The 72,089-nt window shown below is 40.6% G+C and overlaps 1 protein-coding gene and 2 pseudogenes across 1 annotated transcript; 2 read left to right on the top strand and 1 right to left on the bottom strand.

The window, feature by feature from the left end:
• Positions 1-15,290: 15,290 nt before the first annotated feature.
• On the bottom strand, positions 15,291-16,233 carry LOC114887612 (olfactory receptor 9I1-like). The gene is given in 2 exon segments (XM_029209399.1): positions 15,291-15,776; positions 15,778-16,233. Coding segments are annotated over 2 exon segments (942 nt in total).
• A 20,061-nt stretch (positions 16,234-36,294) lies between these two features.
• On the top strand, positions 36,295-37,220 carry LOC114887668 (annotated as a pseudogene).
• Positions 37,221-44,332: 7,112 nt separating this feature from the next.
• On the top strand, positions 44,333-51,510 carry LOC114887611 (annotated as a pseudogene).
• Positions 51,511-72,089: the final 20,579 nt, after the last annotated feature.

The following is a 72,089-nucleotide window of genomic DNA, read 5'->3' as shown; positions in this document are numbered from 1 at the left end:
CCTGATAAATATGAAATCTGAACTGCCCTGGAGCATCTTTCTACCCCAGTCCCCTCACCCACAGTACATGATGATTCTATCTGGAAAAGAAATGTAAGCACCTGGAGCTCCTGGTGAAACTGAGTAACATCAGAACCAATACAGTTGTGTTGATGCCCAGGGTAGTTCCGTGCAAGGTAAAGAAATAGACGCTAACATTAATTCATTTAACATCTCATCTAGAAATGCCTTTTCTCAACAAAGACTGCTTGTGTCCACATGGTTATAATGAGGTAACACCCACTGGATCTATGTTCCCCAGCATGTTCAGCTCATACTCCTTATCCAATGTTTACACTCTAATGTCTGTGGAGCCCTCAAGCCATAAACAGAGGAATCTTACTTTATGTCATTTGTATTATGCAAATAATATTCATGCTGAAGACAATTTTTCAAACCGTCTTTCACTCTCCTGCAGGTTTGGATCTGCCCTTCTTGAAGAATGTCCCCTCCCCCAGGTAAACTATGAAAGCGAATTATGCAGCACCACCTTCTCAACAGCAATTTTAAAACACAAGACATGGAAGCAACCTAAATGTCCATCAACAGAGGAATGGATAAATAAGACGTGGTACACATATACAATGGACTATTACTCAGCCATTTGCAGCAACGTGGATGGACCTAGAGATTATCATACTAAGTGAAGTAAGTCAGACAGAGAAAGACAAATACCATATGATATCACTTACATGTGGAATCTAATGTTAAAAAATGATACAAATGAACTTATTTACAAAGCAGAAACAGACTCACAGATCTCACAATCAAACTTATGGTTACCAAAGGGGAAACGTGAAGGGGAAGTGATAAATTAGGAGGTTCGGATTAACATATACACACTACTATATATAAAACAGATAACTAATAAGGACCTACTGTATAACACAGGGAACTCTACTCAATATTCTGTAACAACCTATACGGGAAAAAAAATCTGAAAAAGAATGTGTCTGTATACATATATACGTGTGTATAGATATATAAATATATATATATATATGATTCACTTTGTTGTACACCTGAAAATAACACAACATTGTAAATAAACCATACTCCAATAAAAATTAAAATAAATAAATAAAACACAGTTGCTATTTTGCTGCAGTCCCTGGAATCGTTTAATTTGCCCCAGGTTTAATTTGCCCCATTGTTAAAAAAGGAGCCAACAATATACAAGAAGGAAGAAGGGTGGGCCTGAAGATGAGTTGAGAGTCCTTTCCCCACAATCCTGCGAACTTTTTATACCATATCTTCTTTCTTGGTATTAAGGATTTCAGTAAATGTTAGCTGAGTGTCTCTTTTCAATAAATGGTGCTGGGAGAACTGGATATCCACAGGCAAAAGAATGAAGCTGGACCTTACCTTACACCATACACAAAAATTAACTCAAGATAGATCGAAGGCATAGACACAAGAGCTGAAACTACAAAACCCTTAGAAGAAAACCAAGGAGAAAAGCTTCACGACATTGGATTTGGCAATGACTTCTTGCATACGACACTAAGAGCACAGGCAACGAAAGAAAATATAGATAACTTGGACTTCACCAAAATTAAAACATTTTGTGCATCAAAGGACACTATCAACAGTGTGAAAAGGCGACTCACAGAATGAGCAAAAATATTTGCAAATCACATATTTAATAAAGGATTAATATCCAGAACATATAAAGGACTCATACAATTCAACAAAATTTAAAATGAGCAAAGGACTTGAATAGACATTTCTCCAAAGAAAGTATACAAAAGGCCAATAAACACATAAAAAATACTCAACACCACTAATCAGTAGAGTAATGCAAATCAAGACCACAGTGAGACACCACTTTACACCCATTAGGATTGCTATCAAAGAAACCCAGAAAATAACAAGTGTTGGTGAGGATTTGGAAAAATTGGGACCCTTGTGCATTGACGGTGGGAATATAAAATGGTGCAGCCACTGTGCAAAACAGTAAGTGGCTCCTCAGAAATTTAAACATAGATTCACCCTATGATCTAGCAATTCCAATTCTAGGTATATACCCAAAATGTTTAAAACGGGGACATGAACAGATATTTGTATACCGATATTCATAACAGCATTATCCACAATAGCCAAGATATGGAAACAACCTAAATGTTCATCAACAGATGAATGGGTAAAGAAAATGTGGTATATTCATACAATAGAATATTATTCAGCCTTAAAAAAGATGGAAATCCTGCCATTCCCTACAACATGGGACGACTGGAGGACATTATGCTAAGTGAAATAAGCCAGACAGAGAAGGACAAATACAGCACGATTCCACTTACATGAGTATCTAAAGTAGTCAAACTCATAACAGCAGAGAATACAATAGTGGTTTCCAAGAGAGAAATACTAGTTACTTCCCAGCTTTTCATCCAGTATCTTGGACATAGAGAATTACTCACTGTGTTATAAAATCCGTGTCTCATTTTTTCCATAGCAGTTAACACATTTTAACATACTTTATTACTTACTTACTACATTGTTTACTTACTTACTATATCCAAAGTTTATTGTCTATCTCCTCCATTAGGATGAAATCTCCACAAAGGCACAATTTTTGTTTGCCTATTTTCTTCAGTGAGAATCCTCCCAAACTGCTAGAAAAGTGCCCAGCATATAGTAGCCCCTCAATAAATAATTTATTAAATTTATGAATAAAGTATTTTAGGCTATATCTATAGTGAAAATATAAAGTAACAAGTATAGACAGGCTATTTTTACAATACCTTTTGACAGGGGGTGGGGGGGGGATTCAAACCCAAAGAAGTAAATTTACTAAGGATAGAATTAGAAAGAATTCAGATATTCATTCCATTACAGGAAAAAAAGAGCACTTTTGTTATTGCTGTTGTTGTCGTGTGTGTGTGTGTGTGTGTGTGTGTGTGTGTGTTTGCACTACAATGCTTTAAATAAGGATAAAGATGGGAAAGGCAGGGGTGTGGGATAGATTGGGAGTCTGGGATTGACATGTACACACTGCTATACTTAAAATGGATAACCAAGAAGGACCTACTGTACAGCACAGGAAACTCTGCCCAATATTATGTAACAACCTAAAAGGGAGAAGAATTTGAAAAAGAATAGATACATCTATATGTATAACTGAATCACTTTGCTGTACACCTGAAACTATCACAGCATTGTTAGTCAACTATACTCCAATATAAAATAAAAAGTTTTAAATAAAAAGGACAAAGATATGTTGAGAAAAAGAAAAAGACACAATGTTCTTTTCAACGATTTTCAGAACAGTTCATGGTTTTTGAAGAAGAGATAAGTAGAAACAGCTGAGACCTTCTTTCCCAATAGGATTAAAAGGATAAACTGTGTAATGTCCATGAAGCATCTTGGTCTCCACGAATAAACTGGCAGATGAACCACAGGGAGGCCGGCAGCCTATTTTCCTTTCAACTTCTGTCAGCTTTCCCCAATTTCTCAGTGATTTATCCTCTTCACATCCTATAAGAAAGATTCAGGAGAAAATATTGTTTGAGGTTTGACCCAGCATCAGGCAAAGTGAGATTCAGAACCTAGAGCTGTCTTACCTTCTTTGAACTCCATCAGCAATAAAAACCTTTTAACCAAAATGCTTCATTCTCTTTTTGCCCTCTACCCCTACTGCTGCCAAAAAGATATGGGAGATCCATGGGGGATGGTGCCGTTGGGGCTTGAGCTGCTCTGCCCTCGTGGTCATTTGCACATGGTTGTGATGGCATTTTCCCTTCCCTGTAAGTTAGACAAATAGGATGTGAGCAGAGGAGGGCAGAAAAAGAAATCTGAGAAGTATTTCTGTCTGTCCTGTCTTGATGATCAAAGGACAGATCTTATGATCTTCGTGACAAAAGACAACTGTTTCGTGGGTTTTGTTGATCTTATCTGAGGTGTTACGACTCCCAGATGATATCCATAACCGTACACATAAGTAAATATGTAAATATACACTGGAACAAAAGACCCAGGATTATGTGTTCTGTGGGTTATATGCCATAATTCTACTCTATCCCCATGCCTTTATGTGATAATCTAGTTAATTTGATCTTACACCTACATACGTTCGTTCAAATTAATATATGTGAGAAATGGAAATCACAATTAAATTATTGGTGATATTATTTTTGCCAGCTTTATTGAAATATAATTGACATTTAACACTGCATAAGTTTAAGGCGTACAACGTGATGATTTGTTACACATGTGTTGTGAAGATGTTTGCTGCAGTGAAGTTAACACATCCTTCACCTTACACATAATAATTACCATTTTGTCGCTGTTGTTATGGTGAGAACATTTAAGATTGACTCTCAAAGCAGTGTTCAAGCATATAATATAGTACTGTTAACTATGATCACCATGCTGTACGTTAGATCCAGAACTTATTCATCTTAATAATGAAAAGTTTTTGTGCCCTTTGATCAACATCTCCCCATTTCCCCAACCTCCAGTCCCTGGTAATCATCAATCTACTCTCTCTCTGACTTATTTCACTTAACATCATGCTGTCAGGGTCCATCCACGCTGTTGCAAAAGGCAGAATCTCCTTTTGTTTTATGACTGAATGATATTCCTCAGTGTGTGTGTGTGTATCACATTTTCTTTATTCATGTGCTGATAGACACTTCAGTTGTTTCCATGTCTTGGCTATTCTGAATAATTCTGCAATGAACATGGAAGTGCAGATATCTCTTTGAGATACTGATTTCATTTTCTTTAGATTTATATCCAGAAGTGGGACCACAGCATCATATGTAGCTCTACTTTTAAGTTTTGGAGGAACCTCCATACTGTTTTCCATTGTAGCTATACCAATTTACACTCCCACCAACAGTGCACAAGGGTCCCCTTTCCTCCAGTTCCTAGCCAGCATTTGTCATCTCTTGTCTTTGTGATAGCAGCCATTCTAACAGGTGTAAGGTAATATCACATCATAATTTTGATTTGCAGTTCCCTTATGGCTAGTGAGGTTGGGCACTTTTTCGTGTACCTACTGTCGATTTGTACATTTTCTTTGAGAAAATGTCTATTCAGGTCCTCTGCCCATTTTTTTTCTTTTTTTTAAAATTGAAGTATAGTTGATGTACAATATTATATAACTTGCAGGTGTATAGTATAGTGATTCACAATTTTTAAAGATTATACTCAATTTATAGTTATTAAAATGCATTGTCTACATTCCCCATGTTGTACAATATATACTTACTGTAGCTTTTTTCTTTCCAGTTTTATTGAGATATAATTGACATATAACATTGTATTAGTTTAAGTTGTACAACATAATGATTTGATATATGTCACATTGCAAAATGATAGCACAATAAGTTTAGTTGACATCCATTAACTCACATAGTTACAATTGGTTTTCCTTGTGATGAGAACTTTTAAGATCTACTCTGTCACTGTGGTTTTGATTTGCATTTCCCTAATAATTAGTGATTTTGAGCATCTTTTCATGTGCTTATTGGCCATTTGTATGTCTTCTTTGGAGAAGTGTCTATTCAAGTCTTTTCTCCATTCTTTGATTGGGTTGTCTTTTTATTATGGAGTTGTATTTTTTATATATTCTGTATACAGGCACTTTCCAAGATATATGATTTGCAAATGTTTTCTCACATGTGTGTTGTTTTTTCACTTCCTTCATGGTGCCCTTTTTTTTTAATTTTTAAAAATTTATTAAAAAAACAAAATATAATGGTACAAAAATGTTGAAAGCAAAAGAATGGAAAAAGATATACTGTGCAAATATAAACCAAAAGGAAATTATATAATAACAGATACAGTAGACTTGAAAGCAAAAGTTTTACTAGAAATAAACAAGGGCACTTCATATCAACAAGACAAATTTACCAGGAAGTTTTAAATTTGTAGGCACTTAACTTCAAGTTATATAGAGCAACAGAGCTACAAGGAAAAAATAGACAAATCCACTATCATAATAGGAGATTTAACTTACTGATGTCATTCACTGATAGAGGATACCTCTTTCAGAATCAGTAGATCCCCCCCAAAAAATTAGTAAGGATATAAAAAACTTAAATAACGTGAGCAGCAAATTTGATTCAACAAGCAGATATATAGTCACTATACTCCAAAACTTTAAATTACAAATTATTTTCAAGCACACTTGGAACATTTTTAAAACTGACCATATTGTGCTATAAGGCAAATTTTAACAAATTTCAAAGTATTAAAATTATACAAAGTGTGTTTCTTGACTTGTAGTTAAGCTACAAATCAGTAACAAAAAAGTAACTAGAAGTTATGAAATACATTACTTCTAAGTAACCCCCCAAAAAACAAACGACAATTGGAGTTGAAAATAATTTGAACTGAATGACGGTAAAAATATTACATACCAAAACGTGGATGTGACTAAAGCTGTGCTTACAGGAAAAAGTATAGTCTATTTTTTTTTCAAGGTAAAAGTAGTGTTTTTTTTTAATTGCACACATGTCTATAAACCTAATAAATAGGTTTTCTCTACTTTTTTTTATACAGCAGTTCTTATTAGTCATCCATTTTATACACATAAGTGTATACATGTCAATCCCAATCGCCCAGTTCATCACACCACCACCACCACCACCCCGCCGCTTTCCCCCTTTGGTGTCCGTATGTTTGTTCTCTACATCTGTGTCTGAATTTCTGCCCTGCAAACCGGTTCATCTGTACCATTTTTCTAGGTTCCACATATATGTGTTAATATACAATATTTGTTTTTCTCTTTCTGACTTACTTCAGTCTGTATGACAGTCTCTAGACCCATCCATGTCTCAACAAATGACCCAACTTCATTCCTTTTTATGGCTGAGTAATATTCCATTGTATATATGTACCACATCTTCTTTATCCATTTGTCTGTCGATGGGCATTTAGGTTGCTTCCATGACCTGGCTATTGTAAATAGTGCTGCAATAAACACTGGGGTGCATGTGTCTTTTTGAATTGTGGTTTTCCCTGGGTATATGCCCAGTAGTGGGATTGCTGGATCATATGGTAATTCTATTTTTAGTTTTTTAAGGAACCTCCATACTGTTCTCCGTAGTGGCTGTATCAGCTTACATTCCCACCAACAGTGCAAGATGGTTCCCTTTTCTCCACACCCTCTCCAGCATTTGTTGTTTGTAGATGTTCTGATGAAGCCCATTCTAACTGGTGTGTAGAACAATGCAAATCATTGTAGTTTTGATTTGCATTTCTCTAATACTTAATGATGTTGAGCAGCTTTCCATGTGCTTCTTGGCCATCTGTATGCCTTCTTTGGAGAAATGTCTGTTTAGGTCTTCTGCCCATTTTTGGATTGGATTGTTTGTTTCTTGAATATTGAGCTGCATGGGCTGTTTATATATTTTAGAGATTAATCCTTTGTCCATTGATTCATTTGCAAATATTTTCTCCCATTCTGAGGGCTGTCTTTTCATCTTGTTTATGGTTTCCTTTGCTGTGCAAAAGCTTTGAAGTTTCATTAGGTTCCATTTGTTTATTTTTGTTTTTATTTCCATTACTCTAGGAGGTGGATCAAAAAAGATCTTGCTGTGATTTATGTCAAAGAGTGTTCTTCCTATGTTTTCCTCTAAGAGTTTTATAGTGTCCGGTCTTACATAGGTCTCGAATCCATTTTGCGTTTATTTTTGTGTATGGTGTTAGGGAGTGTTCTAATTTCATTCTTTTACATGTAGCTGTCCAGTTTTCCCAGCACCACTTATTGAAGAGCCTGTCTTTTCTCCATTGTATATCCATGCCTCCTTTGTCATAGATTAGTTGACCATAGGTGTGTGGGTTTATCTCTGGGCTTTCTATCTTGTTCCATTGATCTATGTTTCTGTTTTTATGCCAGTACCATATTGTCTTGATTACTACAGCTTTGTAGTATAGTCTGAAGTCAGGGAGTCTGATTCCTCCAGTTCCGTTTTTTTCCCTCAACACTGCTTTGGCTATTTGGGGTCTTTTATGTCTCCATACAAATTTTAAGATTTTTTGTTCTAGTTCCGTAAAAAAATGCCTTTGGTAATTTGATAGGGATTGCATTGAATCTGTAGATTGCTTTGGGTAGTATAGTCATTTTCACAATATTGATTCTTCCAATCCAAGAACATGGTGTATCTCTCCATCTGTTGGTATCATCTTTAATTTCTTTCATCAGTGTCTTATAGTTTTCTGCATACAGGTTTTTTGTCTCCCTAGGTAGGTTTATTCCTAAGTATTTTATTCTTTTTGTTGCAATGGTAAATGGGAGTGTTTCCTTAATTTCTCTTTCAGATGCTTCATCATTAGTGTATAGGAGTGCAAGAGATTTCTGTGCATTAATTTTTTATCCTACAACTTTACCAAATTCATTGATTAGCTCTAGACGTTTTCTGGTGGCATCTTTAGGATTCTCTATGTATAGTATCATGTCATCTGCAAACAGTGACCGTCTTACTTCTTCTTTTCCAGTTTGTATTCCTTTGATTTCTTTTTCTTCTCTGATTGCCGAGGCTAGGACTTCCAAAACTATGCTGAATAATGGTGGTGAGAGTAGACATCTTTGTCTTGTTCTTGATCTTAGGGGAAATGTTTTCAGTTTCTCACCATTGAGAATGATGTCTGCTGTGGGTTTCTCATATATGGCCTTTATTATGTTGAGGTAGGTTCCCTCTATGCCCACTTTCTGGAGAGTTTTCATCACAAATGGGTGTTGAATTTTGTCAAAAACTTTTTCTGCATGTACTGAAAGGATCACATGGTTTTTATTCTTCAATTTGTTAATATGGTGGATCACATTGATTGATTTGCGTATACTGAAGAAACCTTGCATCCCTGGGATAAATCCCACTTGATCATGGTGTATAATCCTTTTAATGTGTTGTTGGGTTCTGTTTGCTAGTATTTTGTTGAGGATTTTTGCATCTTTATTCATCAGTGATATTGGTCTGTAATTTTCTTTTTTTTGTAGTATCTTTGTCAGGTTTTCGTATCAGGGTGATGGTGGCCTCATAGAATGAGTGTGGGAGTGTTCCTTCCTCCACAATTTTTTGGAAGAGTTTGAGAAGGATGGGTGTTAGCTCTTCTCTAAATGTTTGATAGAATTCACCTGTGAAGCCATCTGGTCCTGGACTTTTGTTTGTTGGAAGATTTTTAATCACAGTTTCAATTTCACTGCTTGTGATTGGTCTGTTTATATTTTCTATTTCTTCCTGGTTCAGCCTCAGAAGGTTATGCTTTGCTAAGAATTTTTCCATTTCTTCCAGGTTTTCCATTTTATTGGCATATATTTGCTTGTAGTAACCTCTCATGATCCTTTGTATTTCTGCAGTGTCAGTTTTTACTTCTCCTTTTTCACTTCTAATTCTATTGATTTGAGTCTTCTCCCTTTTTTTCTTGATAACTCTGGCTAATGGTTTATCAACTTCATTTATCTTCTCCAAGAACAAGCTTTTAGTTTTATTGATCTTTGCTATTGTTTCCTTCATTTCTGATCTGATATTTATGATTTCTTTCCTCCTGCTAACTTTGGGTTTTTTTTTTTGTTCTTCTTCCTCTAGTTGCTTTAGGTGTAAGGTTAGGTTGTTTATTTGAGATTTTTCTTGTTTCTTGAGGTAGGATTGTATTGCTATAAACTTCCCTATTAGAACTGCTTTTGCTGCATCCCATAGGTTTGGTTTGTCATGTTTTCATTGTCATTTGTTTCTAGGTATTTTTTTATTTTCTCTTTGATTTCTTCAGTGATTTCTTGGTTATTAAGTAGTGTATTGTTTAGCCTCCATGTGTTTGTTTTTTTTACAGATTTTTTCCTGTAATTGATATCTAGTCTCATAGCATTGTGGTCGGAAATGATACTTGATACAGTTTCAATTTTCTTAAATTTACCAAGGCTTGGTTTGTGACCCAAGATATGATCTATCCTGGAAAATGTTCCATGAGCACTTTAGAAGAAAGTGTATTTTGTGGTTTTGGATGGAATATCCTATAAATATCAATTAAGTCATCTTGTCTAATGTGTCATTTAAAGTTTGTGTTTCCTTATTTATTTTCATTTTGGATGATCTGTCCATTGGTGAAAGTGGGGTGTTAAAGTTCCCTACTATTTTTGTGTTACTGTCAATTTCCCTTTTTATGGCTGTTAGCATTTGCCTTATGTATTGAGGTGCTCCTATGCTGGGTGCATAAATATTTACAATTGTTATATCTTCTTCTCGGATCGATCCCTTGATCATTATGTAGTGTCCTTCTTTGTCTCTTCTAATAGTCTTTATTTTAAAGTCTATTTTGTCTGATATGAGAATTGCTACTCCAGCTTTCTTTTGATTTCCATTTACATGGAATATCTTTTTCCATCCCCTCGCTTTCAGTCTGTTTGTGTCCCTAGGTCTGAAGTGAGTCTCTTGTAGGCAGCATATATACAGGTCTTGTTTTTGTATCCTTTCAGCCAGTCTATGTCTTTTGGTTGGAGCAATTAATCCATTTACATTTAAGGTAATTATCTATATGTATGTTCCTCTTCCCATTTTCTTAATTGTTTTGGGTTTGTTATGGTAGGTCTTTTCCTTCTCTTGTGTTTCGTGCCTAGAGAAGCTCTTTTAGCATTTGTTGTAAAGCTGGTTTGGTGGTTCTGAATTCTCTTAATTTTTGCTTGTCTGTAAAGGTTTTAGTTTCTCCATCAAATCTGAATGAGATCCTTGCTAGCTAGAGAAATCTTGGTTGTAGGTTTTTCCCTTTCATCACTTTAAATTTGTCTTGCCACTCCCTTCCGGCTTGCAGCATTTCTGCTGAAAGATCAGCTATTAACCTTATGGGGATTTCCTTGTTGTTATTTGTTGTTTTCCCATTACTGCTTTTAATATTTTTTCTTTGCAGTTAATTTCTGATAGTTTGATTAACATGTGTCTTGGCACCTTTCTCCTTGGACTTATCCTGTATGGGACTCTCTGTGCTTCCTGGACTTGATTGACTCTTTCCTTTCCCATATTAGGGAAGTTCTCAACTATAATCTCTTCAAATATTTTCTCAGTCCCTTTCTTTTTCTCTTCTGCTGGGACCCCTATAATTTGAATGTTGGTGCATTTAATGTTGTCCCAGAGGTCTCTAATCCTGTTCTCAATTCTTTTCATTCTTTTTTCTTTATTCTGCTCTGCAGTAGTTATTTCCACTATTTTATCTTCCAGGTCACTTATCCGTTCTTTTGCCTCAGTTATTCTGCTATTGATCCCTTCTAGAGAATTTTTTATTTCATTTATTGTGTTGTTCATCATTTTTTGTTTGCTCTTTAGTTCTTCTAGGTCCTTGTTAAACGATTTTTATATTTTCTCTGTTCTATTTCCAAGATTTTGGATCATCTTTACTATCATTACTCTGAATTCTTTTTCAGGTAGACTGCCTATTTCCTCTTCATTTGTTTGGTCTGGTGGGTTTTTACCGTGCTCCTTCATCTGCTGTGTGTTTCTCTGTCTTCTCATTTTGCTTACCTTACTGTGTTTGGGGTCTCCTTTTCACAGGCTGCAGGTTTGTAGTTCCCGTTGTTTGTGGTGTCTGTCCCCAGTGGCTAAGTTTGGTTCAGGGGATTGTGTAGGCTTCCTGATGAGGGGTCTAGTTCCTGTTTTCTGATGGATGAGGCTGGATTTTGTCTTTCAGGGGGGCAGGACCACTTCTGGTGGTGTGTTTTGGGGTGTCTGTGACCTTATGATTTTAGGCAGCCTCTCTGCTAATGTGCGTGATCGTGTTCCTATCTTGCTAGCTGTTTGGCATGGTGTCCAGCACTGTGGCTTGCTGGTTGTTGAGTGGAGCTGGGTCTTGGCGTTGAGATGGAGATCTCTGGGAGAGCTTTCACCTTTTGATATTACGTGAAGCTGGGAGGTCTCTGGTGGGCCAATGTCCTGAACTCAGTTCTCCCACCTCAGAGGCTCAGGCATGACACCCAGCCTGAGCATCAAGACCCTGTCAGCCACACAGTCAAATTTGCCTCTCTAGGTGAACTTCAGCAATTCACTTAAGCTCTCTGGGACTCCATTTCCTCACCTGTAAATATCTGAGTTACAGAAACACAGCTGGAGAGTCATGGTTTTCTCCCATTCCACAGTCTTTCCCATGGTTAAAATCAGCAAGGGTCTAATGAGGTCTTAGGGAAGCCTTCAGCCAAACAGAAAACCTGCTACTGTTGGAGGGTCTCCTGCAGAGGCAGGGCATGGCTGTGGCTGACCACGGAGACAATGACACAGGCAGCAGAAATTCTAGGAAGTACTCCTTGTCGTGAGCCTTCACGGAGTCCCTCTAGTGTATACTTTAAAATTTGCTAAGACAGTAGATCTTATCTTAAGTGTTCTTATCACAAAATAATAATCATAATAATAATAATAAATAAAGAGGGTGGTAGGAAACTTCTGAAGGTAATGGATCTGTTTATAGCATAGCAAGAGATTTATGATAAGGTATTGACCCACACGATTTCTTTTATGGATGCTAAGAATTCCCGCAATCAGGAAACCTAGGAAACAGCGGTGTAGTCCAGGGCTCAAGAACCAGGGAACTTGACGGTGTAAATCCCAGTCCAAGTTCAGAAGAAAACTGCTGTTCCAGTTCAAGCAGTCAGGCAGAGGAGAAAGAATGAATTCCCCTTTCCTCTGCCTTTTGTTCTATTCAAGCCCTCAAGCTTGGGTGGTGCCCACCCACACTGGGGAGGGAAACCTGCTTTACTGAGCAGATGCTTATCTCATCTGGAAGCATCCTCACACCCAGAAATAATGTTTAGCCAAATACCTGGCTCCCCATGACCCAGTCAGATTGGCACATAAAATCAACCCTCCTAGGATCCCATTTTCTAAAAGATTATGTATAGAATGAGGCCTGTCACTGAGATAAGTGAAAATTCCTGGCACAGAGCCTGCCACACATTAGGTAATTAATGAACGTTTTCATTCATTTATTAATATATGTAAGCGGAAATTCAACATAAATGCCATTTCCTCTGCTCCCTTCTCTCATCACCAGAAGATGGTCCCCTAAAACACACTAAAACTTCATTTTATTTTTATTCGTTTGGTGCATCCCTTAAGCAATTGTTTATACATCAAATACTGTATCAAAGGGCATTCATTTATAGGCAAAGTTTGTTGCCACTCACCAAGTAGAAGGGTTGAGAAGCGTGAGGCAGCTCCCACCACAAATAAAGTAGCACACTCACTGTCTAGTGTTTTCCCCATTTATTTATTTTTTAAGTAGAAGGTTTCTCCTGACTTAAAAGAATTCCTCCAAGGGACACAAGAACTCCTCCAAAGGAGGATTTCTTCAGCCCATTAACACAGCGTGGCATATAGTAGGAGTCGCTGAAAATGTGTTGCCCTCTTAAGAAGAAGTAGTTATTGGTTATTTTGATGAACAGACACAGGGTGAATACCTGAACGTATCTTAGTTAGGTGCTCAATTCAGGGAATTAAAGGTATACCAATGAAAAAGTATACCAAAATGGATGTCTCCAAAAGTACATTTCCCCAATTTCACCATTTTTCCAAGAATCAGTCCTCTACCAATAGCATGGTCATACACCTACCTGTTAGCTTTCTCTGGCCTAATATGTGTTCTACAATGAAGCATACAGTATTGTGTGGCAATCAAGCACCTTGCCTTGGGATACACCATTTGTTGTTTCTTAGATGAAGTGGGCCTGTTTCCCTCCATCTCCACTACCAAGAACCCCCGTTCCGCCATCACACTGCAGTCAAAGGGATCTTCTTAAAATTCAGATACAATCATTTCATCCCTTGCTCTTGGAGTGAAGCCCACAAGTCCCCAAATGAGCCTGCAAGGTTCTCTGTGACCTGGTTTCTCTTGAATTCACCAGCTGCCTTTCACACTAATCCTCTCACTCCTTATGCTGCAGCCACTCTGGCTTCTCAGTTCCTCAAGGCATCCTGTTTCACAGACCCTTGCATTTGCAACTCTTTCTATCTGGAATGGTGTCCCCATCCCATGATTATGACATATTTACTCTTTAAGCCTCAGTTTAAATGTTAGTTCCTTAAGGAAGGCTTTCCTGACCACACCAAACTAGGTCAGAACCCTACCATTCAGGATAACAATACCCTGTGTGCTTCTTTTCTTCCACTTACCAAAATCGTACAAAGAAATCAATTAGCTATGTAATGGTTCAATATCTGTCTATGCCCCAGGTTCTAATCTCCATAAAGGAGGAACTGTGTCTATCTTACTTATTACTATATTCCTGAGCCTAGTGTTATTTCTGATACATAGTTGATCATCAGTAAATATTTGCTGAATTGATGAATAAGATTGTGGAATCTCCATGGAGTTGTTTCCCAAGTAATATTTCTAGCAGGTGTGAAGGTCATTAAAAGGTGGAGGTCAGATTCATAGTTATCTGTCTTCGGGTAAAGTAAATGTCCTACAGGAGATGGAAGTAGATAGTGGTTTTCATTACTGAAGAATAGAAAATAACTTGAGTTAACTGAGGCAGGTGGTCCATGAACAACGCTTCAGAAATAAAACAGAGATTCTGAACTTTGGTGATCAAGATATATTTCAAAAGTTATATATCGGGCTCACTTCAGCCCTACGTCAAGATCAAACTCTTTTCAGTAATTAATGCATATCACTATACCTTTCTTTCGTTCTACAGTGTCTCGGTCCTCTACATTATCTCAGGAAATAAACTAACTTTTTCTACTTGAACATTTCCTAGTTCATATCTCCTTTTCCTCTATTTTTTCTTCCTCTCTTTAGCTACTTGTATTTTCCATGACAAATACCTAAATTATATACGATTGAATGTTGAGGAAAGTTTTCTTTGGTCAAGGCTGATTTCTACCCCACTACCCACAACCAAAGAAGGTGCCTGCCCTTACTATGTAAGCAACAAGCTATTGTTTTGTAATTATTCAAGATACAAATATTAGCTTAGTGGGAAAAAAATATGTAGCTGAGAAAACACTAAACAATATCCAGGACAGGTCAGAAAAATGAATGTTACATTTTATAGCATGTTATTACTTATAAAACCCTTTGCCATTCCATCTCTCTTGATCCTGGATTTAATCATAGCAAGGCAATTTTTACTGATGTGATAACTGAGGAAGGGAATATCTGGCTCAAAGTCATAGAGCTAATAAAGAAATCCCTGGAAACTAAATCTACATTTTTTTGCCTCAGTATGTTTTTGTAATTATGAGATCTGGTTCCTGGGTTAAGAGGACAAGCCAAAAGCCCAAAGGATGATTTACAGGAACTTCTGAATTGATGGAGCTCAAGTCTTACTCTACTTGGGAAACCTCCATCCTGTTGAGAACTCTCTTCAGAGCCTCCTTCACTTCCTTGTTCCTCAGGCTGGAGATCATTGGGTTCAGCATAGGGATGACCACAGTGTAAAATGCTGATGCAATATTGTCCTCTCCAAGGGATTTTCCCATGTTACCCTTCAGGTATATGAATATCAGTGTCCCAAAGAAAAGAGCCACTGCAGTTATGTGAGAAGCACAGGTAGAGAAAGGCTTGGCTTTGCCACCAGCTGAACAAATCTTCAGAACAGCCTGAATGATGAACAGGTAGGATATAAAAATCACTGAAACGCTGGTTGTAATGACCAAGAAAGCTAAGAGGTAGATCACCCGTTCTCGTGGTCTGGTCTCACTACAGGCAAGCTTCAGCAGAGGTGGGAGGTCACAAAAGAAGAAATCCATATGGTTGGACTTACAGAAGGAGATGGAAAAGGTACACCCAGTGCGGATCACAGAATTGACCCATGGCACCACCATATGCCCTAGCCACCAGCCGCAGGCGGGTCTGAGGTGGCATGGCAGTGGCATAGAGAAGAGGGTTACACACGGTCACATAGAGGTCATAGCCCATCATGGCTGAAAGGAAACATTCAGTACTAGCACAGAGTGTGAAAAAGAAGAACTGGGTGGTACAGCGCTCAAAGGTGATGACCATCTTATCAGTACCCAAGGTCTCCAGCAACTGAGGGACAATAACAGAAGAGTAGCAAATGTCCAGGAAGGAAAGGTGGCTGAGGAAGAAGTACATGGAGGTCTGGAGGCGACAGTCACTCTGAATCAACACTATCATCCCCAGGTTGCCTCCTACGGTGACGAGATAAAGGACCAGAAACACAAAGAAGAGACCCATCTGCAGCTCTGCCCACAGCGGGAGCACCATCAAAATGAATTCTGTCACCACAGTGCCATTTTCTGCCATGAATCCTAAATTGCCCACTGAAATAAAAAAATTAAATCTCATTGAAGATAAAATAAGGTGAGCGTGGCTTGATTTGATCATTTTCAGTAATGATAATAATCTTTGAGATTTGTAACTCATTTTACATTTTTTACAAACTTTATTGCATTTGATCTTTCAGAGATCCTTGGAAGCATATATTGTTAATCCCACTTTTGAGAGAAGAATATGAGGGTCAAAGAGGTAAAGTGACTAGTGCATGACTTCATAGTAAAGAGGCAAAGTCAGAGCTAGAACTCAAATCCTTAGACATTTTCTAGCTTCTTACAGGTGGCAAATTGGAAACCTTCATTAGTCTCACTGAAAAGCCAGAAAATACCACTTTGTTGGAGAAAACCTAATGGTATAGAACTAAGGACATGGGCTTTGATATCAGACCAAGGTTCCCATCCCTTGAGACCTTGGGCAAGTTAATTCAACTTTCTGAACCTCAGTCTCCTTGTTGGCTTAATGAGAATGTCAATGCCAATGTCACAATATTACTGTGAAGGACATCACTTATATACTGTACCTAACACTTGGTCCAATTCACACACTTAGAATTATTTTTTTCTAAATTCTGCAATAATGTAACATGCTTCTAGGTTCATGCATACTCTGGAATCTTCTTATCTCCAAGTCCACAGCCCCCTGGAGTCCCAATATCAACTCTTTCTTTGTGGTTGTTTTGATGTGCACGTGAACCCAATGGGCTTGGATACAAGACAGAGCTGTGAAGAGCAAGCACTGTTGGAATTTCTACAGCCTGTTGCCTGCCAAGTGTCTTCTTCCTCTCTCTTTCTGCCAAGCAACATGGCCTGGTTTCCAGGTTCACTTATTCCAAAGGAACAGTCCCATTATTTTAAAATGCCAGATCATTATCAGTCAGTAAGAATCACGAATCAAGCCATTCCAGAATTAGCGGACAAAGCTCCTTAAGAGACAAAGCCATCACATCGAGTTTAGAATTCTAATAGAGATGAAGCTCTTGCCAGGCATTTAGACAATCTTGTCTCAGTACCTTTGGATGCTGATCAGTTGGGGTAATGGAAATACTGAATGTGGACTTCAAAGGTGATTGTTTTTGTCCTCCTTCCATCCTTGAAACAAAAACTGAATTTGAGAAAGATCTCATAGGATTTTAGATAAATAAGAAAATGAAACTTTCACCAATGTTCGGCAAAACCTGATCTAATGATGAAATAAACGTCAACATCTGGTGTTTACCCCTCCCCCACTGAGTTCCTGATAATGTAAATATTTAGGAGTTTTTTTTTACCTTAGGGCCCAATATAATACTGACTTTCAACCACAACAATAACTCGCTGTGTTCTTGGAATTCACACAAATCATCTTGACCAAAGGGGGAGAAAAAGAGACAGAGAGTATGTTCATTTAATTATTCAATAAGAATCTGTTGAGAACTTACAATGCATTAGGCACTCTTCTGGTTGCTTGGAACAAAACACAAACAATGATCTTTCCCTTGTGGTGTGGTCATTCTAGCAGAAGAGCAAGGCATATACAAAATATGTTTGCTTTTTTTTTTAAAAAAGAAGTATATTTTTTACCATGATAGAAGATAAGTGCTATGAAACACACACACACACACACACACACACACACACACACACAGAGCTTTGGGAGATCCAAAGTATGGAGAGGGGTATTAAATAGGATCATCAGGGAAGGTTCATTGAAAAGGTGATATTTCATCAGATATGATAGGGATCAGGTAACTATTCATGCTTATTTGCACACATCATTTATCCACAAACAATAGAAAATGAAGACACCAGCAATGGATCACTCCACTTCCATTACACAACCTACAGAGTTCTTCCGGTCCTTGTGAAACACTCTCAAGGCAACTTTGTTCAGAAGTGTCAACCTCCTAATACAGAGAGAAGTCCCTAAGGCGTTAGAGGCTCAGTAATCAGCCTACCATCACTCAATGTAAAGGGAAGACTGGAATCCCAACAATATAGCACAGTGGCTAAGAAAATGGGCCCTGAAGACAGACAGAGCTTGTTCCAAACTCAGTCATTTCTGTTTGTATGACCTTGGGCAAGGTGCTTGACCTCTAGCATCTTAGACTAAATACCCATGCAACAGCAATAACAGTACTGCTGTGCTATGGGAGGTAAAGAGATAACTCATGGAAATACAAGCTGTGCTTAGTACAGGGTAAATACTCAATACATGTAACTGTTACAAAAATGAGTTTTCAGCCACTAGTTTGTTCTGACATTCAGAAATTTCATTGATGCTCATTTTGTTACCGAGCCCAATGAGGCTCAAATGGTTAAACCAACTGTCCCAAGACCACACCAGGACTTTGGCTCTAAATGCATTGTGCTTCCATGAACCGACATACGGCTCATGACTCTGACCCAGGAAGTGAGACACTAGCCGAGTTCCAGGCAACCCCAGCTAGAGAGGCACAAGTCGGGAGACCCACCTCAACCTACCACTCCCCTAAGAGACACTTTTAGATCTCCTCTGAAAGAGCGGGACTAGTCTCCTTCGGAGCAGAGTGTCATGGTGGGGGAGGGGCCGCTGATTATGGTGAGCCAGGGAGAGTATATGGTAGGAAGGCTGGAAGCAGCACCTGGAGGCCCGAAGTTACATCTGCTGTCTGCCACTGATGTACTATGTAAACTCAAGCAACTATCTTCCCATCTACGGGCCCGTGTCCTCACGTGAGAAGGCTGCTCTCACTAACCTCAAACACTGCATCTTGCTCTACAACTTGGTGGTTCTCTTCTTTTCTTAAAAGTCCCGTGAGAGAGGGAAAGGGCATGTATTAATAACAATAATGAAGAATGGCACTAAAACAGCACTCCCTTTGGGTGAGCTACTGTTCTAGGCGTTTTACATAAACGGCCTCATTGACTTTTCACAATCCCCCAATGCCAGATATTGTTATTATCCTTATTTATAGACTGGAAAATAGAGGCTTGCAGAGGTTAAGTAATTTGGTTAATCAAATTACTTAATTTGTAATTTGGTGCTAGGTAAACCACCAGGCTGGGATTTGAACCAAGGTCTGCTGGACTCCAAGGCCATGCTCCCAACAGCTATCGCACTTCTCACAAGTATGGTAATAATGAGTTAACTTCTAGTGAGTACCAGAAATTTTTCAAGGCTTTAGATACATTACTCTCTGTGTTTTGGCAAAGAGGAGAGTAAACATAAGTTAAATATAGATTTTGGAAAATGACCCCAGTTCTGAAAACACTGCACATGTTCTCCTTTTTGCAGCGTCATCTTTATTGGTCTTGTCTCACCTGCAGGGATGGGAGGGTAGAAGAGGTGCACAGGGCTACCATCAGAATCAAACTCTAATCAAGAGTGTACATGAGGTGGATAGACCTAGAGTCTGTCATACAGAGTGAAGTAAGTCAGAAAGAGAAAGACAAATACCATATGCTAACACATATATATGGAATTTAAGGGAAAAAAAATGTCATGAAGAACCTAGGGGTAAGACAGGAATAAAGACACAGACCTACTAGAGAATGGACTTGAAGATATGGGGAGGGGGAAGGGTAAGCTGGGACAAAGCGAGAGAGAGGCATGGACATATATACACTACCAAACGTAAAATAGATAGCTAGTGGGAAGCAGCCGCATAGCACAGGGAGATCAGCTCCGTGCTTTGTGACCGCCTGGACAGGTGGGATAGGGAGGGTGGGAGGGAGGGAGATGCAAGAGGGAAGAGATATGGGAACATATGTATAGGTATAATTGATTCACTTTGTTATAAAGCAGAAACTAACACACCATTGTAAAGCAATTATACTCCAATAAAAATGTAAAAAAAAAAAAAAGAAAAAAAGAGTGTGCAGCCAAGAAGGAACCATCACCTCCAGTACAGGTTTGAGTGTCAAGACAAAAGTCACGTGAAACAAACTTGCTCCTGGTTCCTCATCATTTCCCATCTGTACTTTCCCTTTGTCCAAGTCTCACTCCTCAGTTTTTATTTATTTTATCTTGTTGCATGTCATGCATTTTTATAAGCCACTTGAAGTCTCTTTTGGAAAGAGATATCGATGAATAAATCAGGACAAAATAAAATCACCTGTTTGCCCAAAGCCAGGATCATCTGAATGATCAGCCGTATCCGCATCAGACCAATCACAGTGCTGCCAGAGGACTTTGCCAAATGGGTTCAGGAAAGGCAGCGCACGAACAGTGGGTCAGCCTAAATCAGACCCATCTGTGGATGATGAAGGAAGGCAGATGCTCAAGGGAGAAAGTGGAAAGCTCGGGGTGGGGGGGGTCTCAAGGTCTTTGCTACTGTAGCCAGTTCCTGAAATCTTCATAAACCCAAATTCTAAGTTAGTGACCTGGGACTGCATTTTGAGGCACAGTGAGAAGCGTGCAGGGTCTCCTAACCCATAACGCACATTAACGTGATCCTTTTTAGCATCAGGTACATCCATTTTTCAATAGGCAAAGGAAAATGTTAAAGAAAATCAAGGTTGCCAAGTGTTCGCTGATCTTCAGAGGAGCCGGAAAATTCGTTCTCTCCAAGAAGAGTTCCAGCTTGCCTTGTGATACCTTGTCTAAACTCCTGAACTGGTCCAAAAGAATTGATGATTCTAGATAGAACAGCCAATCAGCTTCCTAATAATTATGATTAAAGAAAACCAACAGTGGCTGCACAAAGTCTCTAGGCAGGGAGAAGAACCATGGAGATCGGTGTGGCCGCAGAGGAAAATATTTAGTCCCAGGCAATTTAGATAAGCTAAGTTGCTGGGGAAATATGAATGGGACACTGAAGCAGCAGTTTCCTGTTTTTGAAGCCCACAGAACAGTTGAAATTGCTGGGTTTTAAGGATGCACAGGAAGAAAGGGAATCCTTAATGGCATCATTAATGCCACAGTACTGATCAATGTCAGCATTTCGCATTCTCAGTGTTCTGTTATCCAACTGTCATGTTTTTTTAAATAAATTTATTTATTTTTATTTTTGGCTGCGTTGAGTCCTTGTTGCTGCACGCGGGCTTTCTCTAGTTGTGGCGAGCGGGGGCTCCTCTTTGTTGTGGCGCACGGGCTTCTCACTGCGGTGGCTTCTCTTGTTGTGGAGCACGGGCTCTAGGACATGCGGGCTTCAGTAGTTGTGGCACGCGGGCTCAGTAGTTGTGGTGCACGGGCTTAGTTGCTCCACAGCACGTGGGATCTTCCAGGACCAGGGATCGAACCCATGTCCCCTGCGTTGGCAGGCAGATTCTTAACCGCTGTGCCACCAGGGAAGCCCTGTTATCTAATTGTTGATTGGGCACAGAAATATTTCACTTCCAGACACTTCCTGGTGAACCACTAACTCTAGGTTATCTTTCCCCCACATTAGTCATGTCTGCTCAAGACCCACAGCTTCATTTTTATGTCAGTCAATAGTAAACACACATAGACATCTAATTCACACATTCCAAAGCTGAAGGAGAAAGACCATGAGACTGTTTGCTCTTTGGGATTTTATTAGCCTCCCCAAAACCACCACTAAATTTCAGAAAACTAAGGAGGGTTTCAGAAGAGAAGAAGTCCGGCAGATGCCCCACCTGTATCTCAGAGCAGAGAAAACACTGGACTAGGGGCCAAGAGGCTAAGTATGGATTAATCGAGAAAAATCTATGGGAAGATGATTCTCAAAGTAATAAGTTTGCACTTGGAAGGGATTGTTATAAGGGCCCAGACACCAGCTTTATCATAGCACATACTGTGGAAAATACAGAGCCATGGATCTGAAAAGCATTTATATAGCTCCACAAAACTAATCCACTTAGATCCTCCAAGTCAGGGTTAAAGATATTTTAAAATGGTAAGATATAAAAGTTTGTATGATGTGCCTAAAATTGTGTAGCCTTTGTTCTCAGCTGGAAATATGCAACAAAGGTTTCTGAAGGACCTGCCTTTATATTCTGTGCCCAGCATTACACTGTCCACTGGGGATGCAGTGATGTACACATAGAGCTAAGCAGACATTAGATGACAGTGATCCTCCCTGTGCCCCTAGAACAGAGCCAGCATCATCTGTCTGTGGTAACTTGAAGAGGAAAAAGGAATAAAGGAACGAGGCACAAGGTGCTTTGCCACTCCAAGTGTCAGGGTGGACTCGGGTCCTAAGGATGCTTGAGTGGTGAAAAAAAAAAAAAAAAAAGTAGTTTCTTCCACCAACACTCTGTGTTCAGGTAAAAAGTAGCTCAATCTAGAGATAAAAATAGACTATTCAAGAGCTCCCCTTTTCCCCAGAAACTTGTTTGGCGGAAAACTTTAATAGGTCATTTACTAGCTGAATTTAAACTTAGAAATACATAGGAAAGTATTCTCCAGCAAGGCCCACTGAAAATAGCAGAAAGGCAGGACCAGCATGGTGTCATGGAACCAGAATATTTTGAAGTTCTAGCACAGTGAGGTCAAGTTCCAGCCAGCCATGTAAATTATCTGGACTTCAGCTGTTTCACCTCTAAGATGGACATGACTACTACCCAAGTCACAGGAGCGCTGCGAGGACGAAATGAGAAGGCCTGTGTTCTCAACAAACATTGGTTCTGTTGCATATAATGGAAGGTGTGAACTCCTCCCTCCCCCGAATTACACATGACTTTCATGATCCCTCACTTTAAAACATTGTACTCCTATTATCCCATCTGACTCTCACATAACCCATTTTGAGGTGAGGAAAGTGGGGACTCAGAGAGGTCAACAGATTTGTCCAAAGGTCACATAGCTAGAAAGAAAAGCAGCCACAACTGAGATCCAGAGCCCTTTCCACCGCACCACCCAATCCCTCAGCTTGGGGGTTATAGTGATACAGATGCCCTGCCTGAAGACGGGAGGTGGAGGCGTGGGGAGATCTGAAAAGTTGAAATCTCGAGATCATCCTCACTTTGTGATCCTACAAGAAACTTCCAGAATGGCATATAAATTCTGTCCAAACACTGACCTCAAATCTTTTACTCTTCTCCTTCACCAACGCCTGCTCACTCGGCCTCATCTGCTCACTGGACAGAGTGTGCGGTAGAATCCTGCAACTTGAAGGTGTTTCTAAAGGTCACGGTTCTGCCCTTTTGCCTTCAGGCAGATGAAGTAGAGATGGGGAAAAAAGGCCCCAAGATGAGGAGGGTCTTTCCCAGAAGCAAACACCAATGCAAAATGTTGGGAGTGACGGATCTCCTGCAGCCTGACAAGACACTCTTTCTACTGCTCAAGCTGCTTCACCTTTTTGGAGTCTTAGCACAGCTTTTCTGTCGCCCAGAAGTACTCAAGCCCTCTGCCTCTCAGAGTGGTGAGAAAAGGTGAACTGTGCCCGCCCCCTTAAAGGGATTGGGAGGGGAGAGGAGTTCTGGTGATGGGAATACCTGGACAGAACCAGCCTTACAAAGCGTGAGGTCTCTTTAGCTCTGGATGGGTTTTTTTTTGTTTTTTTGTTTGTTTCTTGCGGTACGCGGGCCTCTCACTGTCGCGGCCTCCCGTTGCGGAGCACAGGCTCCGGACGCGTAGGCTCAGCGGCCATGGCTCACGGGCCCAGCCGCTCCGAGGCATGTGGGATCTTCCCGGACCGGGGCACGAACCCGTGTGCCCTGCATCGGCAGGCAGACTCTCAACCACTGCGCCACCAAGGAAGCCCTGGATGGGGTTTTTACACCTCCTAACATCCTTAGAGCTTCTCCCAAAGTCAGTGCCCAGCTGACCAGTCCTAAAAGAAAGACCTCAGTTCTCTATGCTTTCGTGGGGCTTAGTGAGCACTCATAGAAAGTAGTTTCACGATCTCTCAACTGCAGGAATCTGAGATTTACCTCCCACCCACAGCAGAAATCCTGTCTCGGGCATCTCTGATGGCTGGCCTTTGAGCTAATGGTGACCCTTTCTGACCAATCTTTATGGAGCTGGAACAATTCCAATGATGGGGAAATTATTCTCCCACAAAGGAGCTCATTCTGTTTTAGAGCCTACCTGCAGTTTCCAACTTTCTCTGTAATGTCAATACCATCACATTCCAAATATCTGCCAGAATTTTACAAATTTCTTAGAGATTCAACAAGAGTTGCTTCTTGCTCTTTCCTTTTTCTCAGTGTAAGCCCTTACTTGAAATAGCCTCCATAGTCTTCCATATAGTCTCACCTACCTTGTCTCTTCTGATCCTAAAAACAGTCACCTGAAGCAGGTATGCGATGCATTTTCAGTGCCATGGTATAAATGAGGAAACTGAGACCCAGAGACGCTAAGTGTCTTGCATCACCGCAAGAGGAAGCAAAACTAATAACTCCCGGTACATTGTGCTCCCTCACAAACCACACTAGCTTTGACCCTACTCTCTAAAGAAAAAAAAAGAGATAAACCCTTTTTAGATGAGAGGAAACCAACGTTCAGCTTGTCAAGTACTTTTCGAATCTGGACTGTGGTTCATTTTCTGTCTGATCTAACTTGGCCACACTTACCTTCAGCAGAGCCAAGAGGTCCCTCCCTGGATGACTAGGCTGGGTGGGAGTACATGTGATGTCCAAATGGTGCTTTGGGGGCATGAGAGGAATAAACAGCTTCAGCCCCTGCGGCTCATAAGCTCCAACATCCACGGCAGCACCCGTTCATAGGTGCCTGGATCTCTGTCCTAGGCTGGGTGCTCCGTGAAGGCAATTAGAAAACCGGGGCAGGGGGATTAGCCACTGACTGAGGTGCTCTAATCGGGCCCTAAGCTTCTAATCAGTCTTCTCTGAGTCCCAGAAGAGAGAAACCTTCGGAAAAGGGCCCCTGCAGAGTTAGCTTTCTCAGTTTCTTCCCACTCAAACTTTGTCCTGTCTGGCAGCTCCAACCATAATTTAATCTCATTTGGGGGATGGGAGTAGATAGTTCTATGTTCTTCTCTCTGAAAAGTTGTCAACCACCCAAGGAGATCCCTTCTGAACAATCTCATTTATGGGGCACAAGTGAAGTTAGTGATTGTGTGAAGTCTCGGCAGCCTGCTTACTCATTTACTCAACTAATATTGATAATCTGCGTATAAAGTACTTAGGGAGTACCTAGCACACCATATTAGTTTTATCCAAGTTTAACCCATTGACTCCTCACAACAATCCCGTGAGGTAGATAGTATTATTATTCTATTCTACCAGTGAGGAAACTGAGGCCCAGAGAGGTGAAATAACCACCCATGGTCACACAGGTAGTAAGGGGAAAAGCTGAGTTTGGAACCAGGGAAGCCTGGCATGACATCTCCAGACACCTCGCTCTTAACCACCATCCTGTACTTCTTGATGTCAGTTAGCTGATTATAAATACTGCTTTTTAGGGTAGAAAATTTGGGCAGTGTCCAAAAACCATAAATGAAGACATTGAAACCACTATAATCACACCACTCCAATAAGTGCTGTTAACAGTTGGAGGGAAACGCACTAGACCATAGTTATTTGGCACATAAACTCTGGCAGTAGACTGTGTGGGTCTGAACCTCCTTCTCTACCTTTGGAATTTAAGTAAGTTATGTCACTTCTCTAAACCCACCTCCTGAGATGGACATGGAGGTTAAAGAAGATACATATGAAACACACAGAACAGGGTCTGGTACTATTAATATCCTTCCTATAGACATTTATATACATTTTTTAAAAATCAGGATTGAAGTTCATACACTATTTTTATACTGTTCCACTGGGGTGAGTTAACAAGAGAAATGTAGCTATTGTAAGTTACTCAAGTGGGAGGAAACTATTCCACTGGAAAGCCCTGGAAAATGGTGAGACCTCTTGCGGGACAGCTCATGGTGTTGGGCCATCAAACACTATACACCCTAAAAGCCTAGGTGACCACAAGAAAAGAAAAACTAACTCCCAAACTCGTCACAAAGTTGGTGAGATTGCCCTCATCTGTTACACCACCTGTACTTGAACAATCACAAGGGTAGTCATGATAACCCGAATGCAAAAGCCATCCCCCAGTTTTCTGGAATACAGGAATCCTCAAAACTCTTTGGTAAAGGAAAGACCCTACAGGGAAAAAGTATATATTTTTTAAATTTTATATATATATATATATATATATTTCTGAGATTTAATATCCTTCTAATCTTGATAGAAAGGTAATTGAAACAGATTTACATAATTTTGAAAACATTAATAAGGATTTGTGGTATTTCTCATTGTTACACACAGGACACACCCTTATAACTCTAAGCCTATACCAATCTATGAGATAGGAGACCTCCCTTCCATTCATTCAGTCCCTTCATTAGACCTTTAGTTTTCCCCTTCATTGTTTTATTGATCACTGCTCATGTAGAGAAAGGCTATCTATTTTTTAACTTTTTAAATTATTTTTTATTGAAGTATAGCTGATTTACAATGATTCAGGTATACAACAAAATAATGTAGTTATACATATATATGTACTTTTTTTTCAGCTTCTTCTTCATTATAGGTTTTTACAAGATATTGTATATAGTTCCCTGTGCTCTACAGTAGGTCCTTGTTGTTTATCTATTTTATACATGGGAGTGTGTATCTGTTAATCCTGAATTCCCAATTTACCCCTCCCCACTCCTTTCCCCTTTGGTAACCATAAGTTTGTTTTCTATGTCTGTGAGTCCATTTCTGTCTTGTAAATAAATTCATTTGTATCACTTTTTTAGATTCCATGTATAAGTGATACCATATGATATTTGTCGAGATAGTTATTTATGTAGGTCCTTTTTTACCTTGAATACTTGCTGAACTCTAATAATTGTGAATTCATTAGTCTGGACTTTCAATATAAATAAAATTTTCTGTGCATACTTTTAAAAAAAGATGTATGGGATTCCTTATCCTCACATGTGATGGAGAAAATGCATATTGCAAACACTTAGCATTTTATCCTGAGCATTCTCCACCTCGGTGGTCACATGAGGTCACATTTACATTCGTACTCCACCTCATCTCAATGTTTCCTAGAACCACTGCCCATTCCACAGAGTTGCCCTAGTGATGAGTCACCATTTTGCCCTTCTAGCCTGCTCCAGGGTTAATGAGGCAGTCCCACAGTAAATGGGCTTCTACCCCAAAGTGCTAAACTCTCAAATCACTGCCCGCCTCTGCCACCATCCACCAGCACAGTGGATGGAGATGAGCTCTTCATCTGCTACTTTGTCCATCTGACAGTAACACCCACCACAAATGATGTGGCCCTGCCTGCCGGGAAGACGTGGCCTTCAGTCCCTTACGGTGGGTTCCTCACAGGTTCACCCCAACCCAGGCCAACTGAGATATTTTATATCCCTGAGCCTCTGTGGAGATCTAAGTTTGAATGCCTTATCTCAGGGGAAATTCCTCAGCATCCTGCGTAGATCAGTGGTCCTTGTCAACTCCACCCACGCAACATCCAAGAACGAAGAGCAAGTGTGTGCACTGGGAGATGCTTACATGTGAACCCCAGCTCCTCACATCCAAAATATCCTATTACACCTAAATAAGTTGGGTCAATTTGATATTTTCCATTTTTTATTATGAAATAACAGTGGCATGATCATACATTTCTATAGATAGTAATGATTATTTCCTTGGGATAAATTTTTAGAAGCAGAACTGTGGGGGGAAGGGCATTCTCATTTTTAAGGGTCTTCGTACATGCTTCTGATGTTAAACATTTTTCCTGTGTTATTTAGCCACTTTATTTCTTTTTTGTAAATTTAGCATTCATATTCTTTGCCTTGTTTTTCTAATGAGGTGTTTGACTTTTCTGAGTGAACTATAGAAACATTAAGGATATCTCCTTTCATTTGTTTGAGAAATATTTATTGTGTTCCTATTATATGCCGGGAACTGGGCACTAAAGATATGATAATGAACCAAACAGATGAAATATCTGCCCTCATGGAGTTTACATTCTAATAGGTAGAGACAGAGAAAATAGTGTTATAAAGAAATAGAGTAGGGTGATGTGATAGTAAATGTCTGGTGTGGTGACAGAGAAAGGGGACTCCTGGAAGTCAGAAAAGGCCTCTCTGATGTGGCGTTTACACTGAGATCTGCATGAAAAAAAGACACAAGAGCATCTTCTTATGTGAAAAACATTCCAGACAGCAGGAACCACAAGTGCAAAGGCCCTGAGTCAGGAATAAGCTGGGCTCTCAAGGAACAGTTAGAAAGGCAGCAGAAGGGCTCCTATTGTCAGCTAAGGCTGGGGCAGGCTGTAGGTGTCCTGGCTGCCAAGTGGCAGACCCTCTGGCCTTGCAAGATGATACCATGCAAGTGGTAGCCACTAAACTTTGACCCCTGCCAAAGCCCACCTCTCCCATCAAGTGCAATTTGAGTAAGCCCTCCAGGCGGGAAGTGAGCTGGGAGAAAATCCCTGGGCACCCAGGGTCATCCCCCGTGGGGGGTTTTTCCAAGACCTCCATTTCTGGAGCAGCTAGATCCCACATGCTCCTTCTTGTACATGGCACTCACACCACTGGACATCAAAAATGAAAAGTTTTGTGGGCTGCTCAGATACCAAAGAATATCCTTGGATAACCTTTATAATTTTATTTAAGGTTAATTCGAGTATGCAGAAAACACCCACCCATCCCACTCTTATGCTCTTTGGACATGTCAGGAAAAAGAATAAAAGGTCTGAAGACAGACTAATCCCAGACAATTCTGATCCCTGTGCTGGTTACTATCTTTTTGCCTCTCCAGGTCCATCCACCCTCAGCATTCTCTATCTTTCCTTATCCTGATCTGTCCAGGCAAGGCTGACTTTTCCCCACTAAAAAAGAAAAAAGAAAAAAGAAAGGCAGTAGGAGATGAAGAATGGAGATATGTATGGGGCAGATCACACATGGTCTCATAAGCTAGAATAAGAAATAAAACTTTTTTCCTAAGTGCAATGGGAAGCCAGTGAAGGGTTTTTAAAAGGGAAGTTATAGAATCTGATGTCATTTTTAAACAATTTCTCCAGATTCTGTGAAGAATATGGATTATAAGGAGGCAAGAACATGTGATACGTAAATAATGGAATATTATTCAGCCATGAGAAGGAAGGAAGAAAATTCTGCCATTTGCAACAACATGGATGGACCTTAAGGGCATTATGCTAAGTTAAATAAGTCAGAGAAAGACACATACTGTATGATATCACTTATATGTGGGCTCTACAAAATCCTTATCTTCTATTCTCTTCCACTGGCCTATGTGACTATTTTTATGCCGGCACCATACTGTTTTGCTATGCGTGTTGGCTGCTAATGACTGATAACTACTGCCTTCTATGGGGTATTGCCCTCAGCCAAGAGATCCACTTGTCCCAGAAATGCCTAGGGGGTCCCATCCCCACCTCTTGGGGGAAGCCCTCAGTCAGTAGATAATTGATATGGCCTGCAAAAGGCCAAATCCCTTGCCTAGAGGCAGAACTGAGCCCACAGTATAATTCATTCTCCAGAGGTCCCCTAAGGATCAGGCCAAAGCTACACTCCAACTGAAACTACATCTTCGCTCAGCTATTTTCTGTTTCTTTCACTCCCTTACAGGTTTCTTCTATAATCACTCCCTCACTGAAACACTGGCCCCAAAATCCTTGTCTCAGGTCTTTAAGGAACCCAACTTAAGACACATCTCTTCCCAAAATTCCAAACAAAAGTTCTAGGCTTAATATTAATAACAACAACAACAATAATAATTGTGGGGCTTCCAATTATTGGTTGAGAGTCCGCCTGCCGATGCAGGGGACACGGGTTCGTGCCCCGGTCCGGGAAGATCCCACATGCCGCGGAGCGGCTGGGCCCGTGAGCCATGGCCGCTGAGCCTGCGCGTCCGGAGCCTGTGCTCCGCAACGGGAGAGGCCGCAAGAGTGAGAGGCCCGCGTACCACAAAAAAAAAATAATAATAATAATAATAATAATTGTGTAATACATCAAAGCTCTCCAGATCCTCCCAATATGTCACAAAGGGAAAAAAGTAATAATTAGTCTACAATCACTCATTTCACAAGTTCCCCAGGGGACGTTTAATGGAATGTTATCATGGCTGGCTTATTTCCCTCTTTTTTCTCTACTTTGTCCCAGCTGTCACTCTACCCTCTCTGCCACTCCAGAAAACATTCCCAATACAGTGCACATACTCTTACCGCACAGTTATTTCAATAAGTATTTAATTACAGGAAAAGATCATAAATATTATCTGAAGTGCACTGGAAAATAGAATTCCCCGTGCTGCCAGAGGTCCTGATCTGTGGCTGCTTTCCCTCTTCGTAATATTTTCTTGCATCATCTGGCATCTGCAATTGCAAAAGTCACCCTGGCTGGGCTGAATGCTTGCTAATTAGCAAAGGATTTTATTCCAGCCATGTTACTTTGGAGTGATGGGGCACATGGCGTCTCCAAAACTCTCCCGCTGGAAGAGCTCTGATCCTACATTAATGAGTGGATGAAAGCCTACAGGGCAGAGGAGTGATTCTACTGATGCAGGACACAAGTTATTAGAAAGAAGTAAGATGGGGTCTCCAGAAACCTGTCATCTAGCTGGAGAGATGAGACTAACCACCAAGGAACAGTCATAAACAATGTAAGACAAGCAGAATTAAGTGCCAAATTGTGTGGGTCTAACAAAGGGAGTGTGGGTTTCAGAGAACCAGGGAAGAGATGAGAGCTGGAATAACCAGAGAAAGCTGCCCGTAGAAACTCTGGAAACGGATCTTTAAGGAAAGTGGTATACTCATGATAGAGATTCAAATGAAGCATGTTTAGACCGCCCTAGCCTCATTCCCTCCTGAATCAGTAAACAACCCTCCTAATGAAATTCTGAGCAGACAATGCAGCTAGGTATCAGCCCCTGAGCTGAGAGTTGACCTCAGGTTTAAGGATGGACGCAGTGTAGAAAAGTTCGCCAGCAGTCCTCAGAGCTGAGTTCCAGTCCTGACACCACCCCTAACTGGGACAGCAGGACATTGAGGGCCAGTGGCAAAGAGGAACCAAATTCATTCCTTATAGAAACTGCAAATGAGCTTTGGAGCTAACAAGACTCAGGAGTTGCCATGAAATCCCACAAGATTTGTTTTTATCCTCTCTGATGCGTGGAGACAGATAATGAGCCCCTTCCGTAGTCTGTTCTCGCTGACAAGGCTGCCTTTTCCAGGGAGCCCTGGGGGCTGTCCCAGGTTGCTGATTCGTGATTCAGGGACAACCTTTGTGCTTACTGTGTCCCTCTCACAAAACCATCCCCAGAAGTGTTTTTAAAACCCCACTGGTTCGCTTAACAAGAAGAAACCTAAAATCTGTCAGCTACATACATCTACTTGAGCAATCTGAGCTGCTTTCTACAAAATGCTTAAATGACCTTCAATTAGTTTGATTCCAAACCTAAGATGAACCCAATTAGATTATTCCACCAGGTAAGTAGGATGTAATTGTTACCTTGACAACATTGATAGGGTACCAGCTCTGAAGTGAGGTCCACACAAACTGGGGAAGATGCAACTGGACAGAGATTCTGACCATTGTCATCAAAACTTCTCCCCTGTTGGGACCATGTCCAGTCTGAGATTTCACCTCTTATATGAAATACACAAGTCAGTCTGGGTCTTTTTTTTTTTTTTTTTTTTTTTGGAAAACTACAGCTGCAGTCTATTCAGGCTTATGTGTGTGTCACTAGGTAAATTTTAGAAAATATGAATAGTTTTATGAGGCAGGGGTGGGGTACTGTACTGCATAGCTTAGACCAGAGAATTCACTGTAAATTACTGTACTTCGTATAATTATGCTGTAGGTGGGATTAATCATACGTACTGGAGCTTTGGCTTTGCAACCTCAGTTAGAATCTGGGCTTTTCATTGACTAGTCATGTGACCTTGAACAAGTTACTGAACTATTCAGAGTCTTAGTGCCTTCCAGGACAAAATAATACCTCTATCACAGGGTCATTGTGAGGATTATACGAGATAATGTGTGTAGGATGTTTAACATCCTGGCTGACACATAGTAGATGCTCAATGAATGGCTACCAGTATTAGGAAGGACACACAGCACCCCAACACTGCGATCAGGGAGGCCAGGGTTGACATCTAAACATCTTTTCTTTCTAGCCTGAAACCTCAAGCAAAATACTTAATATTTCTAAGCCTCAGTTTCCTCAACCATAAAATAAAGGAAAATATTCCTCTCTCATAATGTTATTGTCAGCTTTAAATGAAAGAAAGCCTTTACAGTGCTTAGCACATTACCCGACTCAGGGCAAGAGCTCTCTAAATGTTGACAATAATGTTTTGAGATACCAAATCCCATAAGGTGAGGAGGGTTAACTTTGTTAATCTCCTTCATTGTCCCCAAGGGACTCAACCCTTGGAAGAAAGAGAAGGAAGAGTTTGGGAGAAGATTCCAAGTTAAAGTAAGCACATCTCTTCTCTGAAGTGTTCCTCCAGGCTAAGACTCTCTCTCTTTCCCTATCCCCTCCAGAGACTGCATATTCTTCTACATTACATATTATAATCAAAACATATTACAAGTAATAAGGTCAACTCATAAGTGTCCCTAAGACTTTTTAAAATGTCAACTGGCCACAAACCTTTGTTTTCCCACTTATGAGCTGTTGGGTTCAGGGAATCTATAGCTGTCCTCTACTCTGGACCCAATCTAAGCTGCTGGTACCCCCAAGCCCCTTCTTAAATAACATCTTCAAAACTGGGTGTCAACAGCCTGGTCTTGAAAAGTTTCCTTCTGGGAAATATTCTGGAAGTTGCTTTTCTGGAAAATAAGCAAACTCTATCACATTAGGTAAAAACCCATTCTAAGTTTTCAAAAATTATTATTATGTTCCCCCTTTTTTTTTTTTTTTTGCGGTGCGTGGGTCTCTCACTATTGTGGCCTCTCCCGTTGCGGAGCACAGGCTCCGGACGTGCAGGCTCAGCGGCCATGGCTCACGGGCCCAGCCACTCCGCGGCATGTAGGATCTTCCCGGACTGGGGCACGAACCCGTGTCCCCTGCAGCGGTAGGCGGACTCTCAACCACTGCGCCACCAGGGAAGCCCCAATTATTTTCCCATTTTATTATTGAGAAAGTTGAGATTCTAATTGGGTAAGCAATTTTCCCAAGAACGTACCAAAGGAGGGATATGGGCCAACTAAGTCTGTCTTAACCCAAAAACAAGGAAAAAGAAGAAAAGATGTGGACCACCAAGAAACTCCAAAACCGAACTTAACCCTTTTCTCCCCTAGAAGTTGAGTATTTGCCTAATAGTCTTAGAGGTGCTACCATTTAAAAGTTGAGACTTGGGTCTGAAGAAAAGGTAATTCTGCTCCCCTATGAAGAGAGCACAATGAGGCAGAAAGAGCACCACATTTGGAGTTAGAAAGTCCCAGATTGAAATGTTGATTTTCTTTCTTCCTAGGTGTGTGGCAAGTTGGGCAACCTCCTTAACATCTCTGAGCCTCCTTTTACTCTTCCATCAAATAGTCATGGCTATACCCAACTTAAAGGGCTGCCGGAAGGATTAGGGCTAAATTATGAGTTGGGTATTGCCTGTGGCACAAACCCTGTGTGACTGCATTTGTACCCAGATGATCTGCCACCTAATCTCTGGTCGTGTGCATCGAACAATCTTGTCCCTAAATCAGAGGGAACCCTGGGATCTCACCATGAGATGGATCGAAAATGGACTATGACAGTTTCAGAATTAGAGGTTGAGAAAGATATTGAAATTAACCAAGTTTACTCATGACTTGAAAGTAGGAAGGATCTGATTATCTAAAGAACTGCAGGTAGATTTCTTTGATTCCATAAATCATAAATATGTAGTTAAATGTAGGAAGGCGGCAAAATAAATTCATAGCAAAAGAGCAGAGAATTTGCCATCAAACCAATATTGTTCGGAACACACATCTTCCACTTATTAAACTGGGTGACCTTAGACAAATTAATCTCCCAGAAGTTCAAATTCCTCATTAGTGAAAAATAAGATAACAGCCCTTGAAGGACTATTTCCAGGATTAAACAAGATAATATATGCAAAGCTCCAAAGTTTTTAGTGGAAAGGGTAAGTAAGTGGGCTGTAAGCACACAAGAAAACCATAATAAAATCAGAAATAACAAACTAGATTTACCTACATAACATGGATAAATCACAAAGATGTGCTATATGTGGGAAAAGACACAAAAAAGATCATGCATGTAAAATTTAAAACACACTAAAATCACTATATTTTTTTAAAGATACACATATTTCTGGGACTTCCCTGCTGGAGCAGTGGTTAAGACTCTGAGCTCCCAATGCAGGGGGCCCAGGTTCGATCCCTGGTCAGGGAACTAAATCTCACATGCATGCCACAACTAAAGAGTTCGCATGCCACAACTAAGGAGCCAGCGAGCCGCAACCAAGGAACCCACCTGCCACAACTAAGACCCGGCACAACCAAATAACTAAATAAAATAAATATTAAAAAAAATAAAGATACACATATTTCTAAATAAATATAAAAGGAATAAACATGGGATGATATATATTTCACATATACTAAAGTAGATCCCTATGAGGGGTTGGGGAAGGATTGAGGACGGAAGGATAGGAGGGAAAATAATATGAAGAAAGACCTTGCCCTGTTCAATAATGATGGTTTATCAGGAACTGGGGAATATGGTTAATATGCCCCAGTTCCTGATTCAAGGAACTGGGAAATATTCAAGATTTCCTTGAATCTTTGGATTCAAGATTCCATGATATGTTTAAGTATCTATCAATCACTTGAAATCGTGCCTGCATATTTAATATACTCAGTAATTAGTAGCTAGAGTATACACATTACATAGTACAGATGTTAGGAAAATTCTTTCAGGAGCCTCATTTAGCCCATACACCTAGACATACAAATCATGGACTGTGAGAGCAAAAGAACTTTAATGATCATATAATCTAGCCCTACCATTTTTCAGGACAGAAAGTAAAGCCCAAGGAGGGAAAGTGAACTTCTGAAGGTTATTCAGCTAGTCAGTGTTTGTCCTAGAGACGGTAGCCATGGATCTTGACCATACCAAAAGGGCCTTCCAAAGAACATAACTCATCCCCAGGCCAGGCTGCTGGAGTGGGGTGGAGGGAACAGCTCAAGGAGGCTATGTTTTACATGATATGTCAGTGTCTCCCTCCCACTAGTGACCACTGATGAGAGCTAGAGGAAAGATTAAAGTGGTAAAGATTAAAATGGAGAAAAAGACTTTCAGTTTTTTTATTGATGCTGAGATGTAATTGACATATAACAGTGTGTAAGTTTAAGTTGTACAATGTGTTGGTTTGATACACATATATTGCAATATGATTGCCACCATAGCATAAGCTAACACCTCTATCATGTCCCATAACTATCACGTCTTCTTTGTGGTGAGAACAATCAAGTCTCTCAGCAACTTTGACGTTTACAACACAGTATTTCAACTATAATCACTGTGCTGTGGCCTAGATCTCCAGAACTTATTTATCTACTAGTTGCTAGTTTGTACCCTTAAACATCTTTTAATACCAACTGACTAAGCAATTTTTGACCACACGCTGAATTAGATAATAAGAAAAATATATATCAATGGGTAATATGAGAGAATAGTTCACATAAAGAGCAGAGTTGTCATCCTCCAACTTCTGAAACACTTTCCTGAGAAAAAGGGATTAGAACAGCTGTGTCTGGAAGAGGCGAAACTAAAGTCAATGCATAGAATATAAAGAGAAAGAATCCAGATACAAAAAGAGAACTAACAGGTAGAGCTGTCCACAGATAGAAGCTCACAAGGCAACCGTACAAGCACGTGGAGGGTGTGCAGCAGAGAAGACTCCAATCTCGGAGTCTATGTGTCTCCTATCTTCACAGGAATTTCCAAATATAAACCAGAGTTAATTTGAATTAGAAACACCCGCTCATGGCTCAGCTTCCAAAAAATGCAGGATGCCAGAGAAGACTCAGCCGGGTGTAAGATTTCTCAGAAACAATCTCTGTACATTTGCCCAGAAATATAAACCTAACTTCTACCAGAGAGAAAACATCAGTCTTTCGATTCTGGGATTTTTTTTTTTCATTTCATTCTCAGCCTCAGATCAACAGTCTATGTGGAATCCATGGCCAAGAATAATTTCACCATAGTAACTGAGTTCATCCTTATGGGCTTTTACTGGCTACCTTAAGCTGGAGATTCCCCTCTTCCTGGTGTTTCTGAGTTTCTATCTAGTCACCCTTCTGGGGAATATAGGGATGATGATTCTGATCCAAGAGGATGTCCAACTCCACACCCAACGTACTTCCTTCTGAGTCACCTCTCCCTGCTAGACATCTGCTACACCTCGGCCATCACCCCTCAGATCCTGGCCACACTCTCCACAGGCAGGACAGTCATCTCCTATGGCCAGTGTGCTTCCCAGTTCTTTTTCTTCACCATTTGTGCAGGCACAGAGTGTTCCCTGCTGGCTGTGATGGCCTGTGATCGCTATGTGGCTATTAGCAACCCACTGCTCTACACTGTGGTCATGCATCCCAGGATCTGCTGGAGTCTAGTGCTGGGAGCCTAAGTCTACGGGGTAGCGAGGTCCATCCTGCGTACCATGTGTACTTTCACCCTCTCCTTCTGTGATAACAATCAGATCAACTTCTTCTTCCGAAGCTTGCCTGCAGTGACACAACAAACACTGAGACTGTCGTTGTCTTCTTTGGCAACTTTGTGATTTTGGCCAATGCCTTGGTCATCCTGATTTCCTACCTGCTTAGCATCAAGACCATTTTGAGGGTGAACTCTTCAGGTGGCAGGGTTAAGGCTTTCTCCACATGCTCCTCCCAGCTCACTGCTGTGGCCGTTTTCTTTGGGACCCTCATCTTCATGTATCTGCAGAGTGGTTCAGGCAAATCCCTTGAGGAAGACAAGGTAGTGTCTGTCTTCTACAGTGTGGTCATCCCCATGCTGAGCCCTGTGATATACAGCCTGAGAAATAAGGATGTGAAAGCGGCCTTCAGAAAGGTCACTGGTAGATTCCAAGTGTCACAGAGTGTGTAGATCTGGGTGTAAGGACCTCTCATCTTGGTCCATTTTTTTTCCCGTATTAATATATCCTAATAGGCACCAGCAGTATATGCAACCGGTACCCACAAACAAAAAGAAGGTAGAGAGGTACCACAGGCACACAAGAAAAACTGCAAATCTACAGCAACATGGTTGGAACTAGAGATTATCATACAAAGTGAGGTAAGTCAGAAAGAGAAAGACAAATACCATATGATATCACTTATATGTGGAATGTAAAATATGACACACATGAACTTATCTACGAAACAGAAACAGACTCACAGACATAGAGAGCAGACTTGTGGTGGCCAAGGGTGAGGAAGGGTGGGGGAGGGATGGAGTGGGAGTTTGGGGTTGGTAGATGCAAACTATTGTATATAGGATGGATAAACAACAAGGTCCTACTGTGTAGCACAGGGAACTATATTTAATATCCTGTGATAAACCATCATGGAAAAGAACATGAAAAAAGAATGTATATTGATGTATAAGTGAATCACTTTGCTGTACAGCAGAAATTAACACTACTTTGTAAATCAACTATACTTCAGTAAAAGATCTTTTTAAAAACTTTTAACTGCAAATGTGATAACATTGATTTCCAGCAATTCAAATATACTTTCTTCCCCCTCTCCCACCTCCAGTCCATTCCTAAGAACCCAGAAGTCTCATACTGCTCACTGACATCATAATTTACAGAATCTCAGAGTCCCCAGAGGTCTTCAATTAATCTCAATCCAGCCCAATACTCTTTGCATGCTTGGGTTTCCCATCCTTTCTCTCTCAGTTTTGCTCTCATCAATACTGCCTTTTTTTCTGGGACAAGGATTATATCAGGAGATCCCTGTGGATAAAACTAAATAGTCTTTTTTTTTTTTTTTTTAAATGCGTGAGTGACTGATCACCTCAGTAAGGGAGGAGTGTTGTGTAAGACAAAACTGAGTCTCTTAATGGCCAAGGGAAGGGAGTGTTTAAGAAATGAGCCTTCAGGCTTCCCTGGTGGCTCAGTGGTTGAGAGTCCGCCTGCCGATGCAGGGGACACGGGTTCGTGCCCCGGTCCGGGAGGATCCCACATGCCGCGGAGTGGCTGGGCCCGTGAGCCATGGCCACTGAGCCTGCGCATCTGGAGCCTGTGCTCCAACAACGGGAGAGGCCACAACAGTGAGAGGCCCACGTACCGCAAAAAAAAAAAAAAAAAAATGAGCCTTCATCTTCACCATTCTAGACATTCCTGTCTCCCCTTGGAGAGCTCACTCCAGAACAATGAAATTTGCAAATTCCAAATTTACAAATTGCCTTCCCACTTAATCACTTAATCAGGTTTTGTTATTCTCGCTTTGTTGTTACTCTGATATCTTCAAGGTGAATTAAGCCTTTGGGGACGTTTCTGAAGGATATGGTGCATTGCCTCTCCTCTCCACTCGCATAGCCTGCCTCATGAACTATTTTCTCCTACCAAGCATCCTATTTCCAGGAATGGCAAAGTCAGAGAGCAAAGGTAGGTATAAGGCAGGTATAAGGAAAACCCTGAACCACATATTATCTTCTCTGGCAAAAGATGTGGTAAGAGGGGAAAGTAACTGAAACTCCTGCACAAGGCTGCAAAACCCTTCAGGGCAGAGTCTGTTTTCTTTGTTGCTGAACTTGTCTCCAAGTCCAGAGTTCGGACCAGATGAATTCTCAATAATTGTTTTTGAACACATTTTTATGGCACATGCATGGTCTCATTTGAGCCTCACGGAAGCGGCAAATAGCGAAGACGTGGTTAGGTAGAAGATCCCACCTTGGAATTCAGAAAACACTTTCTCATAGTCCCTTTGGGCCTTTGCTCAAAGTCCCTTTGTTCAGAGTTTACAGCCGCATAGGCAAGGAACGTCAGGCTTGTATCTGAATCCCAATTCTACCACTAATTCACTGTGAAACCTAGGGTAAATGGTTTAATTTCTCAGATCCTAAATTTCCTCGTCTAAAACAAATGTAACAACTCCTAATTTAAGAGTGTATGGTAAAAATTAAATAAGGTGATGACTAAGAAATCTAGCACCAATTAATTGCTCAATATATATTTTTCTCTTCCCTTCCCTTTCCCTCACTTTCCGATATCAACCCTGGGCCTTGCCACAATTCCATGGCCATGAACAAATAGTAAGGAGATCATGAACAAATGATAGGGCAAGAGAATGAATTCGGGAAGGTGAATATAAATCCTTTTCACCCAAGAAATAAAATCAATATGGGTGTTTAACTTGGGGGATGGAAGGGGAGAGTGCATTTGTTTACATCCCACATAGTCAAGGGTAGCCAAATGATGTCTTTTTCACTGAATGTCTTGTTGTGTGCCCAATGAACCCCTCTAACCAATCTTGAATTTATGAGAAGTTGATCCTCCATGCCCTTCTATATGTGAACAACCATTTTATTAAGATGGCCCTTCACCCTACCTACAGCTGATTTGTTCAGAAGTGAGCACCTGACCCACGTTAGGTTTAATAAAAATTTTTCCATGGGCATTATGAAGTTCAACATGTAAAAGAGATTTAGCATAGGAGACCCGATTGTCCAAAGTAGAGAAGTCAAGAGAGGGGCAAAAATGAAGTCGTTATTCAAAGAGAATCTGCAACAAAAAAGACTAAGAGCTCTAACAGTTTCTATTTCCTACTTCCCATTTGTACTAAGAAGCAGCCACAGTTATTTTCTTGCTTCCTTAAGGCACGTTGGAATCCTACAATAAATTCCCCTTTGGGGACTAGTTCAAGCTTGGTCATCAGGGCCAAAGGATTCCATACTTATAGAATTCTAATGGAAAGGAGTTCTCCAGTATGTTACAGCAGATCTGCCCTCATTGGCACTGATTATATCTATACTCTTTGAATAAAGAAAGGACTGGGTCTCATTATGAGACTCAGTAAATAAAGTAAATGAAGAGTGTGTCTATACTTCTATCATTTTCTCATTGCAGGAGAAACTTCCCCACTCACAGCTTAGGTAACCACTGTTGTAGCACTTGACCTTCCCCTTCAAGTGATCAGACTAGAATAAGCCCCTGACCCAGGTTTCATCAATGCGTGAACAGAGTAGAGAGCCATGAGATGCTCTAGAGCCGTAAGATTACTAAGCAAGAGCAATAAAAATATCTCCCCCTTGGGCTTCCCTGGTGGCGCAGTGGTTGAGAATCCACCTGCCTATGCAGGGGACACATGTTCGAGCCCTGGTCCAGGAAGATCCCACATGCCACAGAGCAACTAAGCCCCTGCACCACAACTACTGAGCCTGTGCTCTAGAGCCCGCGAACCACAACTACTGAGCCCACGTGCCACAACTACTGAAGCCCGCGCACCTAGAACCCGTGTTCCGCAACAAGAGAAGCCACCGCAATAAGTCCGCGCACCACAATGAAGAGTAGCCCCTGCTCGCCACAACTAAAAAGAAAGTCGTGCGCAGCAACGAGGACCCAACGCAACCAAAAATTAATTAATTAATTATTTTTTTAAAAAAAAGTATCTCCCCCTTGAGGATTTAAACTGAAAAATATGGGAAAAGACTAAGTTAGCTGAGAAATGAGACTCACAAATGATGATAAGCTATGGAGAGAATGGCTGAGTCATGTTTACGGACAGACCAGAGAGGAAATGAGCAAATGTCAGACGCTGAGGAGGCAGCCATATAAACCAGTCCCTAGTGCTACACTAGATCTTTCCAAATCTTGAGTTATGTTCCAGACTGAGTTCTAGCACTCCCAATAGGTCCCCCCAAGAAACCCCTGTCTCCTTTTTGGAGCATAAAAGTCTTAACCATAGACGCATATTCTACTAGATAATCTGAATGGTCTCTTTTACAACCTAAAGAACCTAGTAACTCATTGTCCTAGCTCCTAATAAAATATTATTATTATTATTAATACAGCTAAGAGTAACAGAGCACCTATTATATGTCAGACACTATTCTGAAAACTTTTAGATGTATTTAACAACTCTATGATCCCTTAGCAACCCTATGGTGTAGGTGCAATTATTATCCCCACGTAGGGATGGGGAAAATAAGACATAGAGAAGATAAGTTGTCCAGGGTCACGGAAGCAAGCCTCTTGATTTGAGCTCAGGGACTCAGGTCCCAGAAACTCTAGTCTTATCTACTCTCTTATATCACCTTTGAACACCATTTTATAAACAATTGTCCCTTCTCTGGTACAGAGTGACTTAAGGCAAAATGGCCCCTGAATCACTTTGCAGGACACCTGAAACTAAAACAACACTGTGAATCAACCGTACTCCAATATAAAATAAAAATTAAATTATAAATAAATAAATAAATTTCTCCCAACAACAACAAAAAAATAGCCTTATTCATTAGGCTCTTTCTCCAGGAATCATAAAAGATGGTTTTTCCTGCTTAGGAACTTGGGAGTCATGTGAAGAGACATTCAAAGGTCATAGGTAAGAGAAGACAAAATAAATAAAATAAAAGACCTATTTAACAAGGAGAGAACTTTACTCAGCCTCAATCCCTATACACTTGCCAGTTCTTGGCTAAGCAGCTGGATAGATAGAAGCTGGAAGAGATTGCATGTAATGGTTATTCAATAAAAATTTATTCAGAACGTACACGGACCCTATTCTCTGTGATGGCTAAGATAGGACCTGGGCCTTTAAGTCAGCATCAGCCATGGGGCTTGTCCCAGTTAAGACAGCTCTATTGATGTCTGAGAGACTGAGAGCAACAATGATTCTCAGATCCACAATCCACCAAGCGGTGTCCAAGTTCCCTACATTCAACCCCTCTGAAATAAAAGGAATGAGAGATCCATGCCTGCTTCCCAGCATCCTCTGCAGACCTACAAAGGAGAAACTCTCTACACAAGCATTCTCCTCGCCCCCCCCAACCCATTATCAACCTACAAGACCCATTCATTTACTTTATTCATGTCTCTGCGGAAATGTTGCCTCATTTGGGAGAAACCTTTCTTGACCACCATATCTAGAACAACAGCTCCCCTACTGCATGTCACTGTCTATCCCCCTACCCTGCTATTTTATTCTTCAAGACACAACAACGCCTGATATGTAACTGCATGTTTGTTTTTTATCCCCACCCCCAGTAAAATGTACGTTCCATGGAGGCAAGAATTGCTATTTTTAGTGCACCTCCTGAATCACAGTAGGTGCTCAAGAAAGATCTATTGAAAAGCAGAAAGATTTAAATGAACAGGACTTCTATTTCTGGCAATACGGGGGACTAGGATTTTCTGACCAAGCTGGCTCCTGAAAAACATGTAAAAAGATAAAATAAAAAGGTGAAAAGATACTAAGAAATCAAAGGCTAAACATCCAAGGGGAAAAAAGAACCCCAAGACGTAAGCAGAGTATGGAAGCTCTGTTTGCCATCGATAGCATCTCCCCGTGAGCCTATAGAACAACAGTTCCCCTACTGCATGTCACTGTCTATTGTTGTCTATTGTTGTCCACTTTGCAGCTTAAAGCAGCAAACCTTTCCTATTGCAGCTTCTGTAGGGGCAGGAATCCAGACACAGGTTAGCTGGATGTCTTTGGCTCAGGGTCTCTCACAAAGCTGTAATTAACATGTTGGCAAGGGCTGAAAGTTAAGGCATGGATTTGGGAAGACTTGGATCCTTCCCCACTGATAGCCAAATATGTCAGTTCCTTGCTACGTGGACCTCCCCGTGAGGCAGCTCACAACATGACAGATGACTTTCCTCTGAACGAATTGCCCACCACAGTCTTCTTGAAACTTAATCTCAAAAGTAACATCCCACCACATCTTATTTACTAAAGGTGAGTCACTAAATCCAGGCCATTCCCAAGAGAGGGAAATTACTCAAAGACGTGAATACCAGAGGGCAGGAATCATCAGGAGCCATCTAAGGGGCTGCCTACCACAGTTTGCCCTCTGACCCCAAATGATTCATGTTATTCAGCTAGGACTGGTTAAAAAACTAGACTTTTAACCAGCCTCCTTTGCAGCTAAGTATAGACATGTAGCTGAGAGTTTAGCCAATAGAATGTTTGAATAAATGGTGTAGACCATTTCCAACAAGCCATGCTCCTTCCCATTCTGCTGGCTTGAGGCAATTGAACACAGTGATGTTGGAAGTCGCCGGTTGAAGGTCAAAAAGCCACAATATGAATGACGACTTGTAAGACTGGTAATGGTTTCCCTCTGTTACTAGCTGTGAGGTACCGCATCATCCCATCTTGGTTTTCTTAAATCTTGTCCACACCTTTTTTAAATAGTGACTTTACTAGACATTATCCAAGTTGAATGTGCCATCTGTTACTTGTAAGTACCCTAACTGATACAGACCTCTACCTCTCACCACACACAAAAATGAATTCATAGTAGACTAAAGAACTAAATATAAAAGGGAAGTTAATAAAAGTTTTATAAAATAATAGAGGAGAATATTCTCATAACCTCATTATGTGGAAGAATTTCATATATGTAAAAAAAAAAAGCATTAATCATAAATTTATCCCTAAATGTGTCAGTATTCATTAAAGAGGTTCTGTTCATTAAAACACATGATTAAGAAGATGAAAGGTCAAAACACAGAATAGGAAAAGATCTTTTTAAGACACACAATCAACAAGGACTATTATATTGTGTGTGTGTGTGTGTGCGCGCGCGCACACGCACGTGCCCGTGCGTGTACTTAAAAATCACTAAGAAAAGATGGCTCAAACAGGTAATTCACAAAAGAGACTATCCAAATAGCCAATAAACCTATGAAGAGATGTTTCTTCTCGTTAGTAATCAGGAAAATGCCAACTGAAACCACAGTACGCTCGTTAGATTAGCAAAAATTAAAGAGTATGACACCACTATATTGACAAGGATATGGAAAATGGGTAGTATAAATTAGCCTAACAATTTTGTTAAACAGTTTGGCATTATCCTTTAAAAATCAAAGATACACATAACCAGTGACTCAGCTATTTCAGTGACCTAAGTATGCACAATGGTGAAACTCTTGCCCATGCCTACCAGGGTGCAGGTGCAAGAATGTTCATAAAGCATTGTTATAATAGCACAAAACTCAAAACACTTGCCTCTAGGTTTTTATTCTTCTGATCTGGAGTGTGGATGTGATGGCTGGGGCCCTGGCTGCCATTCAGCTACCAAGGTGACCTTGAAGCTACAAGCCACGCATAGAAAACAGCAGAGCAGAAAGGGCCTAAGCCCCTGATGACATTTCTAATCCACCATACCAGCCATGGGCTGCCTATCTCCAGGCTTCTTTTATGTGGAAAAAGAATTAATGTTTATCTTATTCAAGAAAACAACCAACTAGAAATAACTAGAAAACAAATATACATACAAAGAGAGAGAGATCAAAAATAAGCCAAACTAAGACATATGATTTAGTGACATATAGACAGACGATGTGCCTCCCCACTTTCCTTGGCAACAACAAAATGGGAATCAAGCGGCCCTAGGAGGCCCCTTCTCAGTTATGACTTTTCCCAGCTCTGTTGTTATTACTGATTTAACACCATTAAAGTGATCTTCCTTTATTTCAAAATTAAATAGGCTGATAAAAAGGAATGAAATAACGCCATTTGCAGCAACATGGATGGACCTAGAGATTATCATACTAAGTGAAGTAAGTCAGACAAAGAAAGAAAAATACCATATGATATCACTTATATCTGGAATCTTAAAAAATGGTACAAACGAACTTACTTACAAAACAGAAAGAGACTCACAGACGTAGAAAACAAACTTACGGTTAGCACAGGGGAAAGGTGGGGGGATGGATAAATTAGGAGTTTGGGATTAACATATACACACTACTATATATAAAATAAATAATTAATAAGGACTTACTGTATAGCACATGGAACTCTACTCAATATTTTATAACAACCTATATGGGAAAAGAATCTGAAAAAGAGTGGATATATGTATAACTGAATCACTTTGCTGTACACCTGAAACTAACACAACATTGTAAATTAACTATACTCCAATATAAAATAAAATTTTTTTAAAAAAAATAAATAGGCTAAAGGACTGAACCCTTCTCCCACAGAGTATTTTGTGAGGCAGACGTTTAAACTAAAGAAGACCTGATGCTCCAGACTCTGCCACAATATAGAATGGAAAGCAAATCCAGGTACAGTTCACTGAGGGCTGGGAATATCTATATTGGGTTTAGCCAGCTTTCCCAGAAGTGGGGAGACTTGAACTGGGTCTGGAAGGAAGCAGAATCCTTGAGCAGACCAGACTAATGGGTGAGACTGTGGTTTCACGGTCCTAGTCTCCTCGCCCTGACCATAGCCATCCTCCACCATCATTTCTGATCAGCCCTCCAGCTGGCAGCTGAGAAGCTATGTGACCTCGGATAAGACGTGCACCACCACCCCCGGGTCTGTACCTTCATCTGTAATGTATCAAAGTAGGTCTGGATTGTCTCTCCGTTTCTTTCCAGCCCTGGAGAAAGTGGCATGGAAGTGACGATGTTCAGTCCCTGACGAGCACAGAGAGGAACATGGGAAATTATGTCATTTAGGATCTACCACTTACCCTCCTGAGCTTTTTAATCCCCAGACCCATTGTTTTCTTACCTACTGAGAGCCCTGAGTCAGCTCTAATTGAAGGCAGAAGACTTCTCCCAGAAACATAAAGCCCTGTCCCATTCATTTTGTGATTTGCAGGCAAGTCTGGACTCACGTAACCCCCACTGCAGGCAGGTGAATTATCACAGTGAATCATAGAGAAATCTTGATTTCTCTATGAATTTGATTTCTCTATGAATATGAATTTCTCTAGTGAATCTTTCGTTTAGCATTACCATCTTCATGCCAGAAGCATCATCTTAGGTGACACCTGTAAGATGTTAAAAACACCAAAGGATTCAATTGGATCAGAAAACTCAACGATTCAGAAACAAGGCAATCTGAATTGGGCAGGAAGGCAAAACAGTTAGACACCTGGAGAACCTGGAGGTTGCAAGCTTTGAATGTTGCCCAGGAACTCTGGATAAAACTGGGTGCACAGCCTGGTCTTGCTACCTGCTGCGAGTTTATTCAAAAGTGGGTTTCCGCACATCCATAAAATCAGCCCAAAGAAGATTAGGTAATTGCATTTACTATGGCTTTCAGATCGCCACAGCAGCAATCTCCTTGGATCTGCTCAGAAAACAAAAATATCATCAGTGTTTCATAGAAGTTCCTCGCGGGAACAAAAGGACCAGTTCTTTCCCTATGAGGTAACGTAAATCTTGTAACTATGTTGGGAGATCATATATTTTCCAGAGACTATTAAGTGTGCTTTCCAAAAGTTTGAAAAAATTTAAATGTCACCTGTGTGACCGTTTGCACAGGTTATTTTCCCAAGGCTTTAATTCTGTCTTCTGTGAAACAAGCATAGACCTGCGTACTTACTGATGGTTGCAGCAGTTAGCAACAAATATGTCAAGTGCAGGGAACAGTAATTGGCCTCGAGATATTATTACTCCCCTGTCACCCACATGGTTGAATAACTAGGTATTCAGAGCATGTGCCAAGGATGAGGCCCATCCCTCTGAGGAGGTTGTCTCAGCTGGTGAGGTCAGAGAGAAAGACCCTTGAAAGAAGCTTTTGAAAAGATAATGTAGAAATGGATGTTACAGGAGGGGATGGGCAGTGAGGAAGGTGATGAGATGGAAACCTCCGTGACCTGGCCTCTGAGTGTCCTGACTACGTCGTAGCAATCCTCCCATCCCTGTGGCTCCATCCTGGACTGCTTTGTTCTTTCACAACTCCATGGCCTCTCCTAAGGCACCAAATAAGATGCTCGTATTGAGGCCCCATCAAGATAAATTTGGGAGGGAATGTTTTCTGACACATCAGGTAAAAGTTAACTTCTTCTCCGAGGTTCAATATTCTCTTCTGCTAAATGAAAAGAACATGTTGGACCAGATGTTAATCTTTTTTTTAACACTGGAACGCCCTTTTCAAACAAAATGAAATGAAGCACCTGTTTGTTTACCAGCGTTAAAAGAAACTCTGCTTTGTTTGAAGCTGGGGCTGAGTTGGCAGCTCCCCACCTGGTCAGCCTCCCGTTTACTTCCCACTGCTGTGTCCCTTGAGGCATCTCCACAAAGGCTGAGGCCTCTGACAAGCAGAGCAGGAAAATCACAGAACTGCCTCACAGGGTCCTTTCCGACTCCAGGGTTCTGTGTGAGGGTCATAGGTATTTCCAACCAGTGTGGAGAAGAGCATATGAGCCCATCCTGAGGGTCATGTGCACAGTAACTATGGAGCCTCCCAAATCCTGGAGAGAAAGAGAAACCAGTCACCCAGATGCTCTTCTAACATAATGTCAGACATTGGACAGACATGGACACAGAAATTACCAGACAACAGCTAATGACTCACAGTTTCAAGGAATGTTCTCATTGTGAGGTTTACCCATTGAGACAATGTTTTGAATAGGTACACGTTTTAGCTACCACCATCCAGAAGAAAGCTGCCAGATGAATATTTCTTTTTAGGTCAACGAGGGCATGATGGTGTCTATTCTCAGGCCGTGTGAACTAAGTTATGCAAATGTTGTGGAACATGTCCAAGGGCTGGACTGAAAGGTCATGACTGTTCTGAAAAAAGATGGTGGGATTGGCCAGTCCAAATCCTACCAAGCAGGGGGATGCTGCTATAAGTCTCTAAAGCATATGGTTGTTTAGCAATCTGAATGTGCTGGCTGTCTAGTCCAAATATTGAAATATTCAGAGTAATCTTTTAAAAGCTTCAAAGAAACTTATATTTATAATCTTGAGCTTCAGATATAAGCATAGCAAAAAAATTGTTAGAGGACATCTAGTTAAGTGCGTCCTAAAGCATGGGTTCCATGTCTCTAAATTTCCATCTCTGTGGAAAGAAGGAAGAGAAGATTCTGTGGCTAAATAAGGATAAAGAATTCTGCTTTGAAAGAAGGATGTATTGAGCCATGGAACAGAACAATAGATGTGAGTGCAAATTCAGGATGTCTATACCAGTAGTTTCCAAACTGAGTTTTCGAGACTCGGGTCTCAAAGAGATGTCACAATGCCGGTGCTTTCCACAACCCACCTGAAGGCTTGAAGCTATGTTTTGTATCACGTAACTGACCCTTTGGACACAGCAGACAGTTAATATGTAGGCTGGCTATATAATTTCAACTTTTTAACTTTTGGACTGGCTCTCAAAAAGGCAGCTGGATAAATGAAATTCCCTTTTTAAAGTATTTGAACTAAAAAAAAACTGAAATAATTTTTCAGTTTTTCAATAGAGCTAAAGATGATGAACTTCCATGGGGTGAATAGCCACAACGATGTATAAGTCAAAGTTATGAGGAAGCAGAGAAGAGAAAAATGATGGGAAACATTTAACAGAGGGACAGAAAGAAGCAGGTGGTTGGAGCGCAGAAATATCACAGTAACAGCAGTGTTCTGGAAGAAAGATGTTTAAGATCAAAGAAGATGGGAGCAATGGAATAAACCAGGGTGGTCCATACTCAAGCTACCGCTAATCAGTACATTTGGTAGGCATCCGTCTCCATACCTTACTTTGATAAGTTAATTGTTAGAAACTTGGTGGACCTGGTATTCTGTGTCTGAAACACCAGGACTTTGATTTTGCCTATGAGCCATGGAATTCTCAGGATCAAAACTGAAATGTTCCGTGGAAGTTCTACGGCTAGTGAGAACCCCATAGTTCACAAACAAGTCTTTAACCCTGACTCCAACCAGCCTCCCCATGAGTCTCAGAATCCCTGATGGAGCAGCCTCCACCCTCAACCCCTAGAGGTATCATCCTGGAGAACAGAGCCCAGAGCAATCAATAGCTAACAAAAGAACTCATTCCACCACCAGAAAGTGAAGAATCAACCTGATTTCTACAGGAAACTGGTTCTACCAAATTCTATAAACCCCCTCTCTGTGAGCTACTTCTAGACTACAAAGGCTAAAAATTAATGAAACAAGCAGTGCCCTAGGGTTGTGACACCATAGCTTAAATCCTGGCTTCGGCACTTGCAATTTATTCTTTGACAAAAGCCACTTTAAGTTCCTGACCCTCAGCTTACACATTTCAAGCGTGAAATTCATAACGGCTATTTCAGGATTATTGACAGAAATCAGCCAATTAATGTGGAAATGTCCAACACAGAATAAGGGCTCCATAAATCTAATGGTTTTCACAGAATCACTTTCTCTCAAGGACCCTCAAGAAAGAGATCCAAGACAGACGATAACCTTGTTCACAGGAGAGCAGAAATGGATTATGAAAGGGCTCACCAGGAGTTGCTGAAATGACTGCAAATGTTTGACTTGGAGAATAGGAGACTAGATACGAGTAGGTATAATAACTGTCTTGGGAGAGAGGGGTTTTACTCAACATGCAGAATCGAGCATAATACTAATGTGTAGAAGATACAGAAAGAAAAAAAAATGTCATGAAGAACCTGGGGTAAGACAGGAATAAAGACACAGACCTACTAGAGAATGGACTTGACGATACGGGGAGGGGGAGGGGTAAGCTGTGACAAAGCGAGAGAGTGGCATGGATATGTATACACTACCAAAAGTAAGGTAGATAGCTAGTGGGAAGCAGCCGCATAGCACAGGGAGATCAGCTCAGTGCTTTGTGACCACCTAGAGGGGTGGGATAGGGAGGGTGGGGGGGAGGGAGACACAAGAGGGAAGAGATATGGGAACATAAGTATATGTATAACTGATTCACTTTGTTATACAGCAGAAACTAACACACCATTGTAAAGCAATTATACTCCAAAAAAGATGTAAAAAAAATAAAAATAAAAAAGAAGATGCAGAAAGAGCACTGTGGCTTTCCCAACAGGGAGAATATTCCAAAGGCAGAGTGCCCAGAAAGACCCCATCACGTAACACAGGATTCTGCATCTGACCACTCTGGAGGCATCATTCACATCACAGTCTATACAAATGGCCCTGCCAGGAGTTAACAGGGCACAGCCTTAGAATCCATATGTGTCAGCCCTGGTGTACACCTGGGCTACATGACAATTTGTTGGGAATATTCTAAAAGAGAGAGACTCCAGATTGGTCCCTTCCAGTCTTGATAGTCTAAAGTTCTCTGTTCTGAAAGAAAGTCACAGACAATAAGCAAGTGAACCTGAAGAAATACCTACCCAAATTCCATTTTCAGGAGGGATGCAGAGATAGGCAAACACTCTCCATAGTCACTGCCAGTTGTAGATTCTTAAAATGACAACATTCTCTTCTCTCTCTGAGCAGAAAAATATCTGAGGTTTTCACCTAAGGTCTGACACTGAAGAGGACAAAGGCCTTCAGCTCTGGAATCTCTACTTCCATTCTCCTCAGGCCACCCAGCCATGTGGAGCCTACGGCCAAAAGAAATCTCACCACTGTGACAGAGTTCATTCTTGTGGGTTTCACATATCACCCTGAACCGGCCGTTCCACTCTTCCTGATGTTTCTCGTCTTCTATCTTGTCACCCATCTGGGAAATGTGGGAATGTTTATTCTAATCCAAATGGACACTCAACTCCACACCCCAGTGTACTTCTGCATGAGCCATCTTGCCCTGCCAGATGCCTGCTATACTTTGGTCATCACCCTTCAGGTCCCAGCCACACTGACCACAAGCCAAACGGTCATCTCCTGTGGCCCAGTTCTTCTTCTTCACCATCTGTGCAGGCACAGAGTGTTACCTGCTGGCAGTAATGGCCTATGACCGCTTTGTTGCCATTAGCAACCCATCGCTCTATAACGTAGCAATTACTTGGGCATCTGTAGGGGCTTTTTGGCCGGGCCTATGTCTGTGGGGTATCGGGAGCCATCCTGCATACCACGTGCATCTTTACCCTCTCCTCCTGTGATGACAGTCAGATCAACTTCTTCTTCTGCGATCTCCCACCACTGCTGAAGCTTGCCTGCAGCAACATGACACAAAGTGAGATTGTCATCCTCTTTTTTGCCAAACTCATGTTCCTGGCCAATGCCGTGATCATTCTGGTCTCCTACATGCTCATCATCAGGACAATCCTGAGAGTGAAGTCTGCTGGTGGGAGAGCCAAGACCTTCCCCACCTGCGCCTCTGCTGTTCTCTTCTTCGGGACACTTACCTTCATGTACCAGAGAAGTAACTCAGACAAATCCCCAGAGAAGGACAAGACTGTGTCTGTCTTTTACACTGTGGTCATCCCCATGCTGAACGCTTTGATCTACAGTTTGAGGAACAAAGACGTAAAAGCTGCAATCAGAAAAGTCATTTGTAAAATCCAGTTCCTGAGGGAGGTAGCTTAGATGAGGGTCCTTCATCCTGACCCATATTCTCCCCAGATCTTCAGGCTCTGATAAGCATCAATACCATATGGTGCTTGCCCTCAAGAATGAACGGTAGGTGCCTTTCGCTGGCACCTGAGAAGTGAGCAAGAACTACCAGCTCTGCAAGGAAAACTAAGTTTGGTGACATTTTTTGGATGGCTCCCTCTGCCTCTCTTTTCTTCCCCTCTTCCTCTTTAGTCCATCCGCCAAACCCTCAGGGCCAGAGTGCTACTCTCTGATATCACAGAGCCAAAAGATAGCATAGTCATAGTAAACTGGCCACCATATCCAGCCTCCCATTCCCCAACTCAACCATGCTTGAGTTTTCCAGTTTCCCCTTTTTTATCTTTTTTGTCTCTGTGCTCATTAATATTGACTTTTACTCTTTATGGAAGATCATAGCTGGGAATCATACTAATGAAAGAATAAGGGGTTTTCTTATGGTATGGATAACCTGCCAACTCATTATGAGGAAGGTAATGAAAAGGACTGTGAACCCAGTGGAATTTCCAATTGGTACAGATTAGAGTTGTAGAGGGAGAGGTGCTTCCTTTTAGCTACTCTTCCACTTACATCTTCCCAAGTGGTTCTTAATATCTCCGGGATGCTAATATCTACCTTTCAAGTGGCAATCCTCTACATCCTGGATCTCCAATTCCTTGGTTTCTCCCCCCAAAATCAGTGGCTGACTCACGACAATTACTGCTCTCAATAAGCTCATTCCTGGGGTCTGCAAAGTCAGCAATGAGAGATCTATAGCAAACATTCATAAATGGTATTACCTTCTAAGGTGAAAGCTTATCCTCTTAGAATATGTTTCCTCAAATCAAAAAAAAATAAATTACTATTTCCTATTTGAAAGAATTGTTGTAAGGATTAAAGAAGATGATGAAAATCAATTTGGTGGTTTGGATTATAGTCAGAATAGGCTGGGTTTGCTGTGGCAACCCTCAGTTCCAATGCAAAGGTTTTATTCTAGTTAACAATTCTTTTCTTGTGCAAATTGGCAGGGGGCTCTGCTCCATGTAGTCATTCAGAGAACCAGGCTTAAAGTGGTTCCACCATTTTGTAGTTGCACCATCTAGAACATGAAAACTCCTAGTCACAGGAGCAGGGGATAAAAGACTACAGAATTATACATGGACATTATGCTTCAGCCCACTGGTTAGAACTAGTCACACAGTCCTGCCTCACTAGATGGGGACCATTAAAGGTGAAAGAGCAAATGGAATATTTGCTAAGCAATATTGACTCTGCAACAGGGATTATCTATGGCTGTGATCTCGGGTGGCCTTGGCCCACAGCGGCTTGAAGCAGGGTTTTGGTTCCCAGCCAGTGATTGAGGTCAGGTCACGGCAGTGAGAGCACCAAATCCTAGCCACTAGACCAGTGGTCAGTGACAAGGACCTGGCCCTACAGCTTTGCAGAAAAAGAATTCCCACTAAGACGGAAAGTAGTGAAACAAGTAAAGTATTTAAGTACAGTACGTGTGGATAGATAACACAGGCAGGCTCAGAAATAGAGTCGCACCTCGTGGGCAGTTTGAGTCACTTTTATGGGGCATTACTTCCGTGTTTCCTTTGACCAATCATTTTGATTTGCCTGGTTCAGAGTCCATATTTGGTGTATCTCAGGATTTTCCCATGTGGGCACATGCATCTCTTAGCCAAGATGGATTCTACCAAAGAGGCCTATGGGTAGTTGGCATCACTCCCCTTTTGACCTCCAAGGAACCTTTCTGCACTTGTGTAGTCAGGAAGGTCTCCTGACTTCAAGAATAAGGAATATGTGGTCTCTTATCTTCTATCTGGGCGGGGACCAGATAGAAGACCAATTGTCTTGTTATTAATTACCAATTAATAACCAATTGTCCTGTTATTCCTGTCTCAGAGTACCCGGTCCACAGGGAATGAACTCAAACTGTTTGCCCTGAAGGCCTATCTATCTCCTGCCTCTGTTGCAACTACCAGCATCCTAAAAAGTCCCGAATAAGTAGATTACTTTTTCATTGTCCAGATTATTTTCTACAAATCACCCCTCTCATACTTGGAAAAATGGTCCCCTCCTTCATATGTTTACTGCAAGAGTAGTTGTTTTGTACAAAATAGCACATTCTACCTGGTCCAATTTCGTTGGAACGCACATGGGCTTCTCAACAAAACTCAATCAGAGTCCTCTGGGAACTATACTCATAAAATGAGAAGTACCCTAAAATACTCTAACTGAAGCCAAAAATATTTTGTAGGAAGCCATGACTCCAGCCATATTAACAGGAGGAGTAGGAGAGAGAGAAGAAAGAAGCCCACGTGTAAAGAGGAGGAAGGATGAGAGAGGAAGAGAAAGGCCTAATCCCAGTTGGCTAATAGATTTTTCAAACATATCATACCCAAAAGAGGAGCCTTGATTCCCCACCCCTAAGATTGTTGCAGGCAATAAACTATCAGAGAAATTGAAGAAATCAAGGTATATTAGATACAGATATATTAACTATAGATATTGTATGTATATATAAATATATATATATCGAGAGAGACAGACAGAGACAGAGAGACACAAAGAAAGAGATTTATTATAAAAAATTGGCTCATATAATTATGGGAGCTGAGAAGTCTCATGATCTGCAGGCAGCAAGCTGGAGACCCCGAGGGCCAATGGTGTACATTCCAGTTTGAATCCAAATCTGAAGACAGGAGAAAACCTCGAAAACAGTCAGGCAGAGAGAGCAAATTCTCCCTCACTGAGACTTTTGTTTTATTTAGGCCTTCAACAGATTGGATGAGGCCCACCCACACTGAGGAGGGCAATCTGTTTCACTCATCTACCAATTCAAATGTTACCTTATCCAGAAACACTCTCACCCAGACACACCCAGAATAATATTTAACAAGTATCTGAATACCCCATGGCCCAGTCAGATTGAAAAATAAAATTAGTCATCACAGGACGATTGGCTATCTTGCCTGAATGAGACTGAAACAGTGAGAATATATCTAGTATTATGAAATAGGATGCAGACTGGTACTCTTGCATCCCATAGCTCACAATAGTGAAACAACCAATAGGGTATGGTCTCCTGAAATGTGATCTCTGGTAAAGGCAAAGCTTTGGGAACTATAATCTCTCTGTAACATGGTGAGTGATATGTAAGTCATGAGTAATTCAAGACTGTGTTGTGGGTGGTTGCTTCTATAGCCACTGGATAGTTTAAAGAAACTGAGTGGCCTGAGATTTCCTAAAGTATTGGTCAAAACACAGAATAAAAACCAGGGACTAGGGCTTCCCTGGTGGCGCAGTGGTTGAGAGTCCGCCTGCCGACGAAGGGGACACGGGTTTGTGCCCCGGTCTGGGAAGATCCCACATGCCGCGGAGCGGCTGGGCCCGTGAGCCATGGCCACTGAGCCTGCGCGTCCGGAGCCTGTGCTCCGCAACGGGAGAGGCCACAGCAGTGAGAGGCCCGCGTACCACAAAAAAAAAAAAAAAAAAAAACAGGGACTATAAATTATTATGCTTTAAAAAATATCTTTTGACACATACACACTACTATGTATAAAATAGGTAACTAATAAGGACCTACTGCATAGCACAGGGAACTCTACTCAATACTCTGTAATGGCCTATACGGGAAAGACTCTAAAAAAGAGTGGATATATGTATATGAATAACTGATTCACTTTGCTGTACACCTGAAACTAATAAAAAATTATATATCAACTATATCCCAATAAAAATTTTTTAAAAATACAAAATAAAAATAAATTAAAAATAAAAATGTCTTAACTTTTTCATGATTAGTGCTGAGATAATGAAAAAAAGAAGTCCAACTTTTGAACTGTGGTATGCCAACTTATAATGCCAGTTGGATTTACTGCCCCTTGCCCAGAACTGAGAAGGTTTTTTTTCTTTTTCTTTTCTTAAACATTTTATTCATGTTATAGAGGGATTTCTTTTTTGTTTGCTTTTTTTCAATCACTAGGAAAGTGGTAGAGGAGCACTGAATCCATCACTACTTTGATGACATAGTTAGGCTTCCAGATTCACATTTTCAGGTACCAAGAGTTCCCTCTAAATACCACAAACAAGTCAGCTTTCATATACATTTCTTTCTACTGAACACAGCACTGCCCATTGGTATCTTTGAAGTGTAATTGCACCTTAGGTCCGTATTTCTCCAGGTAAAGCAGCTTTTTGGAATTGAATGTTCCCCTTCTTTTTTGTCTTATAAACTGAACTGCATCTTTGTACTTCATTCCACATTCAATCAAAGCAAATGCAGCCAGCACAGATGCCTTACTCAATCCTGCAACACGATGCACTGCAATACAGTGTAGAGAAATACCAGAAAAAGCCTAGCGGCCCACTGGCATCACAAGCACACCTGATATGACTCAAAAATTAGTATAAGTAAATAAATGCATGTTGTTTTAAGCCACTAAGTATTGAGGTAGTTGATTACTCACCAAAGTGATGCTTATTGTAACTTTAGAGCAACTGCTTTAAAAAATTATACCAACAGATATGGCAAAAGCCAAAAAAAGAAATAAAATAGAATACTAAAAGAAAAAAAAATTAGTGCAAAATAAGTCAGGAAAAGAAAAACAGGAAACAAAAAGCAGACATGAGAAATAGAAAAGTTATAATATAAAAAACTTAAACCAAAACATATCAGTTATTGTCTTAGATGTAAATGGGCAAAGCACCCTAATCAAAAGACAGAGATTGCCACACTATTAAAATTCAAATAGTAATAAAATACATCCATATGCCATTTACAGAGGACACTCTTTAAAGATAAGGGCATAGATAGGCTGAAAGTAAAAGAATGAAAAATGATATGCCATGGAAACACTAAGCATAAAAAAGCTAGGATGTCTATGTTATTATTGAACAAGAGATTTCAAGACAAGGAAAACAACCAGAGATAAAGAAAAACATGAATTTATCAGGAGGACGTAGCAATCTTACATCACTATGCACCCAATAACATAGCTTCAAAATACATGAAGAAAATACATAGTTGGATATGTTAACACTTCTCTTCAGTAATATGAAGAAAAAGTAGGCAAAAATATCAGTAAGAATAGATATTTGAATGCCACTAACCAACTTGATCTAATTGATATATGTGGAATGCTACACACCCAAAGCCCGCAGAATCCAAATTCCATTCAAGTTTATGTGGAACATTCACCAAAATGGATCTTATGTTAGTCAGGTCTCAGTAAATCACAAAGGATTGAAATGAAACCAAACAAGTTCTCTTACCACAGTGGATTTAAACTAGTAATACTAGTAATTAATAACTAGAAGAAATGAAAGAATACACTCCTAAATAACATGTGCAGGAAACATAAATTAAAATGGGGATAAGGAAATATCTTCAACTGAACACTAATGAAATAAACATGTAAAAACTTGGGGATGATGTTAAAACAGTGCATAGAGTTCTAAATGACTATACTAGGGGGCAAAGGTCTAGAATCAATGACCTAAGCTTCCACCTCAAGAACCTAGAAAAAGAAGATTGAATTAAACACCCCCCCCAAAAAATAGAACAAAAAAAGTAGTAAAGATGAAGAAAAAAATCAATGAAATAGAAATAGATGAATGTCAATTATACCTCAACAAAGCTGTTAATAAAAATAGATTTTTAAAAATTCAACAAAGTCAAATTTTGCTTCCTTGAAAAGATTAACAGAAGTCATAAATACCAATAAAATAAATTTAAAAGAGCGTTACTACAGATTCTATGGATATCATAAAATAGAATAAAGAGATATTAAAACCAGCATTATGCCAATAAATGTTATAACTTAGAGAAAATAGACAAATTCCTTAATAAACATAAGTTCACAAACTAAAATAATAATAAATAAAATTTGAATCATCCTATATTTCTTGGAGGAATTGAATGTGTAATTAAGAACCATCCCCCCCCCCAAAAAAAAGGGAAAAATTAAAAACAACCTCCAGATGCTAATGATTTCTCTCAAACATTTAAGGAAAAAATGCCACTTCTACACATACTTCTCCAGGAAATGTAAGAGAAATGAACAATTTCCAACTTTTTAAAGTTAGCTTTATTGAGGTTTAAGTGATGTAAAATAAACTGTACATATTTAACGTGTACAATGTGATGAGTTTTGCCATATGTATAAACTATTACCACAATCAATACAAAGAACATATCCATTACCACAAAAAGTTTCTTCGTGCATATTTGTAATCCATGTCTCCAAACCTCCATTCCCACACAAACATTTATTTGCTTTGTGTTATTATAGATTAGCTTGCATTTGCTAGAACTTTACATAAATTGGATCAAAAGCATGTAGTCTTTTTTGTCTGGCTTTATTCACCGTAACTGTTTTGAGATTCATCCATGTTGTTGCATTTACTATTAGTTCCTTTTTATTGCTGAGCAGCATTCTATTAAATGGATACACCAGAATTTTGTATCCATTCACCTGTTGATAAACATTAACTTGTTTCCAGTTTTGCCTGATACAAATAAAGCTGCTATGAACATTTGTGCACAAGTCTTTGTGTGAACGTATTCATTTCATTTCTCTTGAGCAAATATCTGGGAGTAGAATGGCTGGGGTTTATGGTAGGTGTATGTTTAAAGTTTTAAACAACTACCAAGACATTTCCACCTGCAATGTATGAGAACTCCAGTTTCTCCATATGCTTTCTGACACTTGGCATGGTCAGTATAAAATTATATGACTTTGGAAAATCATTTTCCAGTTTCTTATAAAGTTAAAGGTACACCCACCCTGTGTCCCAGTAATAGCTTCTCCTAGTAGGTACTCATGAGAATGAATGCCTGTGTTCACCCAAAACAACTTTTACAACAATGTCCACTGCAGCTTTATTCACAGCAACTCAACGCTGAAAACAACCCAAAATGTGTAAAGACAGAAGAACGGATAATAAATTGTAGTATATTCATACTCAAAGTTTTTTAAAGAAATGAACTATTGATACATACAACAGCATGGACAAATCTCAAAAAAAAAAGATTATGATGAATGAAAGAAGCCAGACAGAATGATTTCATTCCTATGAAGTTCAAATAGACAAACTAACCTGTGGTGATAGAAACTAGATAGTGGTTGCTTCTGAAGGATGGGGGAAGAATGATGGTCTGGAAAGGGACAGGAGGGATCTTCTGGGGTATGGAAATCTTCTATACCTTGATCTGTGTGATGGTTATATGTGTACTTGTATATTGAAAAATTCATTAATCTGCACATGTAAGTTGCAAAGATTAGTGTATTTTACTGTTTAAATTATACTTCAATAAAGTGTTGCTAACATAAAACCAAAACCCTATATTTAATAATCAGTTATCTTAAAGGAAAGAAAGGCTTTAATGCTTCAAAAAGAAAAAGAGAAAGAAAAAGGGAGGAAACAATAAAAGAGGGAAGGAAGGAAGGGAGGGTGGGAGGGAGGGAGGGAGGAAAAGAAAAGCACATTTACAACTTAAAGGTTTTCCCAGGACAGTCTCTATTTATACCTGTCGTCCTGGCATCCTAGTCAGTGTAGCATTTGTCCCAGATTTTTCACTTTTTTATTAGTTTGATAGACTTCCATTTTTGTACTTCCACCTTCTACCATGGTCAATCGAACAGTGTTTGGGACATGTATAGAGTGAGCAGGGCTGTCACTTTGACATGTATTTAAATCTGAAAGACTACTCAGCCAAATCTTCTCTCTCTTTTCCTGATTTTTTCCAGAATGAAATCTCTTGTCCAAGGACAACAAACAAGGTGCCCCCTGCTTTAAAAAAATAAAAATAAAAAAATCACCTAGACACAAGAATCTGGAGACAGCTCATTTCTCAGGTCTGAGGTGGTGGAGAGAGAAATGTTCAACTCTGCTGCCCCTGGCAGCTACCGTTGTACTAGCCAGTTGTATTGTGGTCCATGCCACAGCACAAGAAGCCAACAGGTTGTCCATTGGGCAGGCTCCTAGGTATAAATGAAGCGCTGCTGTAGAGCGTACAGAGAGCAGTCCAAAAGCTTCTGCTGCAGTAATTTGGTCCATTTTTGTACAGTACGAAGCCAGACCAATATATTTTATTCTTTGGTATCATTTTCGTATTTTGCAACAAGCCCTTTTGGTAGCAAAAAACCTCAAAACACAGAAGTGCATGTTACTCAAGACAGTTGATGATGAACATATATTTTGTACAGAATGTTTGTCGTCATTTATCATCCACGTGGGAGTCTTAGTAGTGTCCATGAGGATTTGAAAAGTAGAAGATACAAATCAGCTGAAAATGAATTAACCCTTGCTTTCAAAGGCTCTGCCTGATGAGAACAATTTAAAACAGCAGGTGTGTTTACATTTCATTCTGCAAAGCGTGACTTTTCATTCTCATCAAAGGTAACTTAACTCATTTCTTTAATTCCAATTTTTTGTACACAAAGAAAAAGTAAAGCAGTACTTGGTAATGTATTGTCTCCAACAGAAAAGAACCATTTTACACAGAGTGAAATGATGACAGTTTTATGTCAGTGTCATTAAATGCTTCAAACAGAAAATCTACTCCAATAATTTGATTTTTTCATCCAGTTCTTCATAGTAAAGCTGTTGAAAGTTCATTCTGTCAAATATGAAATATCCAACATTAGTATGAATGCTGTTATAAATTCCACATAAAACATCAATCTTGAAGACAACACTCCTTGTTTGTGTGGTGATAAAACAAATACAAATTTTACCGAAGCACAAAATCATGAAAAAAAGAATGTTCGCATTGAATTTCAAAAACTATGGCACAGACGTATATTTTGAGTCAGTTGTGGTACAAATAATTTAGAATCACATCCAAACAAGTTACGATGGATTTTCCATCAAAATAGAAGCTATAGTTATTAACATTTACAAGCATTTTCATAGAGACGCAATTAGAGAAATGGAGTACAAAATGTTTTGATCAAGATGGGATTGAACAGCAAAATACAAAACAAACAAAGACTCTCCTGCATGGCACCAACATTTCTTTCCTGCTTCTTATCCACAGCATCGTAGAAGTAGGTAAGCCTTTGAAATGCTTTTTTTTTTTAAATAAATTTATTTATTTATTTTTGGCTGCATTAGGTCTTCATTGCTGCCCACGGGCTTTCTTTAGCTGCGGTGAGCGGGGGCTACTCTTCATTGTGGTGAGTGCGCTTCTCATTGTGGTGGCTTCTCTTGTTGCAGAGCACGGGTTCTAGGCGTGCGGGCTTCAGTAGTTGTGGCACACGAGCTTAGTTGCTCTGCGGCATGTGGAATCTTCCCAGACCAGGGCTCGAACCCATGTCTCCTGCATTGGCAGGCAGATTCCTAACCTCTGCGCCACCAGGAAAGTCCTGAAATGTTTTTTAATCAACCTGATCTACAATAATATTGAGCTCATTTGTTTAAATGTTCCCAAAATTTTTATTGTATTTATTTAAAATCAGAAGTCTTGTGTCTTCAATCAAAGCATGTAATGAATAGAGCACAAGAGACTTCAACTTTTGAAGGTGTTAGCAAGTTCCAAGTACTGAAAACAAATCTTGCAAACTGGAAGGCATTGAAATTTATCCATTCCATTGGAAAGGAAAAACTAAACAAAATAAACAAGCAAATCTGTGTACAAGATGTAATTCTGAAATTACATAATTGTGGCTTGGAGTATATTGACTTGTGACAAGACTCTTTTTGGTGGAGTCCCTGATTTCAATTGGATAAATTTCTATTCTAAACTGGAGTGAAATAATAAAGTCAATCATTTTTCATTCAGCATTTAAATTTGATGAAACATTCAAGGTATCATAATTTTATGATTTTTGACATAAAAATTGTCAAAGAAAGATATTCTAACTGGAGGCCAAAATGCACAAGTGGAAATACTTATTTTCATTGAAATGTTCAGTTCAAAGTGAAAAAAATATAATTAAGAACATCCTTCATTTAGCAAAATTCTCTTAAAGTGTGTTAGATACCTCTATGAAGAAAAAGCAGTGATTCCTTCAAAAATATTATAGTTTACTGCAACAGTCTGGATGAATCTCACTAACATAATGTTGAACAGAAAGAATGAGACACAAATGACAATATGCTGTGCGATTCCAGATGTATGATTTGTTATAGCAGAAATTGGTTAAGGCTGCTTCCAATATGCTAGGCCTTCTTCCTTTAGCCCACTCTACCATTTTCACAGAAATGTTTCTCTTTTTTACTTAATCACATTTTGAAAATGATTACTTTCTAATCAGAGCTGTACCATGCACCTGGTGTTTGCTTCTCTGAGGAAGAACTCCCTAACCTTCCCTTTGTGAGCCTTCTTTATTCCTGAAAGAAAGTTACGGTGTGATAACCTCAAGGACCACCGGAACCCTCCCAAGACTGCCTGACACCAACTTTGACCATGTAGAAGTTTTCCAAGAGGAAAGAAGAATGCAAGCTTGCATCTGCCCTGCTCCTTATCTGCAGTACTCCCTTCCCCTCCTGAGCTATAAGACCCCTTCCTATTTTCTCCCAAGGGAGGGCACAGTCTTGAGGGTGCTAGCCTACTGTGGCCTCCTTTGCCTGGCAAAGCAATGAAAGCTACTCTTTGCTACTTCACCCCAAACTCTGTCTCTGCATTTCGATTTGGCACCGGAGGACAGAGGCTGGGATTTCATCAACAAAAGAACAAAGACAAGCACTCTAATCAATGCTATTAGAATTGGGGGGGGGGGTGATCGGAACGGTACACAGAAGGGTTTCAGGGATTGGTGATGTATTGCTCTGGTGCTAATAATTCAGGTCTTCTAAGACTGAAAATTCATGGACGATATTAATTTTTCTGAATGTGTGTTATACTTCAAAGACGTTTAAAAATATTATGACTATTAAGGATATCTTCTACATGACTATAATATTATAATGCCACTACCAGACGTAAGAAAGTGGACAGTTACCCCATCACATAACTTAATATTTAATCCTCATTCATATTTTCCTTATTTACCCAAGAATGGTTCTTTAAATTTTTATTAGTTTTAATCCAGATCCGATCTACATTGAAGCACTGCATTTGACTGTTACATTTTTTACATTCTTTTAATCTCATACAGTCCTCCTTCCTTTTCATTTGTTTCAAGGCACATAGCTGTGCTCTAAATATTCTGCATTCTAGATCTGTCTGATTGGCTGGGATAGGCAGAATTCGAAGATGGCTTCCATTGACAGATGCTTTGTATAATCCCCTCCCCTAGGATGAATATGGTGTGGATAGCGCTTCCATTATTAGGGTACCAGATTTTTGAGAATATAAGTAGGGTCTCTAATTAGTTGACTCTGAGTTCATTAAAAGGGAAGTTATCCTGGGTGGGTCTGACCTTATGGAGTAAGCCGAAAAGAGAAATTCAAAACAGCAGAGACATCCTCTTACATACCGTGCAGAAGTAAGTTACCATGTGGTGAGAGGAGAGGCCAAGTGGCAAGGACCTGAGGGTGGGCTCAAGACCAGCCCCTGGCCTGCAGCTACTAAGGAAATGGACACCTACAATCACAAAGCAATGAATTCTACCAACAACCTGATGGGACTTGTAAGAGAACTTTGAGGGGCTTCCTTCCCTGGTGGCGCAGTGGTTGAGAGTCCGCCTGCCGATGCAGGGGACGCGGGTTCGTGCCCCGGTCCGGGAAGATCCCACATGCCGCGGAGCGGCTGGGCCCGTGAGCCATGGTCGCTGAGCCTGCGCGTCCGGAACCTGTGCTCCGCAACGGGAGAGGCCACAACAGGGAGAGGCCCGCGTACCGCAAAAAAAAAAAAAAAAAAAAAAAATCTCATTAGATGCAAATATTTAATTCTCAATAGCTATTCTTGAGTAACGTACAGCTATTGTCAGTTATTCACATCCTAATATAAATTCACATCCTATCTTATCATATGCTTTCTTCTACAATATTGGCTGAGAGTAACTTAATAATGACTATATCTATCATTTATCGGATAATAACCATTAGTGGAAACTGCTTTTTAGATACTTTGCATGTATCAAAATTCTTACGAAGATTAAATGAGTTAATACCTGTAAAACACTTAGAAAAATGCCTGAGTTACGGTGTTATGTCCGTATTTCCTATTATTATAATATTCATTTTATTATCTCATTTAATTCTTACAACTCATGAGGTAGATATTATCATTATTCCCATTTTACAGAGGATGAAATTGAGGCTCAAAGAGGAAATGTCACTTGCCCAAAATCACACAGCTACTAAGTAGTAATTTGGGATTCAAAATCAGGCAATTCAACTCCAGGGTAGAAGAAGCAAGGAGGAGGGAACCTCAGCTAAATAAAAATGCTGCCTATGGTGGAGCTGGTTATTCTTTCCAAATTTTTATTGTGCACACTACTTAGGGTGTAGAGCACTGCGCTACAACCACATGTACCGTGAGGCACATGTGAGGCCATGGCCTTATCCTCAGAAACACTCACCCTCTGGGCAAGAAGGCAAGCATGAACCCAGACAGCGATAACACCATGGCACCCACATGGCTTTCGAAGGGTCAACCATGGGAGAACAGCCTCAAGGTTCCAAGCTGGAATGTTGGGTTAGAGTGACCTTAGCTTCTGAGTCAGACATCAGGACACTTGGCTGACAGAGACTTGCTTTTCCTAGTCTTTTATTTATGAGAAAAGTCTTAAAAAGTAGTTTAAAAATTACTTTACTAGGCCTTCATTGCTTTAATTGAAAAAAGTTAAAGTGCACGGTATCAGTCCAGTCATCATGGTTACAGGCCGCTTTGAGGTCCCACTCCAGCACGGTGGGGGCCATTAGGACCATCCTCCCCACAGTGCCACCCCCCTCCCCACCTGGGCCTCTATCTCCAGCCTCATGGTCCACACGAGACTGGGATAGCAACCATCACTCTTGGGTCAGGTGTCCCAGTGACAGGGAAAAAATAGCTTCCTGATACATTCAGCATTGAGGTGCTGGTTACTACATTCTCAGCTTTGGAGCTCTAAAAATAGCACGGTTCACACCCATTCAATAGATGTTTTCTGAACAACAGCTACAGGCCAGATCATAATCCCCCCAGACACTAATATGAGTAAGCTCCAGCTGCCAACCTCAAAGAGCTCATAGGTGAGTGGAGCACAGACAATGGGATGATATCATAGTTCCAGGAAAGAAGTGCTCACCCAGAAATGCCTGGTATGGGTGGGGCCGGCTCAAGCGGCCCAAAATCATTGTCAAAGTCAGACATCACTTATTAACTGAGTGAGAAATGTGATTTCCAACACGACCAACAGCCTCGAATTGTCGCTCAGCGTACTCTCTCCCTGCAGAAAAGCCTCTATCTGAAGCCAACTTCTTCTCGGAAGGATTATCCATGAGCCAAGAATTGGAGCATAAGGAAGAAACCAGACTATTGTCTCTATGAAATCAGAGCTGTCCAGGCAACCAGAATGCTCAGCTCGGCTGAGACATTCTCTTCCTGTGTTTCGCTCAGGCAGGTTGAGTCTTTCTTCAGTTGATTGTATTGTCACCCGTCTGGTTAGTTACATTCCAGCCCTGAGGATACACGTGGCCCACCGCCTAGGTCTCCCCAGCATCACAGCCCAATGGGTCACTTGGGATGAGGTTAACCTCTGTCAATTTAAGTTAGTTTTCATCAGGATCAGCCTTGGAGGCCACATACTCCCAGGTCCACTGAACTCAGAGTGTCTGCATAGCCTCTGTAACACTAGGAACCCCACTCCTGTTGGGTGGTATCTTTATTTTACTAAAATTCAAGGAGCTCCAAATTGACTACACCTTCCTTGCTTGTGCCGACTCTGGTTTTGCAAAACCCCATAGTTCATAAAATCAAAGGACCCAGTAGAAACTCTCCTTGTTTCACATAAATCCCAGAATGCACAATCAGTGGAGGGACAGAGATGGGCTGGGAAGCAGAAGCAGTAGAAATGATGAAGGACACCGGCTGGAAAGTGAGTAAACCTGGATTCGAATCTAAACAACACTTCTTATTAATTATGTGATCCTGAAAAATTAAGACATCCCTTTTGAGCTTCACATTCCTCACCTACAAAATGAAGGTAACAAAGATGAACGGTGATGCATCTACTTCTTAGAGTCATTGTGGGTGTTAACCATGGAATAACCAGTGCCTGGTATATAACAAATGCTCATAACTGTTAGTTGTTATTGCTATTGACAATAATGATAACAATGTAAACCTGGAAGGAGCAGTTATCTTTTGAGAACGAGATACCCAAGTCCTCAGTATCATTTTGCCCAGTCTAGGATGAGAGAGTCACCAAGGACTTTGAAGTAAAGGAACTTGTCTGCATATCCCTGGTGGGACAGCTTCCCTAACAGACTGGAGAAAGTCTGGGACAGCAAACCCCTGCACTGAGTAACTTGGGGAACCTGCAGGAGGAGGGGAGAGGGCGGAAGATGAGAAGGAAGAGAGAGAAGAGCATGCATTCATTCATGCACTCAACAGCTAAGACCAATTAAATGCTGAAAATCTAATTGGAGGGAAAAGACGTGAGCTCAGCCAATCTGCAGTAGAAAGAACTCAGTGATGATGTGATGATGGGGAGGGTCCTAGGACTGGCAGGGACAGAAGCAAGAACTGGAGCCCAGCCTTAGGAGCAAGACTCTTGTCAGGGAAGGCTTTATAGGGTGGAACTCAATAGACAAGCCATATTTTGTTTAGTCTTTATGGTTCTCTATGAAAAAAAGAAAGTCTTTTAATTCTATGACCATTTCTTAGCTTTAATATTCACTTAACCAGAGCGCTATCCTGTCATCGTCCTGAGAAGTTTTTGCTAATCATTGGGTTGAAGAAAGCTTAGCAGGACTTATGGACACTCACATGGTCTGTCTGCCCACCAGAAATCACACTCTGCAATGACTTAACCCCTCACCCCTTTGTTCCAAAAGCCTCTCATTCTTCCCTAGGCCCCGAGGACTGGAGAACCTCCAGGGCAAGTGGACTCATTTAATGTTACCCATTCCTATTATTGCTTTAGATGCATCTCTTCTAAATAGCAAATAGATGACTTCGGCTTTTCATGCAATTTGGAAGTGTCTATACTAGTCAAAATCTTTACTCCGGCTACCTGTGTCCGAACTGCTCAATCCTCCCCGCTTTGACCTTGGAAAGGCAAAACACAGATGGCACACTCCCATGGGAATGTGATGAAGGAGTTCTTTCCAAAGGAGTAGGCAGGGTTAAGGGTGAAACATCCAGGGGACAGCCACAGTAAGAAGCCCCTCCTCCCCAGGCACGGAGGGGAGGAAGTAGTAGGAGGGGTCCTCCCCACTAGAGCCGTGGCCTTTCTCAGATGAAGGCAGCCACTGACAACCCACGGTTGAGCAGAGAGGCATCTGGGGGCATGAATACTCGAACCTCACTCTCCTCCCACCCCCAGTCTCACGTCAAGCCTCCGACCAGAAGAGAGAGGGCAGGGCAGCCCTTAGACAAGGTCCATAGACATCAGAATACTGGCACCCAAAGGATATAGATGGCTGGAGAGTTCATCCAGACAGGAAGTAGTGAACCCAGCACACTCTCCTTTTTCTTTTCTCTTAATTTTTATTGGAGCATAGTTGATTTACAATGTTGTGTTAGTTTCAGGCATACAGCAAAGTGAATCAGTTATACATATACATATATCCACTCTGTTTTAGATTTTTTTTCCATTACAGAGTATTGAATAGAGTTGCCTGTGCTATACAGTAGGTCCTTATTAGTTATCTATCCTATATATAGTAGTGTGACACAGCACTCTTCTTAACTAGAGTAATTTAACCTTTCACATTTACTCTGATTCACATTTACTCTTACTAGTTATCTATTTTATATATAGTACTGTGACACAGCACTCTTAACTAGAATAATTTAACCCTTCACATTTACTCTAACGTGTTTGATGTTATTCCACCGTCTTATAAAATTTTCCCTTTCATATGCTTCGTCATAACTTTTTATTAATAACTAATAAACCATAATGATAGAAATAATAAGTAGAAGGCCCTTTCATTTGTTATTTAGTTAGAAGGGATGTCTATGCTTTCATTTACGATTGCTATTATTATAGTTTTCTATTTATTATACTTTTTTCTTGTTTTCTCCTTTCTTGAAATTTCCTGATTTTTGAAATCTATTTTCCTTACAGTGCTTTGGAAGTTCTATATCCTGTTTCAACTCTTCTAATGATAACTCAAGTTTTTAATTCACTTGAACCTTTATTTCTCAAACAGTGTAAAGAAATATACAATATAGAATGACAAAACACTTAGCATATCTTTCTTTCACCAGCACCCTAAGATATGTTCTTTAGTCTATTGCAGTGAGGTGAATTGGCTTCTTGGGCCTGAGCCTATAGGCTTTGGAACGACCTGGACATAACGTGTAACATATATCAAAGGCCAGAGAAGCTGCCACGTCATCGTCTGTGACTGTTACCACTTCCACCTCAGGCTCCTGGCCGAAGCCATTTGGAAGAATGTGACCGGGAGGACGTGGATCTTCACCTCCTTCTACAGTCCCTCGGTGCCGGGCCCCACGGCTCTGGGCTTGCTGAATGGCAGCTTGACCCTGAGTGTACACTCAGGAGTGATGCCCGGCTTTGAGGATTTACTGTCAACGCTGCGCCCAGCGACCTACGCAAGCAACGGTCTGGTGAGGAAGCTGTGGGAGCAGCTGCAGGGATGCAGGTGGTCTGGATGAGGGGCTTCCACCCCAAGTGCCAGAGAAGGGGCTCAGAACTGCACGGGGCTTGAGAACGTGACAGCTGTCCATCTGTCTGCCTTCAAACTTCCTGATCTGACGGCCACTTACCAAGCCTACCTGGCCGCCAAAGCCCTGCTGGCTGCCTATCAGAAACTGATGGACTGCTCCCCAAGAGATAAGGACCCTTCCTGGGAGGCACTTGTGCTAATTCACAGAACGCCAGGCCTTGGCAGGTGGTCAGCCAAGACTCTCGCCCAGTCCCTGTTCATCCCAGAGACTAGCAGACGGGTGGTGTGGTCTAATGAAAGGTGAACTGAATTTAGGGCCAAAGTGACTATGGCTCAGATACCTTATTATTAAAGACATCAAGGGTTTAGATGAAGAAGAGAGAGCTGGCTCCTACCGGCAATGAGAGTCTTTGTAAAATTTTCAGGAATTATGCAAATTGTTTGTTAAACCATGGAAATCAGCAAACACTAAAATCCTGGCTTTTTTCCCCAGAGCCAGTTGTTAAACATTTAACAACACGCCACTGCAAATATCCAAGCAAAGTTATAGAAACAAATTCAGAATAGAAGAGAAATCCTCTTAATTTTAAAAGAATGTCTTCAAACCAGGCACAGCTTCTTTAAGATAGGTTTTAGGCAATTTTATCAGTATTTATATCATGTGAGTTCTTATAAGGCTATAAGAGTAATAATAGTTAATTAACCCTTTTTGAGTGCTATTCTATCCAAGTAATGTTCCAAGCACTTTATATGTATTAATACATTTCATGACCCTGTGAGGTAGGTCCCCTTTTTACAAATGAGAATACTGAGAGGTAGAAAAACATATCTAAAGTCCACACAGCTGGTTCAGGTAGAGTTGGAAATCACACCAGGCAACCTGGCTCCAGAGTCTGGGCACTGCCTCTCAAAGCTGAAGAATTCCAGGAATCTTTCACGATTCTAGACCCAACTCTGCCCCCAGCAAAGTGATTTGTTCAAAGTCCGTCCTGTAGTCTTACAGGGCTTCCATAGCTTAATTCAACAAATATGTGTTCAGGGGCTTCCCCGGTGACGCAGTGGTTAAGAATCCACCTGCCAATGCAGGGGACACGGGTTCGAGCCCTGGTCCGGGAAGATCTCACATGCCACGGAGCAACTAAGCCTGTGCGCCACAACTACTGAAGCCCGCGCGCCTAGAGCTCAGGCTCTGCAACAAGAGAAGTCACGACAATGAGAAGCCTGTGCACCGCAACGAAGAGTAGCCCCCGCTAGCTGCAAATAGAGAAAGCCCGTGTGCAGCAACCAAGACCCAACACAGCCAAAAATAAGAAAAAATTAATTAATTAATTAAAAAAATATATATGTGTTCATGCCACAAGTATTTACAAAGCAACCTTCATTCACCTTGGAGCAATGGGGGTACAGAAATGTGCAAAATGCGTGCTTGCCTTCAAAGTGTTTACACTCTAGTTGTAAAGAGTAATAAACAATCACAGATACCAGATATTGGAGGGTATGGCATGTGCAGGAGTGGGAAAGTGATCTAGCTGGTTCAAAGCATGGAACAGACTAAGGAAAAAGAAAAGAAACAGTGAAAAGAAAAGGTCGGAAAGGCAAGAGGGAGCTCTATTATAAAGAACCTCAGAGGTTTTCTTAAAGAGTTCCAGGTTTCTGGAAAAGATCACAACCTAATCACAGAATCAAAGTTAATTCCATCTTCTCCAAAGGTGTTAAAAGATCCCAAAGCACACACTCTAAAGACCCTGGTGGGCTCCTAAAGGAACTTTGCCTGACCTGCCTTTTTTACTACTTAAGCTATTCCCAGAAGGGAATGATAATGGGGCTTTGATAGTCACAGAAGCTGAGATTCTCCCAGCTATGGAGTGTTTGGGATGCATTGAAACATTCACAATCCTTGGTCTATAACACCTTTTAATCAGAAGCATTCCCTAATTAGCCACACTGCAGAGATGAACATGGTGACGCTTTGAAGGCAGGACTGAGCTTTTGTGTCCTAGCTACCAATCATGTCTGGCACGAAGAAGGAAGCTTAGTAATTTGTATGGACAGATGGTGCAAAATTGGATGGATAGAGACCCATGTTCATAAGACCATCCTATGAGTGAATTTAGCTTAGGCAAGACCCAATACTGCCAGCTTTCCATTGACTCAACTTTCACTCCCCTGCTTATCACAGGTTAGCACAAACTTGGGAGATGAGAAAGCAGAGTTCTTTTTTCATAAAATGTACAGAGATAAGGTGCCTTCCTCCAAGGGCTGACAAGCACAGATGTGGGAGGACAGTCCATGATGTGAAGGAAGCCCCCTGTGCCTCTTCTGCTCCTAACCAGCTTCCCTCCTTCTACCTTCTGTCTCTGTCTCAGATGCTCCATTACACCCAAAAGGTTCGCTTCACCACCAAAGCCCAGGAAGAGGTTTGCTTCACTAAAGAGGGGGAGATGCTGGCAACGTTTGACATTCAAAACATCTACATCCTCCCAGACCAGAGAGAACAGACCCTGACTGTTGGACATTCTGACTTGAGGTTACCTCCTGGAAAAGAGCTGCTGATAAATGACAGTGCTATTATCTGAAGGGCGCTTAAAGGTGAGAGCAGAGAGCTCCCTAAGGACCAAGCCCACAAGCACCTCTCACCCCCAAGCACCCAGCAGGGTTTGTTATGTTGAACTGACAGAGTACTTGGTAGGGTAGACCATTGACCTACACAACTCTGAGGCTGTTCAGCAAACAAAACCTTCCACAACCATTCTCTGGCTCCAAAAGCAAAGGAGTTTGCTAAAGACAAAGGTGATTAATGAACAAATAGCAAAATAAATTATATATATATATATATATATATATAATCCCAATAAATGCCGCGTTATATATCTTCAGAAGCATGACTGCATAATATTAAACAATACAGATTAAGAAGATGTTTAAATATTTTTGTTATTAGACATTACAATGTTTTCTAATTGCTGCAATTTAAATACCTCTGTTGTGTTATAACTTGTGCATACATATTTAAGATTACCTCTGATCTCCTATAAGTATACTAAGTACTTAGAAGTAGAATTTGGGATCAAAGAATATGATATTTTTAAGAGCCTTATACGGTACTTATTGCTGAATTACATGGCTTCTTATCAGAGGAAACATTAAAAGTTGGACTTAGAAAACACAGGCTTGAATCTCAAATTGCCACTTATTAGCTGTATGATCACAGGCAAATTCTTTTGTTTCTTGACTTAATGTGGAAAATGAAAACAATGACTACCTTATAAGAATGAAATAGAATTAATATTAAAATAACTTAGCAAAAAATTGTATATGATTGCCAACTCAAGTTTATCCTGAGATAGCTAGTGTGTCTACCTGGAGTTGCTCGGTTGTAGCCTTGTAGCCTTATGTCAGGAAATAGACAATTGACGCCAAGGTTTTTTACACAATGGAAAACAGCCCATAGAGCCCCATTTGTCCTTTCCCAGACCCCTAAGTATCGAAGGTTGCCAGGTGGGGGCCTTCTAATTTAAGTGCAGTTGCATCTCAACTATCATGCTGTGCTTCTTGCCGTTTCTTCCCACTCATCCAGGCAGGGTTTATCATTCCCTTCTCTAAACATCCATAGCATTTTCCACATGGTTGTGAAATCAGAAAGAGTAAGAAAATTACTGTAACAAGTATAGATGTTTTGTCCCCATCCTCAAGGATTTCAACCTAGTTCCCTCTGCTCTCACCTTAGTCTTGCATGTCTTTTTTCTGTTCCCATGACTGTCACACCTCAATGGCCAAATTCCCCCATCCTGGGAGAAAGAAACAAGGGAGCCAATGAGCAAGGGAGCAGAGTATTG

The sequence above is a fragment of the Monodon monoceros genome, unplaced genomic scaffold (genome assembly GCF_005190385.1).
Source record: "Monodon monoceros isolate NGI ecotype Baffin Bay Population unplaced genomic scaffold, NGI_Narwhal_1 Super_Scaffold_7, whole genome shotgun sequence".
NCBI classification, from domain to species: domain Eukaryota; kingdom Metazoa; phylum Chordata; class Mammalia; order Artiodactyla; family Monodontidae; genus Monodon; species Monodon monoceros.
Note: the sequence above shows the minus strand (reverse complement) of the source record. Positions and strands in the feature narration are given on the sequence as shown.